The following is a 72,089-nucleotide window of genomic DNA, read 5'->3' on the forward strand; positions in this document are numbered from 1 at the left end:
TATGCTCTCATGATTTTCTTACTTGAGTGCCTTTTCTTTTCCTTTGTAAGGCATTAATCATCTGGCGGTGTGGATTATGGTGGATCGAGATTGTTTTAAGGAGGAGGTTAGAGAGTGGCAAAAGTTGTGCTACGTTGCCAAACTTGCTTTTGAAAAATGGCGGGTGGACTGGTCAGAGTTTGAGATTTTGGCGGAGAAGAAGAAAGAGTTGGAGATACTGCTAGAGTAGTCGGAGGGCTACTTTCACTCCTTGCACGGCAATATGGAGATCCTTGAAAGTGAATTCCTTGAGCTTCGCGATGCTGTACATCGTGACCAAGAGTCGAAGGCTAGAGATGACTATGCCTTGAGGCTTCTTCAGTCAGAAAGGGACTCTGCAAAGTCCCAACTTTCTAACGCTCAGAAAGGCGTCAAGTCAGACCTCACCCACCTTAATTCTAAGCTTCTCGCTCACAGCAGGGAGTTGGGCTCAACCCCCGAGGAGTTGACCTGTTTGCAGAAACGCATTTAGGGGCTAGCTCAAGAGTTGGCGACTGTTATGAAGAAGACATGCCTTACCGCCCTTGACCTTTCTGAGGTGCACGGGGTCTTGGCCAAACTCCAGGAATGCCACCAACAATACAAGGATAGCCACAAGAATTTGGACGAGGAGCTTAGGATCAACAGCTGATCGAGAAGAGGAACGAGCTAGCTGTTGCTCAAGCAGAGATTGCACCCCTACGCGGACAGTTAGTCCTCACCCCTGCTACTAGGAATCATGCCTTTGCTTATGGTTATAGTGTTAGCATCCTAAGGCTCAGGTCCCGCCTTCTAACCGACCCTGGCACAGATCTCGCAGCTCTAGACAGGGGCCTATTCTTCCCTAAAGCAGCTCCCCGCCCTGAGTAGCCACCTTTAGGCGGGATGAGATGCCTAACGCCTTCATAAGCATACCTCCACTGCCGCTGCCCACTAGGAATGACGACCCCTAACTCCCTTTAGACTGCTTTCTTTCTTTTGCTTCTTGACTACTCTTGTATTATGGTAACTCTTTGTACTTTTTACTTTTGATACTTTTTGTTAATAATAGACTTTGGTTTACCCAAGCCTTGATGATGAGTATCTGTTGATTTTTCTGCTGTGCATCCTTGGCCCTTGGTGTTTTGTTTTATTTGGATTGCTTGCTTTTGGCCTTGTGTCTCATTTGGATTACTTGCTTTTGGCCTTCTGTCTTACAAGCCGCTGAAGCTCGTGATAGGTACTTAGGGGGGGCATGGTCTAGTGACCTCAGCGCCCTCTTTTCATGGCACCGCAAGCTGCTAAGGCTTGTCATATGTGTTTAAGGGTGGCGTGGTTTAGTGACCTCAGTACCCGTTTTTCATGGTACCACAAGCTGCTAAGACTTGTCATAGGTGTTTAAGGGTGGTGTGGTCTAGTGACCTCCATGCCCATTTTTCATAGCACCACTAGCTGCTAAGGCTTGTCATAAGTGTTTAAGGGTGGCGTGGTCTATTGACCTCCACACCCCTTTTTCATAGCACCACAAGCTGTTAAACCTTGTTATAGATGTTTAAGGTGGCGTGGTCTAGTGACCTCCGCACCCCTTTTTCATGTCGTGCTCACCCAATTTTGCACAAATGCCCGCCTACGTGTATTTATTTCTACTAGGAAATAATCAATGAAACAGAGCGTGACAGGATTTAAGTTGTGATAAATAGATGTAAACGCTACCGCAAATGTGAATATATAAATGTAATAGCGTCAACACAAAAGAAATGAAATCAAAGTAAATGGAATCACTACAAATGTTACTGATAAAATTTCCTTAAGTGCTCTGCATTCCATGGGTGTGGCAGGTCCTTCCCCTGGTTGTCTTTCAAACAGTACGACCTGAGTCTATTATTTGCTACCACCAAGTAAGGCCATTCCCATCGGGGCCCCATCTTCCCTTCATCTTGGGTAGTCACCCCGCTTTTCCTCAAGACCAGATATCCTACCTTAAAAGTCTTGGCCTTTATCCTTTTGTTGAAGTATTGTTCGGCTTTAGCTTTTTCTTGCAACATTCTGGCTTCCGCTATTTCTCTTTCTTCCTTCACTAAATTGAGGTACTCCTCTATTTTCTTATCATTTTAGGCAGCTGAGAAGTGGCTCGTTCGATAACTTGGGAGCCTTACTTCGACTGGGAAAATCGCCTCGCACCCATAAGCCAATGCGAATGAGGATTCCCTTGTTGGAGTTTCTACTGATGTTCTATACGCCCAAAGTACCCCTAGTAGCTTGTCTGCCCACTCTCCCTTTTTTTCTATGACCCTCTTGTTCAGAATTGAGAGTAATGCCTTGTTTTTTGCTTCTGCTTGCCCATTTGCTTAAGGATGGCCAGGTGAGTAGTACTTCACCTTAATCTTCAACTCTGCACACCACTCTCTGTAATGGTTAGAGTCAAACTGGCGCCCATTGTCTGACACTATGCTTCGCAAGATTCCAAATATGCAAACTACATTTTTCCATAAAAACCTTGTCACAGTCTTGCTTGTCATGCTTGCCAGTGGCTCTGCCTCTGCACACTTCGTGAAATAATCTACGATGACAACCTTGAACTTTACTCCACTTCTCCCTATCGGGATAGGTCCAACCAGGTCTATGCCCCATTGTGCTAAAGGCCATAATGCTATCATAGATGTTAACCCCTCTGGAGGAGCGTGCGATACTGACGGGTACGTCTAGCACTTGACTCACTTCTTAGTAAATTCTTGAGCATCCCTTAATGCGTTGGGCCAGTAGAATCCTGCCCTTACCGCCTTCCTGGCTAAAGTTTTTCCACTAGAATGGTTTCCATATATTCCTTGATGTATTTCTGCTAAGACATACTGCGCTTCTTGTAGGGAAATACACTGCAATAACGGGGTTGAGAAACCCCTTTTATAAAGGACTCCATAGATGAGCACAAACCTTGCTGCCTTTCTCCTTACCCTCCATGCCTCCTCCTTTTTCTCTGGTAACTTTCCTTCATCTAGGTACTCAACCACACTATTCGCCCAATCTGGGATATTAGGGCCCATTCCTGATACTGTTCGCGCCAATTTATCTGCCACTTCGTTTTCCACCCTTGGTATCTGAGTTATATTGAAATACGAGAAGAGGACACATGCCTCCCAAACTCATGCTAGATACTTTTTCAATTTCTCCCATTTTGTAGCATATAGGCCCAACACTTGATTTACAACCACTTACAAGTCTGATTTTGCCTCTATCTCGGTTGCCCCTATCTTGGTGGCTATAGAAAGCCCTGCCACGAGTGCTTCATATTCAGCTTCATTGTTAGTTACTTTGAATGTTAGCGTTGCCATGTAGTGTCGCTCTTTAACGTCGAGGCTCAGCAAATGCATCCCCAGGCCCCCACCCGCCCGACAGGATGAGCTATCTATGAAAATTACCCATGGCTTTCCCGTTGGAGCCATTGTGTCTTCTTGGGGAAAACTCGAAAACTTTGCCACAAAGTCTGCCAGCGCTTGTCCCTTTACCGCCTTCCGTGACATATATTCTAAATTGAACTCACTTAGTTCAATTGACCACCCTACCAATCTTCCTAAGCTGTCAGGTTTTCTTAGGGTTTTTGCTATCGAGCTCTCCGTGAGCACTCTTATAGTGTGGGCTTGAAAGTATGGGCGAAATCATCTGGCTGCCATTACCAAGGTGAAGGATAACATCTCAACTCGAGGGTACCTTACTTCTGCTCCTCTGAGTGCCCAATTTATGTAATACACAGGATGTTAGGTGGCCCCCTCTTGTGTTACTAGGACGAGGGACACCGCATGTGGGGAAACTGCTAGGTATGCACAACGTTTATCGCCTTTATCTAGCTGCTTTGGGAGTGGTAGGCTAGCTAGGTGTTGCTTCAAATTTTTGAAGGCCTCATCACATTCTTCATTCCAGGGGTGCATCTTGCATAGTACTCAAAAAAAGGGAAAGTATTTGTCTATCGACCTGGCTATGAATCTACTTAGGGTGGCTACCCTGCCCGCCAACCGCTGAGTTTCATTTAGATTTCTTGGTAGCTTCATTTTGAGTATGGCTTCTATCTTCTCTGGAGAGGCCTCAATTCCTCTTTCAGATATGATAAATCCTAAGAACTTTCCTGATTCAACTCTAAAAGCACATTTTACAAGATTTCGTCTCATTCTATAACGGCATAAGATTCCAAACGCCACTCGCAGGCCGTCAAGGTGTCTAGCAGGTTCCTTGCTTTTCACTAACAAGTCATCGACGTAGACTTCCATAGACTTCCCAATCTTCTCTTTGAACATGCGATTAACCAACCTTTGGTAGGTCGCCCCTGCATTCTTCAATCTGAACGGCATAATCTAATAGTAATCTCCTCATCTGCTACATGCATTCATATATGGTTGTAACTCGAGTAGGCGTCCATGAAGCTCAACATACGGTGTCTTGATGTTGCATCTACGATAACATCGATGCATGGTAAAGGAAAACTGTCCTTTCGGCAAGATTTATTTAGGTCGGTAAAGTCCACACACATTCTCCATTTCTCATTCGCCTTTTTTACCAAAACAACATTGGATAACCACTCTGGGTAATGAGCTTCCTTGATGAACCCAGCAGCAAGTAGTCTCTCTACTTCCTTGTTAATGGCAGCATACTTCTACGCACTAAACGACCTTATTTTCTGGCAAACTGTCTTGTGGGTGGGATCCATGCACAGGCAGTGTTCGATGATGTTGTGATCTAAGTCAGGCATGTCTTCATGACTCCATGCAAACACATCCCTATGCTCTATTAACAGTTGCTTCAGGGCTTCTCTTTCCTCTAGTGGGACTTGGGTCCCAATATGTGTGGTAGTTCCAAGGTGATCTAGATATAATGTCACAAGTTTCAACGTTTCATTGGTCTCAGCATGCTATTGATTCTGCTAGTCTCTGGCCTCCAAGCCTTTTTCTAACACTACCGCCAAAGGCGGTGGAAGGGGTGGTGCCAGTGCTTCGTTTTGCTTTGCTATGACACAAACTTCGCTTCAGCCACTTCTTAATTCTTGCACATAACATTCTCGTGCTAGAGCTTATTCACCTCACAACTCTCTTACCCTGCTATCAGTTGGGAACTTCATCTTGAAGTGGTATGTGGATGTCACCACCCTGAGGTGGTTGAGTGTTGGTCTTCCCAATATTACGTTGTGGGAAGATGGGGCTTTTACCACCAAGAAATCGGTCATGGTGGTGGCCATCCACGTACCAGTCCCGACGGTTACTGGGAGGGTGATAGCCCCAACAGGTTATATTGTATCTCTAGATAAACCCTTTAGTGGCATTGGGAAGGGCCTTAGTTTATTGGCGTTGATATCCATTTTGGCGAACACTTCCCAGAATAATATATCTGCAAAGCTTTCGTTGTCGATTAGTACCCGCCTAGTCGTGTAGTTTGTTATCACAATGGTGACCACCAAAGCATCATCGTATGGATACAGCATTCCTTCCCAGTCCTCCTCCATAAAAGATATTTTCATTTGTTTACTAAGTTTTTGGTGCTTAGGGGCTCTATCTATTACGTATACCTCTTCATATCTTGCCCTCCGTGCATACGCCTTCCTACTAGATGTGGACACCTCCCTCAGCAAAGCCCCCTACTATTGTCTGAATTTCTCCTATGGGCGCCCTATTCCTATCACCCTTTGGGGGCGCCCTGTCCCTATCATTTTGGCAAACATCAGTTTGGTATTGACATTGTTGCTCAGGGCTACTGCTCCTCCTAGTACCCCGCCTGGATTCCTAGCACTTTCTGGGTTTTGAGCGTTCTGCCATCATCAGTTCCAAATCTCATGTTCTCGCCAATATGGTTACTCATTTTGTCATGGTTGTGCAGTCCTCAATCCAGTACGACTCTATCTGGTGGTATTTACAGTAGCGACTGCCCATCTTAAGTTGATGTCGTTCCTTACTCTCATTCTCTTCTCCCTGTATGTTTAAATTACTATGCATCAGTCTGGGATTGTGGTCTGGTCACTTTTCTTTCCTCCTTACTTGCTGACTCACACTAGTTTTTCTGTCAACCTGCCCACTCCTCCGTTAGACCATATTGTCCTCCTTTCGAGGATCCACCAGAGCCTGCAGTGTATCTTCTACATTGAAAAAAGTCATCTGCCCTATCCATGAACTCCCTAAGGGTGGAATGAGTCTTTCTGGCCAGCTCTACCATAAAGGGACTCCGTGGCCATATCCCTCCTAGGAGGGCTACGAAGGTAATCTTTTCATCCTAGTTGTCTGTTGTTAACCTTCCTTTGTTGAAGCGGGTAAGGTAGGTCTTCAAGTTCTCATCTTCTTTTTGCTTTACTGTTAGCAGGTAGGTGGCTGGACATCGACGCCTCCTGTTGGGCATAAACTGGGTTAGGAATTGTTTATCCAACTCTTCAAAACTGCTTATAGACCTTGGCTTGAGGGTCCCGAACCCCCCTCTCGCTGTTCCACTTAGGGTCAAAGGAAAAACTCGACATGCAATCTCCCTTGGAAAACCATGGAGCATGATATGGGCTTTGAATTTCTCGAGATGGTTTACTGGATCTTTGGACCTATCATAAATGTCTATCTGGGGTATCTTGAACTTTGGAAGGAGCCATAATCTATTCGCTATATGGCAAGTCAGTTTAGTTTAGCAAACATTCCACCGAGGAAGATCCCCCCATCCTCCTTGCCATCTCTTCATACTTTCCTGCCAATTCTTTCAATTCATCACGCATCTTTTTCTTCTCCACCATTCCTAGGCTTGACTCTGCATTGCACTGCGTCTCTCCCTCACCTTGCTCATTGTGATAGGGTACAACGCCGCTATGACCAGGTATGGTGGTGTCGTTAGATTCACTATTCTTTTGCCTCAAATCGTTGTTTTCTTTCTTCAAGATTTCCATGGCCTCCAACGCCTTCTTTAGTTTTTCCTCAATTGCTGTTAGTCATGCTTCCATGGCTGTTGACAATGTATCCATCTCTCGATTTGCTAAGAAATGGATTACAGTCGGCATGTGAGAACCACGTTGTTCTGTAACGAGAGACCAAATTCAAATCCTACAGACAACGCCAATGTTAAGGACATGTCCCACCACCACAAATGTAATTGTTCACCTGCAAATGTTAAGAAGGCTCCAACATGCTATGCCTGTAAACACTCCAATGCTTAAGTCAGTAGGTGTATTCCTCAAGTAATTCAGAATTCAAAGATGGATTGTCTTTGGGATTACCTGGTATATATGGAGGGTTCATGTTGGATTAGATCAGTACTATATGAGATTACATTCACGTGATGTCTATCATGTGCTGTGTTTATCGACTTAGATCATCTTTAAGCAACCGAAACAATCACGTATGTTCATGAAACTCTCTCCTTCCAAGTAATGCGGTGTGTAGTGTGCAGATCCCTGTTGGACCCGGGCTCTTCAGTTCGGGCCTACTTACAAAGGGCTTATATATTGGGCTTAAATAAAAAATGGGCCCTCCATATCCTTTATATATATATAATCAAAAGTGTACTCTTATACTGATATAATATTATATATGTTTAATATATAGGATAAGTAATAACATTATATTAATAACTTAATATTAATATTCATGTTTAAAAGTAAGTTTATATCAACTAAGCATAAAAAATAAGATTAAATCTCATTTTATATTAATCTTACAATATGTATAATTTATATATATAGCATATAATACATATATATATATATGTAATATAAAAAATTAAAAAATATATATGGGGCACCAATGCCAATGCGCTGGTAATTAGCACTTGTGGGACACTATAAGAAAAATGGCATTTTCCAATGCCAGAATTCGTCGCAAAAAAAGCCAAAACTTGCCACAACTTACATCTAGTGAAATCATCACCCTCCATTTTGATTTCACTTTACACGTTAATAAAGTTAAATTTTGTGAGAGTTTGAGTGCAAAGGAAACTTCAACCAACCCATACCTCCCTTTACGTCCATGCATGCCCTGACCGAAAAGACTCCTCTCTCTCCTTTGGTTCTTCTCACGTCCACACCCACTCTTTATTTTTATCCTTTAGTTTTCCTCACACACACACACAAACTTAGTATCCCATGCAGTTTTACTTAGCTAGAAAGCCGATTAAGAGGAGTGAGTATTTATCAATTAACTTTCCTTCAACCTCCAAGTTTTGGTAAGTACAAGATTTTTCTTCCTATTTTATGTACTTGGATGTAGAACATGCTAGCTTGTATTAGAAAAGTGTTCGTAAAAGTAAATGGGTGGTTTGTGAGTTGGTGTTGAGCTAAGGTTTCGGTTGACATGCAGTTATTGATGGTTCACAGTTTTTATGTGTTAATGGTGAGCTTGAAATGAAGCTATTAATGACTATAATTTCGATTTGAGTCTCTACATTGAGTTTGGTGTGTATACATGTGATTTTGGTTAATATCTAAGAAGATAGTAGAAATTAATGAAAGGCTAAATGCATGTGGGTATATATTTCGGTTGACTTATGTATGGTTGGTATAGGTGGTTAGAGCTTTGATATTGTTGTTTGAAGATTGGATTTTTATTGGGTTGCATGAGGAGTCGTGATCTTTTTAAACATGAAATGGAGTACATCACTTGGTTAAATGATTTTTTATGAGATCCACAATATTAGAACCTAGAATGCAACAAAGAATTTGTACAGTTTTTGGTTTGGTGATTGATTGCGTAGATGATTTATTTCAATGCACATTTCGATTTTTGTATGGTTATTTAGACTCAATAATTTCAAGGACAGATTTTTGGACATGGTTTCTGTTTATAGCTTTAGGTTACGTTGTTGGTTTATGCATTAAATGCACAATACAAAGAAAGAATGCTTTTGAGTATATGGTCTTGATATCTGGTGTTTAAAATTTGTGTGGGTTGTACGTGTTTTACAAAGATGAACATATAGTGTATGAATCAAGAGTGTACGTGAACATGTTTGAGTTGTTCACAAGTGTGGTACGAGGCTTTAATCACAATTAGCGTATGATAATACTCAAATTCTTGGATTTATTTTGAGTTTGTTATATGAAAAGAGTAATGCTATACACCACACTACCATCTCACTTGTATCTTATTATATATGATGTGGTGCATTTATCACCATTTGATGATAAAGAAGCATGCAATAAATGATCATTCAATAGTGATAAATGTGCCACATCTTACTTAGTGGAATGCAAGTAGGATGATAATATGGTTTATAAATTTTCCATATCAAAATGTTATTTAGGAGGACATAAATCAAGTTTTCCTGGAATATATATGTAGTTTTTAGATTTTGGTAAATTTGAAGGCCGAAATTCAATTATTGTTAATTAAGGGGTCAAATTACAATTTTAATGAGTCAAGGTGTAGATTTGAAAATTTTCCCTTTTTGGAAGTCCATATGCATTCTAAATATTTTTTTGGTTAATTAGGAAGTCTCTTATCTTAATGTACATTTATTTTAGCCTATGAAGACACATTACGATTTATGTTTGTGTTTCGAAGTTCCACTCATATCCAAAAATATTCATATCATGATATTTTTTTTCATCTTTCATGAAACATATGTACATATCATGAAGATTAGTCAGGCATGAAAATATGTTACGGGATTATGGTTTTATGTAAATGTTTGGAATTTTAGTTTATTCCAGTACAAATTTCGAACAAACAATTCTTTTGTTACAATTATTGCATACTACTAAAAACATGCTTGGTGCATGCATATTAACTGTCATGTACGAGGATATGTAGCCTTGTGTTAAATGTACTGAAACTTCAGTTTCCTTTAAATCCTAAGTAGGGGTTGGGAGTGCCATAGCCATCTCCTCAGCCTTTATGTTCAACCAATATGTGGAATGAGTGCCAAGTCAAGTATAGCCGAAAGATTATATCCCTATTCTTTGATCGGTTCTAAGAAAACTCTACCTGAGATAAGGCGAGGTCCTACTATTTTGGCTTTGTATGACTACGCTCTTCAAAAGGTTGCCCAAGTTATGATTAACCACCTTGGTCTAGCCATCTGTTTAGGGATGGTAAGCACTACTAAAATTTAGTCTCGCTTCCATATTTTTGCATAAACTCTTCCAAAAAATACTCATAAACTTCACATGCAAGTGATAAATTGATGAATGCCATGCAAGTGAACAATCTCCATAAAATAAAGATGGACAATCTGTGTAGTTTCCATGCTATTTTTGCAAACTACGAAATGGGCAATCTTGAAAAACATGTCATCCACAACCAAGATTGAATCCATGGCCCATTGGGTTCAAGGCAAGCCAAAAAAGAATACTTGCTAACATCAAGCCATGGGCCTTCAAGAATAGGTAATGAAGTGTGAAGCCCAGCATTGGAGAGGGCTCCCTACAAAACATCTCTCTACGTAATGTGCAACATCATCGGTCAACTTGGGCCAATAGTAATCTGTTGAGCTCAAAGCCAAAGTCTTATATCACCCAAAGTTCCCATCCCCATGTAACATCCTTACAATGTGCTCTCTTGAAAAACAATCTTGGGCACACAAGTTTAGGCCATTAAAAAAAAAAAAAATTGTTATGTAAAATAAAATCACTTTGTTTCCTTTCAATTGCTTCCACAAAAACTTTTATGAATTAAGAATCTTTTGCATACAAGTCTCTAAAGGTTTCAAAACCTACCACTCTGGTGCTCATGGTAGTTAGAGCTGATACACATCGGCTCAAAGCATTTGCAACCTAGTTCGAACTCTTTGATTGGTGCCTTAGTGAGAACATAAACTCTTGCAAATAGGTAACACACTCGGAATGTTGCCTACTCAACTTCTATTGGCCGTTGATGTTCTTCAATGCCTTATGGTCAGCGGTCAAAATAAACTCCTTCTACACCAGATGGTGTCACCAATACGTCAAGGACCGTACAATAGCATAAAACTCAAAGTCGTATGTGGAGTTCTATGAACCAAGCAAATTCTCACTGAAAACGCAATTAGTCACCCTTCTTGGTTCAGAACACCTCCAATACCACTACGGAAGCATCACAGTTCAACTCAAACATTTTCTTGAAATTAGGGAGTGCCAAAATTGGTGCTTTAGTCATCTTTTGCTTGACTAGCCAAAAACTGGTCTCTGCCTCTTCAGACCACTAGAATGTCTGAGCTTTAAGGCACTTCATGATGGGAGCAATCAAAGTGCCAGAATTTAGATCAATTGCAATAGAAAGATGTTAATCAATGGAAACTCTACATATATGTAGGGTCTTGGATATTGGGCACTCCACAATGGCTTCTACCTTAGACTGATCTGCATAAATATCATCAGTCGAAACAACAAATCCAAGGAATGTAACAAAAGTAGTAAAAAAATGAACACTTATTATGATTAACAAACATACACTCCTTTAGTAACGTCTCAAAGACTACTCTATGCACCTCTCATATAGGTCTATACATGACGATGGTGTCAAAGTAAACAATGAAAAACTTCCCTATAAACGCGTAAATCTCATGAATATACTGGGTGTGTTCGATAGTTCCAAAGGCATAACCATCCACTCGTACAAATCATGTTGCATCTTGAACATTGTCTTCCACTCATCTCTATAGCGTATCCTAATCTGGTGATAACTACTCTTAAATTCAATTTTGAAAAAGACCATGGAGTTTGAAAATTGATCCAACATGTCATCCAATAGGGAATTGGGAATCAATTCTTCATTGTGATCCTGTTAATAGCTCTGTTATCCACAAAAATACAACACAAGCGAGTTGTCTTTCTTCGGCACCAAGAGAATAAGAACTGTACACAAGCTCATGCTCACACGAAAGTAGCCCCTCTCCAACAACTCTACTACTTGGCACTGCAACTCCTCAAACTCCTTGGGGCTAAGACGATACATTGGTCTATTGGAAAAGCTAGAACCTGGCACCAAGTAGAAGAGGAAGGCTAGGGGGAATTCCTCCGGCATTAAATCTACAAACTCAGACAACATTTGTTGCACCTCTATCACTAAATCATGATCAGCTCCACCACGATTGTCACATGGCACCAAGGCGTACATCGTGTCCTCTTTCTTTACCTCATTCTAGAATCTAGCCACAGACAAAAGACTGGTTCCCTTTTCAACCTCTCGAGCATGAACAACTCCCTCCTTTCAGGGTGCTAAAATAACTCTTTTCCCTTTACTGCTAAGGAGTAGGTGGTCTTGCACCCATCATGAACCACACTCCGATTTACTCACGAGGCCTACGTAACAACAAGTGGAAAGCATCTATGGACACCACGTTGAACCATACATTGTCAAAATACTTTTGACCAATTGAGATAGGGACCAAGCACCGCCAGTTGATTGTGATCTCACTGCCCTTCTTCAACCACGAAAACTTGTATGGCTTAGGGTGATGGTTTGTTTAGAATTGGAGCTTTTGAACTACTTCTTAACACACCACATCCTCACAACTACCATTGTCGATGATCAGTCAGCACACCTTCTCAGAAATAAGTAGTGTGAAAAATGTTGGTTCTCAACTTGTTTTCGACCGAATCACTTTTCGGAGTTAATAAACTTTTTCCTGACAACAAGTGTCTCGTTACCATCTCTGTACAAAACATCTCCATCATCATCTTCCTTGTCATAGACGGGTTCTCTAATGACCTCAACGCCCACTATGTCATCATCTTTAATCAATTTTTCCCCTTCTGATTGGCAGACTTTTTACAAACAGGTGCCCGATGACCAGGCTCCCCACATCTGAAATACCAAATATTAGTATGGTTCAAACTTGTACCTAGAGTTGGCTACAGAGGAGGGCGAGTCTCTTGCAAACGGACGCCCCATGTGTTCTGATTGCTTCGAGGCAAAGGTCCCCTAGTCTACTACTTCTCTACGGTAAGAACATGTTCATTCACCTCAAAAACAGTCCACAAAAAGTGGAGGCTAAGGAAGTCTTGCAAAGGGTACCACAAGCCACCCAAATACATAGAACTCCTCAGTATAATGATCAACAAATCTCATTGCTGGCCTCAACTTGTGAAGTCGTTGAAACAATGTTTGGTATATCCGAAGGGCAAAAAGTAACCCTTCATCTTCTTGTTCATCTTCTCCCAATCGCCAATCTTGGTCTTGTCCTGTCTCTCTCGATACCATTTCAACTGCTCCCACTAGGCAGATGATTGGCCTTTCAACTTCATGGCAATCAGTTTCAAATTCATACCATCTAAGCCATACTTGAAATACATAAAAAACAAGCTCCACCTTGTTCAACCAATTGCTGAAGCCCTTAGCCTACATTGTACCAGCAAATTATGGTGGATTAACTTTACAGCCTCGATCTCCATAATCCTTATCTACGCTATGGTACTCCCAGAATAGAGCATGATTGTCATATGGGTTCTCAAAATTGGAGTAAAAATCAACACATTCTGTATATTATGATCATGGTGAGGAAATTTTTCATTCAGAACCTGCCCACATTGACTACAATCTCCACCCCCAGCCATGAAAACTGATGATCAATCACCCCAGAAAAACGTTAAAGCTCTTATGCCAACTGATGCTGGGCAAAATAAGTTAGGGTGTGACGCCCCCAACTCTGATGTAAGGAAATGCGGAAATCAAGGCGTCGGGATGATGACAACACGGGTCATGCACTCCAACGACAAGTGCTAAGTGTGTGCACATGCAACACTTTTAAAACAAAAGACGCGAAGGATAAGTTAAGTCAACAACTAAGTACCAAAAATGTTTAATACAATTTCGCTTAAATACCAGCGTATAAAAAATATTACAATTATCCAGCAAAATATAATATAAACCAAAATACATAATTCAAAAGTGGGAAAACAATTCCCAATATATATATATATATATATACAAATGGCACCAAATCACTCATCTGGCGGAGCTACCTTCTCAGGCTCAGCCTCCTCACCATCTGCATCAAAATCTAAGTGATGTGCTTAATTTTTATATAAGTTTTGTCATATTTTTATTAGAGTTTGTGTTTAATTTTCTTATTTATTAACGTTTTATTTATTTATTTTATTTTATTTTAGGAATAAATAAATTGAATGAGTCATCAAGAGAATAGGAAACATTCAGTTCTCAAAATTTCTGAAGTATCTTTCGATAATTGGATGATAACTTTTTCTAGAAAACTCCAATAAGGGTGATTTCGGTGTCTACAGAAAGCCAACAGAACATACTATAACTTTTGTGTGAAATCCTTGGCCAAAAATGAATATCTAGAAGGTGAAAAGGGCGCATCAATTCAAAAGTCGCAAAACTGCCGAATTTCTGAAATACCCTGCCATGTTTAGAGCATAACTTCTTGTAGAAAACTCCAATAAGGGCAATCTTTGTGTCTACGGAAAACTGAGATAAAAACCTACAACTTTCATGTTAAAAGAGGGTCGAAAATGAACATCTTCAGGGACAAAACAGCGCTTCAAGCAGGAGGTCAAAAATCTACAGAATAGGAGTTCATCAACAGTAGAGATTCTTCATCTACATAGAGTTTCCTTCTTAACTCTTTAATCTTCTCTTTGTATAATTTTTATTATGAATTCCAAAATTATTATGGTTTGTTTTGATTAGATTATGAACTAATTTCTATTACTAAGGCTACGATGTAGCCTCTCCATGACAATCCCGAATATTATTTCATTGTGATCATAATTTTTTCATTCCTTTTGAATATACATCATTGAGTTTAATGATTTCAATTATTTGGCCAATAGTTGAATGATTTGTTGTGCATGTTAATTCGAGAGATAATGCATGTAGTTTAACTTCGTATGATGTATGCCATGAATTGAACGAAAAACAGGAATGTGCCAACGTGATTTGTGCGGCTTTTATGTGAAATATTATTAATCTTAATATGTTCAAATACTTTTAAATTTGCATAGACATATCACGGGTTATCGTAGGTTGAGTAATTCTAATTCTACTTGAGAGAGGGTCTTAGATAAGTTAAAATATTTCGCCGTCAAATAAGATGATAATTGATTGATTGTACGGTTTGAATTTAGGATTGGATTGGTTAGGTGAGTCGGATGACTTAGTGTTTTCTTCTTAGGTGAAATCTTCTTCTTTTCAAGTGTTTGGTCAATTCTTTAGTTGTTGATTTAATTTAATTTGTTGCTTTTTTCTAATTCAAAATCCACAACTTTTCTTGATTTTCAAATAACCTAGAATTAGAACAATTTAAATAGTTAATAGGTAAATAGTTCTCGTGGGTTCTACATCTTTCGTATCATTATATTACTTGGTACGATATCGTACACTTGCAAAATTTCACAACACTACGGTACCAAGAAATGGTACCCAGGTAAGTAATAATCCAAATAGCCTACGAAATGAAAATACATTCATGCAACAACAAATATGCATGCACATGATGAAATATGCATGAGACCCAAAATTCATCATTTTTCTGGAAAATGATTATTTTCCACGCACGCCAAAATCCCATTTTGGCCTAAAACATTTCATTAAAACATTTTCTGCCATTTTTTCCAAAAATGACCTAGTATAAAATCCACTATTTTTCTAGAAAATGGCCATTAACCAACTATTAACTCACTGTAGGTGGGAATCACAGGCGGGATTCTGCTGCCACCCTTACTTACCACCATCCCTACAGTTCTTTTCCACACTAGGGGCACCTTTCAGAGTACTGTAGGTGAGAATCATAGGCGGGACTCTACCACTATCTCTACAGTCTCTCTTTTACTCTTTCAAACTGTTCAATCCATTCATTTCAAACATACCCAAAAATCATTTCTCGCATGAAAATCCAATTTTCATTTACAAATATAAACATGCATGCAATTATGCAATGTATATGACACAATACAAAATCCAACAGCCAACAAATCCCAACATCAACCAACCATACAAACAACTCCGCTCTTCAATCTAACCGACTCTCAATTCCTCTGACTCAACATCTGGCAAAATCAACCAAATCACAAAGTATTTGTTAATGTAAAATATATTTAAATCTTAAAAATTATTTGAAAAATACTTACAATGTTAAAGGCAAATTTTTGAAAGATCAAGCACCCGTTAAATGCCAAAAGCAAGCTCAAAACAAATTCATCAAAAATAACAATTTAAGAGACTGAAAAAGGGGCTCGAAAACAAGTAAATTTTGAAAGGATAAATTTGAAATACAATGGCTGATTTATAAGATGAAGAACATCAAGGATTGTGGCTAAAACAGGGCAACGGTCAGACCAAAACAAAAGGAAATGCAAGGGCATTTCACAAGCTTGAACCACGAAAATACTAAGGAAAAAATTAGAGAGAAACCAAGCTTGAAGGCTCATGGATTTTACTTGCAACAGATGAGAAAAACAAAGAAAGAAAATAAATGAAAGAGAGGAGAAGAAAGGCTCGGTTTTGCCGAAAAATATAGAAAGCAAAGAAAGAGATTAAAATGTAAGCAAATACCAGACGAAAAATAATGGAGGAGCTGCAGCAACAAAAATCTGCAAAAGAAAAAATAAAAGAAACTGAATAGAAGAAGAAGAGGAAGGAGCTGATCGGCGCAGCAGGGGAGAAAGAAAGAAGGAACCAGACTACACCAAACGAAGAAGAATGGAGCTGCACGGCCACCACGAATTGCAAAAGAAAAAGAAAACAAAGTGAAGAGGAAGAAGAAGAGCAGCGGCGTAGGAGAAGGAAACAAGAAGAAACTAAAACAAAAGAAGAGAAAAAACAAAAGAAATGAAATGAAAGAAAAGGAGAAGAAGCAGGGAGAAGCAGCAGCATCAACAAGAAATTGCAAAGGAAAAGAAATGAAAATTGAAATGGAGATGAAGAAGAAGCTGTCGGCACAGCAGGGGTAAGAAGAAGAATTAAAGCCCTAAGGGCACTAGCCTAGATTATGCCACTTAGAAGAAGAAAGGGGAAGGTGAAATGCAACAACGGGCTGGGCTGAAAAGCCCATGGGCTAGGCCTAAAACCAATTGGGTTGGACCCAAAATAGGGAAAAACCCATTAAAAACAAACCCAATCCAAAATAAAAGGGTCTAACAAAGGAAAAAACACAATAAAAATAAATAAAAGTTAAATAAAAACGCTACAACTCAATATTAATAAAATAAAATATTTAAAATTCAACAATAAAATAATTTGAGTTAAAGAGTAATTTAAATGCGAAATAATTATTAATATCAAGAAAGCATATTATTTTAATCTCACAACTTAAAGATCATAAAACAATACCACGAAAAACACATTTAATTTAAAACAATCAAACCATTGATTATAAGAATTTAAATAATCATTTAATAAAAATACACGTAAATACGGAGTATCACATAGGGTTTATTCATAAATGTCAAATTTTGCATCTGAAGCCCACAAGCTAGGCTTAAATATAGCTAAGGACATTTCAAATTTTGAGAATTTTGCTCGAAAAGGATAATTCCCAATTAATGCATAAAAGTAAAATACATAATAAAATAAGTATCTTGTAAAAGATTTGGCCCAAACTAGAGTAGGAATCATCTCCAAAAGTGAAGGAAAAAATAACTTAAATCGAATATCCAAAGGGTAAAATGACTTATTAATGGTCGAAATGGGAACCACCAAGTGTAGCTGGTAACCACAATGTGCACGCCGAAAGGATCATTCCATATTGGGGTCATATGCGAGATTCTGATAGTCGTAATTAAAGTTACGGCCAAAAAACCAACGCATGCCCAATATTTCCTCAATCTGTGGTATCTTCACATTTTCCTACCATATTTGCACTAATCTCTTTTCTGGAGGTAGTCCAATGCTATCAATGAAGAGTCTGCCAACTCAGCATCGTCATACCCGGATCCCCTAGCATTAGTTGCATTTGATGATCGAATAGGACTCTCATCTCCAATTGAACGCATCGATTCTTGGTGGCCTTGACCGAGCTGCTCTCTTAAAGCATTAAATTTGAATTTGTCTCCATATAAGCTTGGATCTATAATAACGTCATCAATAGTTGTTTGGCCTTCGAGCATGCTTACTACTGCAGACATTGTGGGTCTAAGAGCTGGAGATGGATTCGTACATAGTAAAGCTACTTTGATCATTCTAATTGCTTCCTCCATTTTGAACTCAGAGCCTAACTTTGGATCCACCAGTTCCACTAGATTACCCTTTTGTTGTAGAACAAGAGCCTGAAATATGCACACATGAAATCTTAGCAAATCAATAGACAATAATTATGAAGTGGCCAATTATACACAACATATTGTTTCAATCTTGTTTAGTTTGTATTCAACCAATAGATCATCATCAAGATGACCAGTTTTGGTGCATGGAATAAGTACTGATCAATCTTACCCAATCAAGAAGACATACATAACTTTCATTTGGTCGAAATTTCGTGTTGCTCTTCCCTGCAACAATTTCCAATGCGACAACTCCAAAACTGTAGACATCTGCTTTATATGTTAAAAAACCCCATAATGCATATTCTGGTGCCATGTATCCTCTGCGTGACAAAGATTGCATTATTATGATTAATATTTCAAAGTATATATGAATTAGATCTAAACTACCATATTGAATAAAACCCAACACCTACATAAATGTAGTTACGAAATGATCATATTTTTTCTTTTCTATTTAGCACAAAATTATGCCAACAATAAGGCAATGACAATAGAGTGAAATATTCTTTATATGAAAGATACAAAACTTTGTTGTTGATCAAATGCTGATAACTATTGGAGCTTCATTGGAACTATTATAAAGAGCAAAAAATTTTCATTCTCAAGCAACGTGGGATCCCAAACACCAACTACACTATCACTTATCATTCAATATGGGGTATTACAATCTCTCCCCCTTACATTCTCAACGTCTTCGTCAAGGTTTTCTGTTGTTGGTGGCATGACTCAATTCCTACATTTCTGGTTAGGAAAAGTTCTGATACTATAACGTACTAACGGAGGGCCTAAGTCATATGGCCTATACTCCAAAAGGACTAGTCAATAATATAATTAGAATTCCATTAAAACATTATAAAGAGCAATAATTTCTTCTTCTCAAATAATGTGAATCTCATACACCACTTATCATTATCACTTATCATTTAATATGGGGTATCACGTTGTTAAATCTCTAGAATTTCTTGTCACCATTAGTTTCACTAGAGAAGATTATTGGAATATTTTTAAATGGTAACAACCACAACATAGAAAATCAGATGGTGTATCCCCCCCCCCCCGCTTTTCTCTCCCTCTCTCTCTCTCTCTCTCTCTTCTCTCTCTGTAGTACTCTTCAAGCATAAAAGAAACTTAGAAGATTGTTAATTTGAATATGTTCTATGTCAAGACTACTCGCAATTAATCATGAATACCGATTGAAAATTCCTATAGCTATCAATTTCTCTGCAAGCAAACTTGTGTTGCAAATATAGATAACTAATACATTAAACTTACCAAATATAAAGTCCTAGAGTTTCTATAGCACTTCCATATATAATAGGAACATTTCTAATATGCAGAACCTTTAAATGCTTGGAGATTAACATCTATTCCTGATTAACTCCTAGTTAATCCCTTGGGAGGAAAAATAGAAAAGCAAAATAGAACAAAAATATGCTCCAAATTGAAGAATAGAAGAAAAGATAGAGCATACATGGTTCCAGCAACTCGGGTGCTGATATGGGTTTTTTCCTCTTCATCAAGCTTTGCCAAACCAAAGTCAGAAATCTTTGGGTTAAGCTTCGAATCCAATAGCACATTTGTAGTTTTAATGTCTCTGTGAACAATTTTCAGTGTTGATCCCTCATGCAAGAAAGCCAAGCCTCGTGCAATGCCAATGCATATTTTTTGCCGTGTAGGCCAGTCCAATTTTAATTGGAATTGCTCTAGACCTGCATTTTATTTATTTATTTATTTATTTATTGGTAAAAAGTTGAATGGTGGAGTTCATGTCAACTTGGTTCTTAATATAAAACCATCCGCATTTTTAGGTTCCTATCCTTATTCGACATAAAATACTATATAAAAACATTAAGCATACCAAACAAAGGACGAGCCAGGCTATTGTTTTTCATGTATTCATATACCAAGAAGAGTTGATTTCCTTCAGCACAACCTCCATACAGTCTAACAACATTCCGGTGCTGTAAAGTAGATATCATGCCTATTTCATTCACAAACTCACGATTTGCTTGACTTGATTTTGAAAACAGTTTCTTAACTGCAATTATGGTACCATCTAATAGTATACCCTACATTTCAAAAGAAAAAAAATATGCATATTTAGGTATGTATGTGATAATGTACTAAGAGATGTCTTTAGTTCTGTATCATGGACAGATAAGAGAATTTTTATCAAAAACCTAAATGCATGAAGAATTACGTTTTCGAATACCTTGTATACAGATCCAAAACCACCTTCCCCAATCATGTTTGAAGCATCAAAGTTGTTAGTGGCAGCTTTGATTTGCCTATAAGTGAAAAAACCTGTTTGCAAATCTAATCCTCTCAAGTCTGCGAAAGAAATGAAAAAGGTGAGGCTAGTGATAATATTGTATCTTATAAATGAGTGGAATGATATTTCATTTCTATATATTTTGTCTCTTGATTAGTTAGATGACATAAGAGAGAATGACACCAAACACATGTAATGCAAAGTCATGACCTTGTTGTTTCACTATATTTATTACATCTGCTCAACAATCACAAGTATGCACAAATTCAAAATCCAAGACGTAAAAGGAATTGAGATTCTTTGAATTCTCAGCCCAAATTCGAATAGGTATAGAAACGATGTGTGAGCTCAACATTCATTAATGCCCAAGTGCATGGGTTAATTTCCTAGGTTAGCTTAAAGGTTGCAGGGTCTATCTTGAGTATAAATCTCTCTCCCCGAGTTATACCATGAAATTTAGGCATAGAATGTTAAGGGATGATCTAAACTATGTGAAAGAGATAATCTGATCATTGCATTTCCTCATGTGCCTTTTGGTTCTTGTTACCTTTAAAGCTTGATCATTTTACATATATAAAAGAATGGTATCACAAAAAGTAATTCTCTTGTGAATTTGAGATCATTTCAAATTTGAAATTTGCAATTTCTTCCCTCTCACTCTATTACTTTCTTTGTACATATTTAATTTGTAATGTCCCGGACTGGTTAAGTCTCGATTCCCACATTAGAGGGGTATGAGCTGTCATAGAGATCAGGTGCATGAGTGCCAGGTTTTAGGTTAGTTCTTATTAAGTGGAACTAAGCTTTACAATGAATCCAAGAAATTTCAATTATAATCTTGATTAATGCTTTTGGAGTATAAGCGTAGATACGACGAGTGCTGTCATTTAGTCATTAAAATTTTTATCTAAACCAACCTAGTAATAATGGCATGTGGTGGTGCGGCACTGCAGTGGGATGATTGTGATGAGTAGGGCTGTTTCTCGTCCTATCTGAGCTGGTAGCTGCCTTTGTGACACCCCGTCCCCGGTTAGGGCCGTACAAAATACCGAAAAACTGACCGGAACTAACTCAGACTTGCCGCTGGAGATCGGAACCGGCCAAAACCTGAGTAGAACCAGTCGGCGCACGGTGGATTTTATTCAAAACCGATGTCTAGCGGTTCGGTCCCGGTTTGAACCTGGGCCGGACCGCTGAACCGACTGATGGTTTAAATGTTTTTTTTTTTAAATTATACATATATGAAACGACACTGTTTCACTTAAACTGAAGTGAAAAGGCCTCGTTTTAGGACTTAATATTTGAAAAAAATAATAAAAGGAACGGCGCCGTTTTAACCCTAGGGTTAACACAGCGCATGTTCTCTTCCTCTTCTTCCCCGTTTCTGTTATTTACTTTCAAACATTTAGCCGCCGCTGCCCTCCTCTCTCTCTCACTCTCTCTCTCTCTTTCTCTCTCTCTCAAGGCACACATAGCCACGCAAGGCCACCTCTGTCGCCAGCTCCCTCTCTCTCTCTCTCTCTCTCTCTCTCTCTCTCTAATCTCACCTCGAGGCGTCATATCTCTCTCTCTCTCAAAAATCTCAGTCAAAGCGGCTTCATCGCCCTCTCTCGCTCTCTCTCACGGCGCATACAGCAACCGAAGACGCCGACGAACTGACCGGAGTTACACCGAGATTGAGGACGACAGTTTCCTCCCATTCTTCGACTGGTTTCAGTCGAGATTTATATCATTTTCACCCATCGGTGCGGTTTCGGTTTTGGACGAAAAACCGCACTGATAGGTCGATTTTCACCCCTATCCCCGGTTAGGCAAGAGGCCATTTAGCCCCCCACCATCCGTACCCATGATTTATACACTTCATCTGTCCTCATTGATCAAGCAGACTGATTTTTCACCATCCCGTCCACATATTGGCCCAAAATCAATATCAAAACCACAAAAGTTCCAAAAGTCTCCAAATCGCAAACAAGAAAATCAATACCCAGAAACTCAAGGTCTCTGTTTGCTTGAAACAAAGACCTTTATTTGTTCTTCTTCTTGAGATTAGCTCAGTTCTAATCAAATCTAGTAAAAAAATGGATAATCTATATAAACCAATAGAACGCATAGATCAACTTCAAAAAATATAGATCAACCCCTTTACATGCTGAACTGACAAAAGAAGGAAGATTAGAGCTTTGTTAAATAGAGACCGAGATATAGGAAATGAGAAGAAGAAAGGGGGAGAAGACTTAGAAGAAAGAAGCATATTCGGTTTATGTAAAAGAAAAAATAAGAAGAAAATAAGAAGAGAGAAGAAAGAAAAGAAAGAAGAAGAGCCAAGAACAAAAGAAAGAAAGCTGTGCCAGTTGGTTGAAAGAAAATGAAGACGAAGAGAGAAAGAAAGAAGAGAAAAGGAGAGTAGCAAATGTGGGGGCATTAGATTAGGGTTTAGAAGAAATGTTTGTATATGTAGGGAATTATGGTTATGATATGGGTGGGTGGACGGGTGTTTCATGGACAGAATTTTAACCAACCCAGCACCTGCCCGTTTTGATGAATATGATGATTGTATCTGCCTACCCGCCCGGCTTGACGGGAGGATTTTTTGTTCGTTACCGTAAGGGTGGGTGGGTTGGACCAAGTGGGCCAGGGAACGGGCCCCTGGTGCCCAGCCATAGTGATGGTGGGTGTTATGTGATAGAGGTGCAGTGCAGGTACTAGGCTTTATTACATTGGAAAGAATTCTAATTATAACTTCGAATAATCTTTATAGGGTATAACCACATAGGTGGATAGCACTTTTCTTAGGTCGTAACATACTCTACCTCTACAGTCACTTAGCTGTCCGTCCCTCCTATCTGAAAATATCTTCATTTAGATTTACTATCATAAATGGATCTAGCCTACTCTAATTCATGAGAAGTATTATTCGTTATATTTATTTATATAGCTGCTTTGCAAGTTGGGTACTACAAACAGATGAGTAATTTTCAACTGGGCAAAAAATGTTCGATAACAAAACCTAGGAATTGCAAGAATGCATTAGCCCTTGCAAAATTGCTGTACAAGTACATCTCAACTCAATTCATGCAAATTAATTTGCAATAGTTGAAGAAGACAAATAATAATAATAAGAAACCTATCTGTGTACTATAAATTAAAACAAGCACATATGGATTACCTTTTTCCCTTGATATCCTGTTTCCTATGCAGCCTTTCCACCAAAGAATGCCAAAAATGAGTAATAGCGCCGGTACTAAAGCTCCAGTCACAATGAATATTGTGGTTTTGCCATTATCAGGGGGATTATCTGCAGAATTGAACAACTGGGCCAGCTCCAGTACTCTATCAAATGTGAATTTATTTATTCTTTAGTTTTGTCATCAATCTATTTAGAAGTGTACGTGGACCTAGTTGGGCAGTAAAATTATGATTGTCATATATATTATATATACCCTCAGAAATTATTACCATTTTCTATAGAGATAGCCGATATGAGAGGACCATATGTTCCTCTTGTTGGAGCATTTGTTGTCCCTTTGCCAGCCCAATGAAAGCGGATATGTAAGACTTTGTTACTCACAACTGCTTTAACTTTCTGAACTAAAGGTTTGTCAACCCCTCGTGCAGTATCTTCGATATCAAAATCCTTCAACGCCAATTTTCCCTGTAACAATTAATTCAACTCGATAGATCTGGGTTATCTATATATATGTATGTGTGTGTGTATTGATTTAAATTTCTTACCTGGATATAAACATCAAATATCCGTCTTCCAAGACTGCTAAAAGATCTGTCTCCTCTTATTATTATCTCTGCAAAGTGTAGCGTTACAGTATATCTTCCATTTGCCAAGCAACGCGCATAATACGTGAGAGAAAGAGGAGAGAGGCGTGCAGTTGTGTACAATTCAGGGTTGTTCATTCTGAGTATTGAAGCATTATTTGCTATGTATACAATCGAGCTGATGTTAACATCCCAGAAATTTCCAGTGGAACTGAATCCCCAATTCTCTCCTGCGCAATAAAATTTTGCCGCACCTGCATCGTCCTGATCTGCTTCGTACTTAATGTTTCCAATACTGACTTCCTTTCCACCGCAATTTATATGCACTGAATTCCAGTCTACACATAAACAATATCCTTTTAGTTTAGTAATTTCGGATATATAGAACCACAGATCATTGATTTACTGTTAGATACAAGTTCTTAGAGGATGTACAAGCTGCATGCAAACCCTTTTATAAAAAGTGGGACCTATGAGAAAAAGTAAAGAAGTAAAGCCCAATCCCACTTATTTTGTGGTCTCACTTCAAAATGATTTGCACCAAACTTGCACAGCACAGACCGGAAATAAAAAAATGATTTGTGCAAGTTCATGCAAATCTTGTATAGGTCTTATAATAAAAAGTAGAATTAGATTCTACTCTTTTTTGTGGGACTCGCTAACTTTTTATAAAGGTGCTTATATCCACTACTAGGCTTGCATACCTTTATACCGGGCATTACTCTAAAGAGGAAAGCTTGGCAATTGGATTATTAAAGTATCAGTGTGATCAAAATCTGATTGTAAGGTATAGTTACCTTTTGGACAAGGTTGGTTCTTCGGGCACTCGCCAACTGATCTATATTTGGGTTAAACAGTACAAGAAATGAGCACGCATGAGCTCATGAAAAAGTATAATGGAAACGGGAAAAAGTTGGCAAAATCAAAGTAAAAGGAAATCAAGATGATTATTATTGTAATTAAGTTCACAAGTTTAGACACTTACGAGTCCTGTCCAGAGAAGCTTTCAAATAAATTTCTGATGAAACAAGAAACTAGTCAGCTTAGAAAACCTAGAAATCTTTAAAGATAAGTACAGAATATATAATACCGATCAAGTAGGCTGAAATGGCGAAGTGTTTCTCACAGCGTATCTCGACAAGTTGGTGGCATAGAACTCTCTAAGAAGTTATTGTAAGAAAGATCTAGATCACTGCAAATGGATGTACATAGTTTCCATTAATAACTCTTCATACATTCAAAAATTAAGAAAGAAAGGAAAAAAAATTAATAAAGTTACAGAAATCTGAAGTAGAATTTAAGATGAATTTAAGTACTCATGAGGATCTCTTCGTTTGATCCAGTCCGGAACTGTCCCGTTGAGTAAGTTGCTTGTCAGAAACCTGTTCAAATAGCAAGATAATCTTACGTAAAGATCTGGTTAATTAAAGACAACCAATCAAATGTTAAATTTTCAGGACAGTTACCAATAACTCAATTTACCTTTGAAATTTTCATTATGATCAATTCAGGCTTGGACCAACAAAAATTATCAAGATTTATATAAATCATTACCAACGGAAAAAAATTCAAAGGGAAAATACTTTTTGTTGAAAATAAACACAAAATGGGATACACAAACAGGGTGGGGAAAAAAATATACAACCACCAAAATAATTCTGTAATATGTATATTCCTACGTACGTACGGTTTCTACAGAATCAAAGCTACAGTAATTAAAGGCCTCTATGCCCCATGCTCCCATGAATTAATATACATGATTTTATATTTCTTTCAACTGCATCCGAGAACAGATAGTTATAGATAGATAAGGATATTCTGTTTGGTTATAGTGAAATCTCAGCTTGCATCTTTTCTGACAAAGCATGGAACAAAAAAACCAAATCATGTCACCTATCTTTGTCCCTTTATATGTTTAATTCGACCTAGTACTTAGCTTGTGTATTATTTATTAAAACTTCTCCGAAATATAGCTAGATTTAGGGTTTTGAATCAACACATACAGGCGCTGCAACTTTGCTCTATCATCAAACTCTGGAGCATTTCCTTCCAATCTATTGAAGCTCAGATCTCTGCAGGTATAAAATGATAAAGTTGTCATTGTACAAAAGAACAGTAAAATTGAGTAGAGATTAATGTGGTTCAAAGATAGAATCACTAAGACAAATTATATATACAGGAAAATGTTTTTCGCTCGATCAGAACATGCTCTATAAGTAAGCTAATGGACATTTCTTTCCAATGAAAACATTATAATTTATTGCTGAGACGACAGCTTAACAAAAAATACATGTTTTTCATAGAAATTGACAACTGCAGATAGGAGCCTAGCAAAAAACAAATACAACCCTAAATAACTGCTTTCTAAAAGGAACAGACAATTAAAAAAAGGATAAATATTAATGATCCAGAAAAAGAAATTAAGACACTATCCAGGTAGGGAGAGAATATAACTTCAAGCACAGCTAATTAATGAGGGAAGGAAAAGAGATCGAGAAGTTCCTGGAATTAATACAAAGTAAAGCCTTGAATTCGTCTACTGTCCTTGTGCTATTTTCAGAAGTACATGACCCCATTATACCTAATCTATGAAATTCAGAATTTGATAGAACTCAACCTCGCATCACACAATTACAGACAGCAGTTGTAGACACACCCCAAAACTAATCTATGACATTATAATGATTGAACCGTGAGTTCTGTCAACCCAAAACTAATTGGTGGAACTAAAGTCTTTTATGACATTGATCATTGCATGTTGCTGGCTTGTTTTTATGGCTATTGCAGAGAGTGGTATAATGTTTGGTTTTTCATTCATTAGAAATAGAAATTAGAAAAACAAAAAGACAGAACACCTACAAAGTTTGGAGATGGGGCATTGTTTTTGATATGTATCCCGGAATTTGTCCTGAGAGATTGCAGCTCCTTAACATCCTGCAACGTTGAAGAACATCATCTAAGCAAAAATGCTATAACTTTGTATTACTGCAGTTCTTAAAATTTTGTGGTAGAAGATGACTTACAATCTATTCATGCATGTCATGTTAGTCAAATTCGGAAATCTAGAACCCTCACCAATTAAGTCACTAATTCTTCTGCACAAAATTGCAATATCATCCACGACTGTTATTGTCTTAAGCAATAAATCTTATTAATTTGAGTACAAAAGGAAGAAATCATATAGAATTTACAACTAAAGAACCCTTAGACAATAGAACTTACAGCTCAGTTAAATTACTCAAGACAGAAATGCTTGGAGGAATGGGCCCCGCGAGACCGCTAGCTTGGATCTCTCTATCAAGAGCATAATTCTCTTTTGTTAGATTTCATTAGAATATTCTACTAGAAGACATTTAAATGATATATTTAGAAAAAGAATTTACATACAATTTCTGAAGCTTTTTCCAACTACTGAAAAAATCAGGTATTCTTCCATTGAAGTTGTTACTGCTAATCCTACTGCATTTGGTCAAGGCAGAAACAAGATTGGGTAACATCCAAACATGTGCTTTCCCAAGAAAACATGTAAAATTAGTATCAGAATACAAATGGCTTACAACCACTCACAGTTCAGTTAAGTTTATGAGACAAGTGAGATTGACTGGCAACTCTCCAGTGAGGAAGTTTGCATTGAGAATACTGCAGCCACCAAATGGGAAGTTCAGACCAGTTCAAGTTAGTTTTATTTGAATACATAATCATCGAACAAGAGGATAGGTGAAAATACTGACAGTTTCTCCAAGTTCACCAACTTCCCAAGCTCAGGGGGAACAGTTCCAGAAAACTGATTGTTCTCTATGCTCCTGAAAATGCATATAATAGTCTTCGTCAAATTGAAAACCCAGGAAAACAAAAATCAATCTATTGTGCTGTTATTCCAAATAAAAGAGCATACAAATGTCTAAGAGTGGTAATTTTTCCCAGGTAGCTTGGAATTCTTCCCGATAACTTGTTTACAGAAGTGGACCTGTAGCCAACCAATTATTTTAATTCAACAAGAATGAGCATTAATTTAGTGGCTAGATATTAATTAAAAAGTTATGAGTGATTAATGTAATCTAATGTGTTATATTGAAACCCCAATAAAATACTTATAGTCCTAGATAATTATTTCTCCAACGAGCTACTCATGCACGTACAGAAGTTCCAACTTTAGAGAAGTCCATTCGGATGGAATTGTACCAGTAAGATAGTTTCGAGACAAATCACTGAAACCAAGAGGAAAGCATGCAATTAGATTTGAACTATAAATATTTTTATTCTTTCAGATAGTAGCAAGTACTACTAATTATTAATTAGTTGGTTACTTTACTTACATCATCGTGATGTAAGGCAGTTTTACCAGGGATGTTGGAAGCACACCAGAAAGATCCTGCCCGGTAAGAAATCTGTATGACAAGGATGGTTAAAGGCAAAGAATTAATGTAATCTGTCTACTCATAATTTTATCATGTTGTTATAGATATATAATATTGTCCTAGCTAGAATTATATATAAGAATCATCCTAGAATATATAATTCAACGCAATCTTCATCGACCATAATTATGAAACTAGAACACTTTTAAAAACACCTTGGGGCATATCATCTGTGCTGAGTACTCAGGATATTATGGGATCGAAAAGGAAAAACCTTGAGGATATCATAGATAACAAATTGAATACCAGGTGCCACAACGGAAATATCAATGATAAATTGAGGAACTGTTCTCAAATTAAGAAACTCTTGGAGATGTCAGATCCGTGGTGCAGGTTCTATATCCGACTTTGAAAGTCATTTAGCTTAGAAAAAATTCAGAAGGCACAGATCTCAAATAGATGTAATGGACCTGCGACATCATAATCCATTAATTTGTTTCGAAGAACATCAGCAATTTTCTGAGTCCAAAAGACTATTAGTTAGAGACGTTGTAAGTAAAGTACATGCAATTTTACTAAATTTGTATTAAGAAAAATTAATTTATCCAAAAAATTTCACCAACAAGATACATGAAGGGAATTAAAGATAGGGTTCGTACAGTCCAACCACGTGACATACACCATCAGGGTATGCACAATTGCATTTTAAATAATAGCGGTAAGTTGGACCAATTTTTGTGTCATTGGTGCAATATGAATCTTCATGGAAAGTCCTCCAGTCCTTCTTCCCCAGCTCTGCGGCTATTTGTTTAAGGGCTTCAACTGCAAAACGCACCAAATTCATTATGGAAGAATGACACAGGCACTTATTATTGTATCCAGAACTGATAAATTTTGTAACTTATAACTTAGAAATTTTGTGTTCTAAGGCCACTTTTGAGGAAATATCGAATGAGACGATAAATATGTGAATAGTATTGAAATGGTTTATAACTAATAATGAAATTGTTTGAGTTAAGATGTGTTATTAGGTTTTGTGAAATGCGAGAGAAAAAGTTAAATAAAAATATTATAAAGTTAAAATATTGTTATAATATTATTTTTATTTTAAGATTTGAAAAGTTTAATTGTTTTTTGTGTTTTATATTGAAGTTTGAAAAAATTAAATGATTAGATAATTATTAAATAAAAAAGTTGAAGATTTGATCTACGGTGCACTGCGACCACGACGATAGAGATTATAAGAGACAAGAAATGTTCATCGAGAGATCCTTTTAGGGCTCCAACATCACTTAAACACAAAATAATTTTTAATTTTTAATTTTCAGCATTGTCATAGTATGGTTTGGCCCTTCAAAATTTTCATCTCAAATTCAAAATTCTCATCTCATCATTACAACTTTCCCAAATCCCCATATAAAATATAATAAATAATTCAACTTTTTCTTAATTTTTTCAAATCACAAAACAATAATAATATTAAAATATTTCATCTTAAAATTCAAAATTCTCATCTTATTACCAAACCATACCTAAACCAATATCCAAACATTAAAATCAATACAATTTGTACAAATTTCAAAACTACACATAAACATCAATATAAATTTTTAAACTTTCAAATAAAAATAATATTAAAAAGTTATATTGAAATAATTTTTTAATTTTATAAGATTTTAATTTTATTTTTTTAAAATAATAAAACATTTTTGCAAAAATTATTTTATGAGAAATACTATTCACAAAATCATACTCAATTGTCCAAACATGTTAAGATGTTTCTTTCGGAACACGTTTCTACTTTCAAGTCAACGGATTCGACCACTTTCACATCCACCGACAAAAAGTACGAAGGAAGTGTTTGAAGTTGCATTAAAGTTTAAAAATTATGTGAATGGTCTTAAAAATATTTTAATGAAAAATTAGGATGTTAGTATGTTATATATTAAATTATTAAATAAATTAAAAAATATTTTTGAAGAAAATTTTCAATACATTTTAATGTCTTTTTTTTCATACGTACTTTTTAGATAATTTAAAATATAATTCAAATTTTAAAAAATAATTATTGGCAAAAACATCCATATAATTTTTATATTTTTAAATTTTCATTTTTACTTTAAAAATTAATTTTTACTTTATTTTTAAATAAATATAATATTTTTTTAAATATTTTAAAAATATAATTACTAAATAATAAATAAATTTTTAATAATTTATTACTTAAACTATAAATTATAAGTATTAAAATTATAAGATTCATTTCTCAGCACAATTTCGGATCCGGAGAACATCCTGATTGTTGAAAATTAAATATATTAAGAATAACGATATGGACAACACATGCATTTTCATAATATATATTACAATAATGTTCTAAGAGATGATATTTTTATAAAATGATATTATTTTTATAAGATATTTTATAATTAAAAAGAATCCTCATTTAGAATATAATTATATGAAATTTTGTGAAAAATAGTGTATAAATCATAAGTTTTCCTACCGATCAGCTACCGTTCACTACCGGCAGCCCACACTTGAAATGGATTTTGTCTCGTGTTTTTTTCCTGAAACACTGGTTTGTGAGGAAGAAGAGGCCAGTTGAGTTTTTGTCAGAGTTTTTTGTTTTTTGCTTTTTTTTTTTTTTTTTTCTTTTTTTTGAGCTTGCAATAGTTTTGGATTAACATGCATCGTCCATTTCAGGCCTTGTTCAAGGATGGGCAGCAATAATCATGGGAATTTTGTCAGGCATGATAAATTTCACCACCCATGAATCCCAAAACAACAAAAGCAGAAAAACCAATGTAGAGTTTCAAGAACTTAGTGCATTTAAGGTAGAAAAGGAGCACCAAAATAAATGTGATAAGATGGACAACAGCCACAAACACAAGGGAGTTCAAAAGGGCACCTACGAATTTATCCCAGGAAGAGTCCGAACTGGTTTCAGCATACGCAATGGTGGCTATGGAGTTGACCGATGCTGAAGTGGAAGATCAAGAAGTTGAATTAAGGACAGAGACCAAAATGACCACCAGGAACATGCAGATTGAGAATGGTGGTATGATTCTGATAATCTCTTCGCCCAGAGAATCTAGAATGTTTGTGGGTTTTGTGTTTTGGGCCATTGGGTGCTCGAAAATTGAATTAATTTTGGTTCTTGGGGGTGATCTGCTTTACGGATGTTTGAGGATTCCATGGTTCACGATGATGATCGTACACAAGAGGTCGAAACTTCTCCAGAATATTGACGACACGCTCGGCGTTATCCACACCCATGCCGTGGCTGGGTTGCTGGGCGGAATCCTCTCCGGGATCTTTGCAGAGCCCCAGCTATGCAAGCTTTTTCTGCCCATCATAAGCTCCAGGGGAGGAGTCTATGGAGGATCCTCTCTTTCCTTGCAGTTTTGCTGCGTCTTACGGAATTAGTTGCCCGTCTCCCTTTCCCTCATCCTCTCCAATTTCTTCTCCGTTCAACAGGTTTTGTTGTTGTCCAATGGATTTTTGATGATATCCATCTTCCCAGAAGAAGAAATTTGGGTTTAACTTCATTATAGTTAATTAAGTAGATAAATGACGAAGATGGGGGAGAGGAGGGAGAAGAGAGAAGCATCGGGGGCAGAGAGAAGGGGAGGGTGATTTGGGGGAGAGAGAAGCATCGGGGAGGAGCATTGCTCCACGTTGGTTAGCAACACATGTATTTTTTTTTTTAATCTTTTATTCTTAAATTAATTAAATTCAAAACATAAATTTACATACCAAATATCATATTTTTTTAATTTTTTTTATCAAATATTTGATATATTGTTAATTTTTTTAATTTTTTTTTTATCAAATATTTGATATATAGATAATAAATAAAAAAATTTAATTAATTTAAAAAAAATAAACTTAAAATATAATTTAAAAACAAATGTGATATGTAACATGTAGACTTATATATAATAATGCTCTTTCATAAATCATATGTCAATAATGCTCTGTCATAAATCATATGTCATAAACTAACAGGTAATTTCGGGAAATCGAGTGGTCCTTGCTTCCCGTCGGTTTCTTATTTTTCCATATAATTATTAGAGTTTCAATCAAATAATGGGAAATTAGTAATTTTTCCAAGTGAACGCCTTTTCCTTTTCTTTTCTTCCTTAATATATGAAAATATCTATTTGTCATTTCTTATGCTATATATCAATATGTGAATTATCAGTTTTATTATTTTATTTAATCACATATATATTGATATGTAAATATGTATATTTAAATAAAAAAATAAAAATGACAAATCAATATATATGTAAATATGTATATTTAAATAAAAAAATAAAAATGACAAATCATGTGAGTAATATTTTTCTTAATATATATATGTGATGACCCGCTTTTGAGTGTATTTTCGCTGAAATGGTTGTTTTTATTTTAATTAATATAGTAGTTTATTATTTTAATTTATTTACGTTTTAAAATTGGTTTTTAATTTAATTGATGTTGTGTTTTATTTCCTTTTGTTGTTTTGTGGTTTTTAATATCTTTTCGGCGGGTTGTTTTGTTTTCCCGGAGTGAGGATTGGACCTCATTTCTTTTTACATCTTTTTCCTTTTTTTTCCCTTTTTCTTTTTTTTTTTTCCTTCTTCTCTTTTCTTTTTCTTCTTCTTTCTTTTTTTCTTTTTCTTTTTCTTTTTCTTTTTTCTTCTTTTTTTCCTTTCCTCCCGCGTCGACCCCCCCGATCTCTCTCTCTTCTCTCTCCTCACCCACGGCCGAAACCTTCTCACCGTCGACCCATCGCCGTCCGGCTACCGTGGGCGACACCACCCCCATCAAAACCTTCCCCTACCTCCGGCGCACCACCCCACCGAAGCCCACCCCCATCCAGCCGGCCGTTTGGCCAGAAAAGCCCTCCAAAGGCCGCACGGTTTTCAGCTCGATCCGCCGCCGTCGCTCCACCTCCGGCCACCATTTCTTCACCACTTCATCACCGGTCCCTTGCCGTCCTAACCCACCCATTTCCGGCCTCTAACGACCACCGGAACAGCTCCTACGAGCTTGGTTTCCGATTTGGGTTTTCCGGCCATTTCCGGCGTTTCTGCCGCCACCCACGGCCGTTCATCACTTCCAATAGCTTCACAATCATCCCTTGACCATTCCCTATCAATTTCATGTCCTAGTTTGTCCCCATTCAAAAGTGGGTTTTTCACAACCCACGGCCACAGTGAATTTTCACTGTGACGTTGCTGTTTTTCCGCCGTTTGCAACGCCGGGTGTTTTCTAAAATTACCGTATAGCGCTGTAAGTATTTTTCCAAACCCTACTTTCAGATTTAAATATATATTGCTCATTCAGTATTTATTTGTTGTTGGTTGGTTGATTCCGGACTGAGTCCGAGGAGTTCGGGGGTCGGATGGATTGAGGACGAAGTTGCTTGGATTGGTTGTTTGTGATTGCTTGATTTATTTGAGCCACGTGGCGTGAGTTGCATATTTTTTTGTGTATACATGCATTTCTATTTTATTTGTGTTATGTTTTATTGACGTATGTGGTTGTCGGGTGCGTGTGTCTCACGAGCCCAAGCCGGGATGGGTTATTATCTCGGTGGAGCTCCTCTGGTCACTCGGGAGTGGATAATACTGAGTGACATCCCCTGGGTTGTCGCGGAGCGATGACCGGATTGCACGATACGGTAACGCTGTCGTGTCGACTCCGTGGTCCTTCGAGTGGCGGGGACTAGAGGATGGCCCAGATGGTTCGCGCATGACGTGAGTCTGGGCATCACTCGTGTAGGTGCCACATGCGTAGACGTTACCTGCGGTGTGGTACAGAGTCATGTGTGCGGATGATCCCTAGGGGAGATCATGGCGTATGCATAATCGGTTTGTTTGTATGGTTATCGGATGCATGTCTCACGAGCCCAAGCCGGGATGGGTTATTATCTCGGTGGAGCTCCTCTGGTCACTCGGGAGTGGATAATACTGAGTGACATCCCCTGGGTTGTCGCGGAGCGATGACCGGATCACACGATACGGTAACGCTGTCGTGTCGACTCCGTGGTCCTTCGAGTGGCGGGGACTAGAGGATGGCCCAGATGGTTCGCGCATGACGTGAGTCTGGGCATCACTCGTGTAGGTGCCACATGCGTAGACGTTACCTGCGGTGTGGTACAGAGCCATGTGTGTGGATGGTCCCTAGGGGAGATCATGGTACATGCTTAATTGGAATGTTTGGTGTGAGTTGGACATGGGCCCATGTTTTCTTTTGGCGTGCGTGGAAATTATGGTTTTATGGGTCATGTGTATTGCTTCATGTCGTGCATGCTGTGTGAGTTTTATATGCTTTTATCTGGTGGTGTTTGGATTTTACTTACCTGCGGTACCATTTTTGGTACTGTAGATTTTGGTGCAGGTTTCGAGTACGAGGAGGAGGCTGAGCCTGAGGGTGAGGCTCCGCCGGGTTTCTGATGTGGGAGTTGTGCTTTGTAGTGGCTTTGAAATCTACGTTGTTTCTTGTAATATTTTATTTATGTATTTCTTTTTAACAGCTTGTATTATGTTAAGAAAAAATTTCTGGTACTTAGTTTAATGACTTTCGTTATCCGCTGCGTGTTTCTCTCTGCATATTTGTTGCTTTTTCACACACTTGGCACTCGTCGATAGGGTGGTGACCCGTGTTGTCATCATCCGGACGTCTCGATTTCCCCGTGTCCGTGCGTGGGGATTTTAGGGGCGTCACAGGTGGTATCAGAGCGGTTTGACTCTGGGTAAAACCACATGTCCCGTAGGGGGTACCATAATGTTTTTAAAGGTTGTGTTTTAAAATTATGTAAAGTAAAGTTGATATTTGATTTGTTTTATTTGTTTATTTGTTTTATTTGTTTGCTTGTTTTTGTTTATTTGGTTTTGTTTTTACATGCTGGTTTCTTTTGTTTCTTGTTGTGTGATGATGGTTTTGGTTTTTGGTTTTATGATGGTTTTATTTGTTTTCTTAAAAGGGGGTCAAGAGTTGTGTTGTGGCAGGAAAAATGGTGAGACCAAGGAAATCTACTCAGGAGCCACGGGACAATACATCAAGGGATGACTCCATAGCTGAAGCAATACGGCAGATGATGGAGTTTATGCAACAGAATGCGAGGTCTCAACAGTCAGGGCTGTGGCCACAACAAGGGGGTCCCTGGCCACAACAAGGAGGGCCTTGTCCACAACCAGAAGGGCCTTGTCCACAACAAGGAGAGTTTTGGCCACAACCAGGAGGTCCTTGGCCATATCAGGGAGGGCCTTGGATGTATCCAGGAGGGTCCAGTAGCATGGTGCAAGCCGGATGCACCTATGAGCGCTTCCTGGCGCATAGGACTCCACACTTTACTGGAGAAGAAGATCCACTTCAAGCTGGAAAATGGATCAAAAACCTGGAAAGAACTTTCGAGGTGTGTGGTTGCACCGAGGCACAACAGGTACTCTACGCCAGCTATCTGTTGCAAGGCACCGCTTTTGATTGGTGGGATACCAAGAGGGTGATGCTGGAATCTGAATTGGGATCTTTCGTGCTGTGACCTGGCAGCGTTTCAAGAAGGAGTTTAATGACCGATTCTTTCCCGCATCGGTAAGGAAGCAAAAGGCAAGAGAGTTCTCCAATCTGGTCCAAGGGGGAGCGACAGTGGAACAGTACGCCCGGAGATTCATAGAACTTGGGCGATTTGCTCCCCACCTTATTGCCACAGAGGAGTTGCGAGCTGAGTGTTTCCAGGAGGGACTACGCCCGGATATACGCCGTATGGTGGTCAGCCATCGGATATCCACTTTTCAGGAGTTAGTGGATGTGGCCACCCTTATAGAGCGAGAGAATAATCTGAGCATGGGCTCCCCTCCAGGATATAAGAGGCGGAGTTTTTCTGGTGAAGGAAGTAGCTCGGGTTCGCCTCAAAAATTTGTTCAGCGGACTGGAACTCGACCGCAAGCGTCCTCAGGTGTTCGTATGGGAGGGCGAGTGCCAGTTTGTGGGGTTTGCAATAGAGCCCATGTGGGTGAGTGCCTTCCTACTGGGACTCGATGTTTTAATTGTGGCCAGCAGGGTCACATTTCCCGGGAGTTTCCAAGACCAGTTCAAGGAAGCCGTGGAGGTAGACACGGTGGGAGAATAAATCCAAGACAAGCAGTGCAAGCCCGGGTTTATGCTGTCACACCCGGAGAGGTGGATGATGAGGCACCAGCGACCCATGATGCTGGGGTAATTACAGGTATGGTTTAATTTAATTTTAAGTTGGATTTAATTTTTGGTGTATTTGGTTTCTTCCTTGCTTTTTGGATTTCATGGGTTGATGTGTTTGGTTCAGGAAGAGTCCGTTTGTATGAGTTTTATGCTTGTACTTTGTTTGATTCCAGTGCGTCGCAGTCTTTTGTATCTTCCACGTTTGCTCGGGTGTGTAATTTGGTCACGGAACCGTTGCCGAAGTCTATGGTAGTGGCCCTACCCGATGGTGAGATGGTGTGGTGTTCCAAGGTTGCTTTGGGATGCCCGTTAAATTTTGAGGGAAGATTTTTGGATGCTGATTTGGTGGTGTTCAAGCTGTTGGGTTTTGATATCATCCTCGGGATGGATTGGCTATACCGATATTCTGCGAGTATTAATTGCAGAAGTCGGATAATTAGCTTTCAGCTTCCAGATGGTGATTGTCTGGAATTTGCGGGGAGTAAATTAAAAGAAAAGCCGATGATCATATCGGCGATTCAAGCAAAAAGAGAGATTGCATGGGGAGCGGATGCATTCTTGGTTCAGATGGTGTCCACGCCGTCCGAGAAGAAGTCTTTGGCAGCCATTCCAGTTGTGGAAGAATTTCCCGATGTGTTTGTGGATGACTTGCCCGGACTACCCCCTGTGCGAGAGATGGAATTTGTTATAGACTTGGAACCTGGAGCGGCTCCTGTGCATAAAGCTCCTTACCGCATGGCACCGACTGAATTAAAGGAGTTGAAGACTCAGTTGCAAGAATTGGTAGAGAAGGGATTTATTCAGCCTAGTACGTCGCCGTGGGGTGCACCAGTTTTATTTGTTAAAAAGAAAGATGGAACCCTCCGCATGTGCATTGATTATCGGGAATTGAATAAGGTGACCATCAAAAATAAATATCCTCTCCCGCGGATAGATGATTTATTTGATCAGCTTCAAGGAGCGGCTGTGTTCTCTAAAATTGATTTGAGGTCGGGATACTACCAACTGAGGATCAGAGACAAGGATGTGCCTAAAACTGCTTTCAGGTCGAGGTATGGGCATTATGAATTTAAGGTGATACCGTTTGGGTTAGCTAATGCCCCTGCTGCTTTCATGGATTTAATGAATCGGGTGTTTCGACCTTATCTGGATTCCTTTGTGGTAGTATTTATCGATGATATTCTAATTTATTCCCGAGATGTTGAAGAGCACGTGTATCATCTTCGTCTGGTGCTTGGGAAATTGAGAGAACACCAGTTGTACGCCAAGCTCAGCAAGTGTGAATTCTGGTTGGAAGAAGTTAAATTTCTTGGGCATGTAATTTCCCGAGACGGAGTGGCTGTTGATCCTAGTAAGGTAGAAGCCATTTTGTCATGGCAGCGCTCGACTACAGTGCGCGAAATCCGGAGTTTCTTGGGGCTCGCCGGATACTACCGAAGATTTGTAGAGGGTTTTTCTCGCCTATCCGGACCTCTCACAGCTTTGACTTGGAAGAATACAGAATTTGTTTGGTCAGATAAATGTGAGAGAAGCTTCCAGGAATTAAAGAACAGGTTGACGACGGCACCAGTGTTAGCGCTCCCAGAACCGCATAAGCCATTCGTAGTCTTCAGTGATGCGTCTAAGTTTGGTTTGGGTTGTGTCCTTATGCAGGAAGGACGGGTTGTTGCCTATGCATCTCGTCAGCTAAAGGACCATGAAAATAATTATCCGACGCACGACTTAGAGTTGGCTGCGATTGTTTTTGCACTCAAGATCTGGCGGCATTTCTTGTATGGGAAAGCTTGCGAGGTATTTACTGATCACAAGAGCTTGAAGCATTTGTTTTCCTAGAAAAATCTGAATATGAGGCAGAGACGATGGCTGGAGCTAATCAGTGACTATCAGTGTGAGATCAAGTACCATCTGGGGAAGGCTAACATAGTTGCTGATGCTTTGAGCCGGAAGTCACACTTAGAAGATGAAGCCGAGCCGTCGGAATTGGATTCGCTACTTTGTGGGACGAGAAGGCTCCTTATGGAGAGTTCGCAGCAAGTGGAGATTATATCTTCAGTTCTTGATATTCGGGTAACTGATTTTGAAGAATTGAAGACTCTCCAAAGGAAGGATCCGAAGCTGCTGAACATCAGAAAAAGAGTCAGAAAATCTCGAGGGCCGTTGCATTATAGCATGGATAATGATGGGATACTTCGGTTCCGAGATCGCAGAGTGGTCCCTAAAGACTCAGAATTCAAAGAGTGGATCATGGCGGAAGCTCATGCGGCCCCTTATTCAGTTCATCCCGGCAGTACAAAGATGTATCGGGACTTGAAGAAAAATTACTGGTGGGATGGAATGAAGAAGGACATTGCCTTATATGTTGAGAAATACCACACATGTCGTCAAGTGAAGGCCGAACATCAGAGACCTGCAGGTATGCTCCAACCCCTCCCTATTCCTGAGTGGAAATGGGATGACATCACGATGGACTTTGTAGTGGGTTTGCCGAGAACGCCTAGTGGGAAAAATTCTGTTTGGGTGATTGTGGACCGGTTAACGAAGAGTGCTCATTTTCTGCCTGTTAATAACACCGACTCTTTGGGTAAGTTGACCCGTTTGTATGTCGAAGAGATAGTGCAACTACACGGCATACCAAGGAGTATAGTGTCGGATCGAGACCCGAGGTTCACGTCGCAGTTCTGGAAGAGTTTGCAGGCAGCTTTGGGTACTAAGTTGAAGTTTAGTACTGCTTACCACCCACAGACAGACGGCCAGTCAGAGCGCACCATTCAGACCCTGGAAGACATGTTGCGAGCATGTGTCATGGAATTCCAAGGGAGTTGGGAGAACCATTTGCCGCTCATCGAGTTTGCATACAATAACAGCTTCCATGCGACCATTCAGATGGCTCCCTATGAAGCTCTTTATGGGAGAAAGTGCAGGTCGCCCTTGTGTTGGGATGAAGTTGGGGAGAGTAGGATAATTGGACCCGAAATAATTCAAGAGATGCAGAGCCAAGTCCGGATCATCAGAGATAAAATGGCGGCAGCTCAGAGTCGCCAGAAAAGTTACGCTGATACCAGGAGGAGAGAGTTGTTTTTTGAAGTTGGTGATTGGGTTTACCTTAAGGTCTCTCCCATGAGAGGTGTTAAGCGTTTTGGTAAGAAGAGGAAGCTAGATCCGAGGTATTTCGGCCCTTTTCAGATTCTGGAGAAGGTAGGGTCCGTCGCCTATAGAGTTGCTTTGCCAGATTATTTTGGGGATGTTCATGATGTCTTCCACGTATCATCCCTGAAGAAGAGCTTTGGACAGCAAGAGCCACGCTTCGTCGACCCAGCGGGTATTCAGTTGCAACCGGATCTCACTTATGAAGTTGTTCCGTCGCAGATCATGGATTGGAAGGAGCAACAGTTGAGGTCCAAGACGATACCTTTGGTTAAGGTGGCTTGGGGAGATCTGTTAGCACAAGACTTCTCTTGGGAGCGAGTAGAGGACATGAGGGAGCAGTACCCATACTTGTTTGAAAAGTGAAGGTATATATCTTAATCTTGGTCACAGTTGGTGTATGTGTTTTTATGTGGCTTGTTTTAAGTTGGTGGTTGATCTTGCAAATTTCGAGGACGAAATTTGTTTTTAAGGAGGGGAGGATGTGATGACCCGCTTTTGAGTGTATTTTCGCTGAAATTGTTGTTTTTATTTTAATTAATATAGTAGTTTATTATTTTAATTTATTTACGTTTTAAAATTAGTTTTTAATTTAATTGATGTTGTGTTTTATTTCCTTTTGTTGTTTTGTGGTTTTTAATATCTTTTCGGCGGGTTGTTTTGTTTTCCCGGAGTGAGGATTGGACCTCATTTCTTTTTACATCTTTTTCCCTTTTTTCTTTTTTTTTTTCCTTCTTCTCTTTTCTTTTTCTTCTTCTTTCTTTTTTTCTTTTTCTTTTTCTTTTTTCTTCTTTTTTTCCTTTCCTCCCGCGTCGACCCCCCCGATCTCTCTCTCTTCTCTCTCCTCACCCACGGCCGAAACCTTCTCACCGTCGACCTATCGCCGTCCGGCCACCGTGGGCGACACCACCCCCATCAAAACCTTCCCCTACCTCCGGCGCACCACCCCACCGAAGCCCACCCCCATCCAGCCGGCCGTTTGGCCAGAAAAGCCCTCCAAAGGCCGCACGGTTTTCAGCTCGATCCGCCGCCGTCGCTCCACCTCCGGCCACCATTTCTTCACCACTTCATCACCGGTCCCTTGCCGTCCTAACCCACCCATTTCCGGCCTCCAACGACCACCGGAACAGCTCCTACGAGCTTGGTTTCCGATTTGGGTTTTCCGGCCATTTCCGGCGTTTCTGCCGCCACCCACGGCCGTTCATCACTTCCAATAGCTTCACAATCATCCCTTGACCATTCCTTATCAATTTCGTGTCCTAGTTTGTCCCCGTTCAAAAGTGGGTTTTTCACAACCCACGGCCACAGTGAATTTTCACTGTGACGTTGCTGTTTTTCCGCCGTTTGCAACGCCGGGTGTTTTCTAAAATTACCGTATAGCGCTGTAAGTATTTTTCCAAACCCTACTTTCAGATTTAAATATATATTGCTCATTCAGTATTTATTTGTTGTTGGTTGGTTGATTCCGGACTGAGTCCGAGGAGTTCGGGGGTCGGATGGATTGAGGACGAAGTTGCTTGGATTGGTTGTTTGTGATTGCTTGATTTATTTGAGCCACGTGGCGTGAGTTGCATATTTTTTTGTGTATACATGCATTTCTATTTTATTTGTGTTATGTTTTATTGGCGTATGTGGTTGTCGGGTGCGTGTGTCTCACGAGCCCAAGCCGGGATGAGTTATTATCGTGGTGGAGCTCCTCTGGTCACTCGGGAGTGGATAATACTGAGTGACATCCCTTGGGTTGTCGCGGAGCGATGACCGGATCGCACGATACGGTAACGCTGTCGTGTCAACTCCGTGGTCCTTCGAGTGGCGGGGACTAGAGGATGGCCCAGATGGTTCGCGCATGACGTGAGTCTGGGCATCACTCGTGTAGGTGTCACATGTGTAGACGTTACCTGCGGTGTGGTACAGAGCCATGTGTGCGGATGATCCCTAGGGGAGATCATGGCGTATGCATAATCGGTTTGTTTGTATGGTTATCGGATGCATGTCTCACGAGCCCAAGCCGGGATGGGTTATTATCTCGGTGGAGCTCCTCTGGTCACTCGGGAGTGGATAATACTGAGTGACATCCCCTGGGTTGTCGTGGAGCGATGACCGGATCGCACGATACGGTAACGCTGTCGTGTCGACTCCGTGGTCCTTCGAGTGGCGGGGACTAGAGGATGGCCCAGATGGTTCGCGCATGACGTGAGTCTGGGCATCACTCGTGTAGGTGCCACATGCGTAGACGTTACCTGCGGTGTGGTACAGAGCCATGTGTGTGGATGGTCCCTAGGGGAGATCATGGTGCATGCTTAATTGGAATGTTTGGTGTGAGTTGGATATGGGCCCATGTTTTCTTTTGGCGTGCGTGGAAATTATGGTTTTATGGGTCATGTGTATTGCTTCATGTCGTGCATGCTGTGTGAGTTTTATATGCTTTTATCTGGTGGTGTTTGGATTTTACTTACCTGCGGTACCATTTTTGGTACTGTAGATTTTGGTGCAGGTTTCGAGTACGAGGAGGAGGCTGAGCCTGAGGATGAGGGTCCGCCGGGTTTCTGATGTGGGAGTTGTGCTTTGTAGTGGCTTTGAAATCTACGTTGTATCTTGTAATATTTTATTTATGTATTTCTTTTTAACAGCTTGTATTATGTTAAGAAAAAATTTCTGGTACTTAATTTAATGACTTTCGTTATCCGCTGCGTGTTTCTCTCTACATATTTGTTGCTTTTTCACACACTTGGCACTCGTCGATAGGGTGGTGACCCGTGTTGTCATCATCCGGACGTCTCGATTTCCCCGTGTCCGTGCGTGGGGATTTTGGGGTCGTCACAATATATTTTATATATATATATATATATATATTGATTTAAGAACATGGAGGAACTAGAAAATCTAACTAAGCTTATTAAATTATTCTCTGTTGTTTTTTTTTCATTTGTTGTTGGGCGGCTCGGGGGAATTAATTGTTATAAAATCTATCTCATAAAAAGATCTTAAAAACTTGAGTTTTAGGGATTTTAGCACAACACAGTAGTTCTGCCACTGATAATGAGATATATAGGTCGAAAAACTTCAAGAGTTAGCCTACTGATCATCAATGGAAAGCTGCCGATAAAAATGTCTCAAAATACAGTGGCCGGGTGACCCTTCTGATGATCATCTCCCATATAAAAAATCCCTAAAGTAAGTTGTTAATAATAACTTTATCAAACAGCTCAGAAAATCGATCATTTTCAAAACAAAATAATCAGCTATAATCCAGGCATGAAATGTTACGTACCTTCATCATCAGGAAAACGCCTTTGTGCCTTGACATTGATTACTCCCATCCAAAGAAGCAATATGAGCGTTTTAAGAATGAAGATGATCTTCGGAACTCTGTGAGCTTGTATAACCATTTTTCACTCTACCCACTTCTTGTTGCGCCTCGAGTTCTATATTCAGGTCTGCCTCCAAACGTATCATCTTAGACTGATTGAATATATATGTCTTCTGGGATTTGTTTTATTTATGAGGTAGGCCCCTCTATCCTAAAAATAGTATTAAATTTCAAGATATAGACACATATATACATGCTCTAATTCCATCCAACTGCCAACTTTCACATGGCCAATGGCCACATTCTGTCTTGACTCTTTTTTCACACCGTACTTGTCTTTTTCCACTCCGTCTTTTACGCAATGATTTTAAACGCTTTTGGTTGTTTCCTAGAAAATTCGTACTTTTCTTTTCTTCGACCAACTGCCAGCTTTTACATGGTCCATGCCACTTAGTTCGGTTTAGCAAATAAGAATTTTTATCTCAATTTTAAAATTTTTATCTTATTATTATAATTTTTTTAAAAAATTTATATATAAAATATAATAAATATTTTAATTTTTTCTTAATTTTTTTAAATTTTAAAATAATAATAAGATTAAAATATTTATTTTAAAACTTAAAATTCTTGTATCAAAATTCTCTACTACCAAACCAAGCTATTCATTCCTGACTCTTTTTTCTTTCTTCAAACTTTTTATCTCTTTTCTTTCAATTCCTCTTATTTATAAGTACAATTTTTCAATCCATAAACATCCAAGTGGGGTCTGAACTGGCAGGGATTCCGGTGGTACAGTATTTATCATCCATGTGGCAATCGAAATCATGAGTGTGACAAGGAGAACTGATCTTATTTATTTTTAATTATTATCAGTTTAAGTCATATATATATAATTAATAGAAAATTGATAATATTTTTTTTAAAACCTTATTACATTTTGGTATTGTATTATTATATACTAGAACATTGATTATGAGATTATATAAAAATACTTTTAATGTCTTAATATATAGTAATTTGGCCCTTAAATATAAATTACTAGATACCATATGTCCACTAAAGTTCTAAACAGTGCTTGGCCCTAATGCAAATTTAAAAGATTAAGGCCCTTATGTGATTATGTGATCCACGTGTCAGACCACCAATATTCATTATGAGGCCGGAGGGCCCGAATCTATTTAGTGGACCTCAGTCTTAGCAAAAACGCACCAATTAAGAGCCTGGACTAATGTTAGTAATATAGTTCCTGGGTCTTCAAAACCCATTAATCATCATATATAATTCATATATAAATCTCATTCAAGCGAGTAGGTCGAGGGCCACTGAGATTCCCCATTGGACAGAGCTTGTCTGTTTGGGAAGAGAATGAATCATTTGAAAAAACGAGAGTTCTTTGGTATATTCACTTCATTATCTTGTTTGGTAGCTTTAAGAGAAAATGGAATGGGTAGATGGGGATGTCCATTCTCTCCCTTTCCGATACGATCATAATCTTTTATAATGAAGAAGTACGGGAAGGGAATTGAATGAAAATTTATAAAATAATGATTGATGAAAGCCCTATCATGCCTAACCACCCCCCCCTCTCCTCTCTCTCTCTATTTTCTGTCATTTTCGTTTGTAGATTGTTTTGTTTTCATCCCATTTTCTCTCTCTTAACTCATCAATTTCATTAAGGTTCCATTTGGATTTGAAGAGTGGGAAATAATCAAAATTGATCCATAATAACTTTAATTGTTTGTGTTGATGCTAAAAATTGCACAACAGGTTAAAATGAGAGATATAGTCATTTCTGGCTCACTGTGACAATTCGGGCCTCAGTAGGTGTGGTTTAGAGCCCCTAACAATAGTCCAAATTGGCTATACAACGTCTATACGTACATTTATAGCAGTAAACAGAAAACAAATGAAGAGAAAGTAAAAATGAGGGAGACACACAGATTTATATGGTTCGTGGTAGGCCTATGTCTAAGCCCATTATAATATAATTATTTTACAATCTCTCATAGTCTCGCATCCTCACTATATAATAGAAGTCAGAGACCTATTTTTTTGAGGAGATCTTTTCTCTAAAGCTCTTGTCGCCAGGTTGAAGAGGTCAAAGAAGTAGTCGAAGTCTGAAATCATTTGGAAGTCTGCCCTTTCTTATGTCACTCCCTGCTTTATGTCACATCTCCGCCTCTTTTATGTCACAACTAAGTTTTCCTCCTAGCCTTTCTTTTTCCTAACTTTTATCATCTCATTTCCTACTCTCACACTCATGGTTTTTAATTTCGTACCGTACCAACCAGTATGGCTGAAACATGCCTACCAACCAAGTAACCGATACAAAGAAGACCATTGTTTCATACAAGTCAAAAAACTTTCGGCCGTTTCGGTCGGTACCGACCGATATTTCGACCTATACTGGCCTATATTTCTACCCGTACCGGCCGATATTTCGGGCTTTACTTTTTTCTTCTTTTTTTTTTTTTTTTTTCATTTCATCAAATTGCAAGCTTATTTTTTTACCCATAATTCAAACCTAGCTATTTATAATTTATATATATGTATTTATATATAATTTATTCATATATAAACTGTTATTTTGGAATATAATTTATATATATTTATATATATAATTTATTCATATATTGACTATTCCGAAATAGTATATAAAATGGTACTGATATCAAAATATTTCATTCCAGTACCTTGACAGGTACAACTTCTAGTACGGTATTCAAAACTTTACTCACACGTCCCTTCTTTCTTTAATAGGTATCCCCACGTCCAAACCAGGTTCAAACAAATTCATATATCCAATTAATTAAGGCCATCAACATGTCTTAATATCATCTGTTTCTTACTTGTTTTTTCTTTTTCTTATTAATTTCTTAATCGATTAAGAAATTTAGAAATCTTATCAAGAAGAAAATCGAGAGAGAGAGAGAGAGAGAGAGAAGTTTGGTCAGTTTCTTCTACTCACATGGCTTAGACTGCCGACTGAATAACGAAACCAAAACAAGAGACTTTATCATGTTAGTCTTTGCCCTGCCCATTTCTTACTCTTTTTGTTTTAGAAAACAAGATGCAGGACTTTTTAAAACATAAATTGACTAAACATAGATAGATGACCATGCATGCATCATGCTGAAACATATTGTCAATCAAATCATAATTGTGATTGAAGATTCTACATACTTATTAGTATGTTTAATATTGAATCAATGATGGTAAGTTATCACCCCAACATCAAGCTAATTACCATTCCCAAAATTCTAAGAATATTTAGAGATTTTGACACTCGGTAAAACAATATTATATTACATCTATAGTTAAATTCACTCGAAAAACTACTAAAAACGCTATAGTTTAACTAACCAATATCATTTTCTTCATTTAATTATGCGACACAGGTAAGAATTTTTCAAGATTAATTTGTAGAAAAAGAACTATTATTAGAACCCAATTTGGTATGATGACATTCACTACTCTTATTCCTTACATGATATTGTGGGTTCAATGTCATAATGATAAATGAATTTGGACACTAGGGGACAACCATGGAAAAATTGAGACGGAAAAGGTCATCAAATCGTTTCCTGCTCAATGTTTCATTAGAACATTTATTGTCTATACAATGATTGTGTCACGAGGCCCATCAATTGAATCACATGGAAAAAGCCTTGGACGCGAGGAAGTCTAGGGCCACTGACTATTATTTACTTTCCATTCCTTTTCTTTGAGACGAGATGATTTCAAAATTTCTCATATTTTTTTATTTTTAAATATCACTTAATTATAAAATATTTTTAAATTTTAGATTTTTATCATCATCTAATTATTATTCAAAATGAATAACCAATACAACTTTTCTAAACTTTCAAATACAATACACAAGTCAATATAAAATTTTCAAATTTTAAAACAAAAATAATATTAAAATTATATTCAAACAATTTTTTAATTTTATAACATTTTTATTCAACTTTTTTTCTATCATTTTCTACACTCTCATAAAACATAAATACAAACTATTTCATTATTATCCACAAATCATTTCATAACTATTCACAAACCACTTTACTATTATTAACAAGATTTTGAAATACTATTCAAACGAGCCATAAAACATCTAAATAAGAAGATTGAATTCATTTCCTGTATACTTTATAGAAGATGAGTACTGCTGAGACTTCAATGAATAAATTCCCACACTTTATTGATAGAAATTCTGTGTTATATACAAAGTGAAGAGAAGCTAATTTAGGAAATACATATACGGTAATGCTAGAATTGTGCTAATGTTACAACAGACAGCTATATAATACAAAATTAGAATCAGCTTCAAATATGGAATTGATGACCGGATATTTCTCATGATTTCAGGCTAAACATGCTATGTTTTTATTTGAGTAGAATCCACGCATGTTTCCCTTATACGCCCCCACAAGATTGGGCTTCCATCGGCAAGACCAACTTGGTACGTAGCAATTATGTGCGTTGCTTTGACAGTGGCTTGGTGAGCAGATCAGCTAATTCGTCTTGAGTGTGTACATGTCTTACTTGAAGGCTTCCTTTTTGGACTAAGTCATGCACAAAGTGAAGATCTATTTGAATGTGTTTCATGCGTGAATGATTGACTGGGTTGAAACTTAGATGTGTGGCTCCAATATTGTCACATAATAGATGGGGAGATTCTTTGAGTGGAAGTGCTAGTTCTTTGAAAAGGGTAGACAACCACATTGTCTCGGAAGCTGCATTAGCTAGTGCCCAGTATTCAGCCTCGGTTGTGGATCTTGCAACTGCACGTTGTTTCTTGGAGCTCCAAGAGATTGGATTAGGACCCAAGAAACTGATGTATGCAGAAGTTGACGTGCGGTCATCCATATTTCCAGCCCAATCAGTATCGGAGTATGTCCTTAGTACAGGAGTTCCAGCTTTGTGGATCTGAATACCATAAAAAATGGTTTGTTTTAAGTAGCGGAGGAGCCGTTTGGTTGCTGTCCAGTGATTTGCAGTTGGCTTATGCATAAATTGAGAGAGTTTGTTGACTGCAAATGAGATATCTGGACGTGTCAAGGGCAGATATTGAAGACTGCCAATTATTTGACAAAACTCAGAGCTGTCCACAGCAGCCGTGCCATTAACCAATTGAAGGGGTTGGGTTGTAGAGAGAGGGGTTGAGACATCTTTTGCACCACTCATACTTGTATTGTCTAAAAGCTCACGGATGTATTTATGTTGTGAGAGAAATAATCCTGCCTTGTAGGATTGACTTCAATCCCCAAGAAAAAAAATGAAGAGAACCCATATCCTTGAGAGAAAACATGTCACCCAGCTGTTTAAAAATGGAGGCCACTAGAGTTGGATTATTTCTTGTGATGATAAGATCATCAACATACACCAGAAAAGAACAAAGAGTGGAGCCGTGACTGTTTATGAAGAGAGAAGAGTCTGCCTTGGAGTTTTGAAAACCCAATTGAAGAATGGTAGTTTTGAGGGCAGTGCACCAAGCCCGTGGGGCTTGTTTAAGCCCATAGATAGCCTTTTTTAGTCTGCAAACATGGTGAGGTTTGGACAGATCTTTGAATCCCAGAGGTTATGCCATAAAAACAGTTTCAGTTAATTCACCATTGAGAAAGACATTATTAACGTCCATTTGCCTCAAATCCCATTCATTCATGACTGCAATAGACAATACAGCTCTAATAGTTGCTAGTTTAACTACAGGGCTAAAGGTCTCTGTTTAATCAACACCAGGACGTTGATTATAGCCCTTAGCCACAAGACGGGCTTTGAATCTATCGACAGACCCATCAGCTTTCCGTTTTACCCGAAATATCCACTTACACCCCACAGGTTTACAATCTGAAGGTGGTAAAACGAGGTCCCAAGTCCCATGTTTCATTAGAGCAGTGAGCTCAGTGGACATGGCCTCACACTAGTGAGGTTGAGATATGGCTTGGCTCACACTCGTTGGTTCAATGGTCTGAGGAAGAGGATGTTTTGACACGGTATGGATTTGTTTGGGTTTGAAAATTTGGTTCATTGATCTTGTGGTCATGGTATGAGTGCGTTGAGGATGAGGATTTGTTTGGTTAGGGTTTTTGAAATTCGGATTTGGGAGAGGATTATCTGCACTGAGATGTGTATCAGGGGAAAAGTGGTTAGATTGTATTTGTAAATTTAAGGAAGACCCAGGCTGATTATCATCTAGAAGAGTATTCGGATGGGTGGGGTTGTGATCTACAGCTTGCAAGCAATCATGAAGTAAAGAAGCAGAGGGTTCGAAATTACCTGGGGAGGACGCAACGATGGCAGGTGAGCCTTCCGGAGGTAGCGAGGTTGCTGGTGCATAGGAGACCGTTGATAAGGACACTACAGTCGGCTGGGCACCGAAGTGAAGAGGAAGCAAATGGTGAGGTTCTCGAAGTTACTGAGTGGGCATGGAAGTCACGGGTGAGGATGGGCTGGAGTGTTTTTGATTTTCATCAAATAACATGTGGCGAGAGAAGAAGAATTTTTTTGTTTGGGGCTCAAAACACTTGTAGCCATTTTGAATTGGTGAATAGCCGAGAAAAATACAGGCTTTTGATTTGGGCTGCATTTTATTTGAGTTATAGGCCCTTGTGAAAGAATAACAAATACACCCAAATTTTTTAAATTTTAAATAATTGGGTGATTGACCAAAAAGAGTTTCAAAAGGTGATTTTTTTTTTTTTAGGAGAGGTGTGGGTTGTCAGTTTATGAGATAAAAGGCTGTTTGAAAAGCGTGGGGCCAATATGAAAAATCAAGATTTGCATCATGAAGGAGCGTGTGTCCCGTTTCAACTAGATGACAGTGACGACGTTCAAAGATACCATTTTGTTGTGGTGTGTGGGGGGCAGTAGTGAGGTGAGTTATGCCAAGAAGTAAGAGATATGATTTTAAAGCAATAAACTCACCTCCATTATCGGAATATAGTGTTTTGATGGATTTTTGAAAGCGGGTTTCAACAAATTTTTTGAAATGCGGAAAAATTGTAGAAACACCAGATTTAGTGGCCATTGGATAAAACCATATATATTTTGTATAATGATCAACAAAAATAAGGTAATATCGTGATCCATCAATCCCAGTATAACTAGAAGGTCCCCACACATCCGTGTAAATAAGTTCAAGGGACTCATGACTTTGGAGACTTGTGACACAAAAAGGTTGTTGATGTGCTTTATTAATAGAACATGCATGACATAATGAAGACAAATTTTTGTGCGAGGAAATAGGAAGAGAAAAATTCTTAACAAGATGATGGACAATTTTAAGAGAAGGATGCCCAAGACGCTTGTGCCATCCATCAATGGAGGTCCGTTCATGCACATTAGCAACCTTTTTGGACGCCACCAATGATCTCGGGAAGGTGTAGATGCCATTGTTACATGCTTCTTTTAGTAGGATCGCCCCCGTGATCTTGTCCTTCACAAGAAAATAAAAATGATGAAATTCAACAAAGACATCATTTTGTTTGGTGAGATGATGCACAGAAATTAAATTTTTGCAAAGATTTGGAACACAAAGAGTATCACGTAATGTAAAAGTTCGGTGCGGAGAGTGTAAAGCCAAAGAACCAATGTGTGAGACGGCCAAACCTAAACCATCACCGAGAATTACTTCGTCAGTTCCATCATATTCGGAATGAATAGATAAATTGGAAAGATCACCCGTGATATTATGAGAAGCGGCTAAATTAAGTAGCCAATTTCTATCCTTTCCCATAGAAGTGGTAGCACAATTGATAGAGACATTCTGTGAATGAAACTGAGGGCAGGACTTGGCAATGTGGCCCAACTGGTCACACAATTGGCACTTGGGCTGATAGCTCCGAGTGGATTTATTGGGCTTACTAGAATTTGTGTTGGGACGTCGTCCATCACGTTGGGCTCCATTGAAGTGTCTGCCTAGACTGGAACCTTAAGGCCCACGAGAATTATCATGTTGCTTAAAGAATCGCTGGTGACTCACCCCATTTGTAGACAACTTTGTCTTCGTAAAGTTAGCAGAAGCAACTAAGTTCTGCGTTGCAGCTTCCAGGCACCTCAGATAAGCCTCGTGTCCAACCAGCAGTTCGTGCAACTCCTCAAAAGTCAGTGATGATTCTCGGGCGCCAATAGGTGCGGCAATCTCCTGAAAATCTGGACCTAAACCATTCAACACATAAAAGGGTTAGGTCATCATCCGAAATTGAATGATCTATGACGGCTATTTCATTAGCTAAAGTCTTCACAGCATGGAGATATTCTGTGATGGTCCGATTTCCACGCTGGATTAAGATGAGTTCCTCTTTTAATTGCATTGCACGAGTTCTAGATCGACTAGCATATAGATGAGTGAGCTTTTTCCAAGCTTCATGGGAGGATTTAGCTGTAGCAATGAGGGGTGTGATGGAAGGAGATGTAGAGGCTAAAATCGCACTCAGGATAAGCTTATCCTGTCGAACCCAGTGGGTCTTGCACAGCTCTTCAGCAGGGGTACCATCTGAAGAGGGACACCGAAAGGTGCCTTCGACATAGTCGAGTAGGTCATAACTAAAAAGGAGTGCTTCAAATTGAGCACGCCATTGAGGAAAGGTGGAGGGAGTTAATTTTTCATTGATTTGAGCAGTGATATTGAGAGCAATAAGGGGTTTTTCTGATGCGGAAGGGGGTTGGGTGTTGAGGGTAAAGTTGGGAGTTTGATCGGAGGAGGAAGACATTGTAGTGACTTGGATCGGTGGCTCGGTGGAGATTGGCTCTTCTGATACCATATAGAAGATGAGTACTACTGGGATTTCAATGAATAAATTCCCACACTTTATTGATAGAAATTCTGTTATATACAAAGTGAAGAGAAGCTAATTTAGGAAATACATATACGGTAATGCTAGAATTGTGCTAATGTTACAACAGACAGCTATATAATACAAAATTAGAATCAGCTTCAAATATGGAATTGATGACCGGATATTTTTCATGATTTCAGGCTAAACATGCTCTGTTTTGATTTGAGTAGAATCCACGCATGTTTCCCTTATATACTTTCCATTAACTTCATGATTTCTATTATTTCATCTTCCATTTTTTCCTATTCAATCTATTTGAATCTATATATAAATGCAATGTGGATGTGATTGTTAGATCACTAATTACGACAAAAGTTTAAATAGATGACAAGTGATAGTTTAATATGATATTAGTGTGAGGCCTAACCCAAAAACAAGGCTCATGCCCTCTAAAACCGCCAAACCCATTTACTCATAATGACGCCGTTTTGATACCCCTACACATAAAAACCCTCTCCCCATGACTAACTTGCATCGCTCAAATCCTTGCCTGCATTGCAGCCAAGTCGTTGGTTGAGCTCTGCTGCCCCTAAGAACCACCCACTTCCACCAACTGGGACCAAGACTTCGGTTGCTGCATCACTGCCATTATCTACTGTCTGCACACCGTTTGATCAAGACCACCTGTAACACCTAGCAACCCAAGTTTAAAAATAAAATCACTTTTAAAAATTCTCAGGAAAGTCGGAGTGCTACTACTGAAATTGACTTAAAAATATTTTCTTTTATTCTAAAGGAAGCGATAGGTACAAAAATTCCTTATAATAAATAGAGTCGTTTTGTATTAAAACATTGAAATCATAAATGAGAGTGTGCAGAAGTATTTATTAAAATTTCTCAAAGTTTGTGCCACTTAAAATCTCTATACATAATCTGGGCCAATGTCACGCCTCCATGGACTAAATCCCATCCTGCATCTTTACCTTAATAAATATTTCAACCGGGGTGGTTTAAAAACATAAAAATAAATTAAAATGAATCGATGACTCAATACAAACCCATCATAACATAATCATAATTAACATAAGGTTTTTCATAAAATATTTTATGTTGGAAACTTAAAATCATTACTGTTCATATGTATGCTATGATATGCATGACTTATCTCTGCTTATCTGAGTTATCTTACTTATCATATTGGCCCACACACTTATTCATGTGTGAAACGTTGTGCACCGGCCCCACATTCTACGATCGCAAGAGGAGTCACTAATAGTATTCTACCATACTATGGTGGACCACGCTTAGCTCCGTGGCTTGCACATTTGCCTATAAATTGCATTGGTACCACACATTTGAATGACTATCTGATTAACTGTTCTAAGTTTATCTTACACTTGATCTTATAAAAGTTTACATGTCTTATGCAATGTGAGATATATGAGATATATAATACATATATAACTATAATATATGGAATAAAATATGATGAATGACTTACTTGCAAATATCATGACATGCGTGGTACATTGACACTGACTTACAAAGAATTGATTTTACTAATAATAATATATAACTAGCTAACTTATGTGAATTCTAATTTATGATCAAGCTACTTATCTTGTAGTGGTACTTCCTAAAATTTCCGACACAAAATCGATCATAGTGCTGGACTGGGTATCTTGGGCTTGGTCGCTGCACTTATGAAGGTTTATGATTTTTTTCCAAAATACTACACGGATTGGAGATATTTATAGAAACATTTGGGAGAGGGTGTCGATGAGTTTGAGTTGGACTCAGTTAATACATGTAGTGACACTAATCTATTGAACACTCAGTCGTGATCATCTAAGAAGAGAGTTCGAATTTTAAAACATGATATAGTAGTTCATTCAATATAGGATTGGTAGTGACTGAAACTGCGTAGGAGACTTCACTTGATGACTCAATAAGAAATCCGTTATAACGTAAACATACTTAACACAAGGTTTTTCATAAAATATTTCATGTGGAGAACTTAAAATTGACTCGCTCCAAAACGAGCAACACAAAGGCTATCCCAAGTGCAGGATGATGTCGCATAATAATTAGGAATAAAATTTCTAGATCGTTTCCTCAAGGAAAGTGTGCTTAAAATCAAATTCATACAATGGTGAAGATATTTACAAAGAGAAAATAAAAGTAGTGGTATGTACAATGAATGAGGTAAACATTTTTAAAGTAGCATAATACAACTAAAATGATAAAATAAAGAGATATGAAAAACGACTAAGGTTTCAAGAATCCATCTAATAATTTAGAATATTGTCCCCAATCAATCTACTTCAATTAAACTAGAAAGTCAATTATGTCTAACTGGAAGATTTAGAAGTTAAGGCCAATAAAATTAATCACTAAAGATTAAGTTTAAACAATTGATGATTAAAACATTTACAAATCCATTTGAATATCACATGGATTCTTCAAGCATTCAATGTATCCGAAAATCACAATGGATTAAGATAAATATATAGATAGTCAAAGTTTATAATAATAAAACCATTCAATCGATCAAACTCACAATATAAACTCTATTGTTGATTGGAAACAATATCTAAATCATTATATTTCACCTCTAACCTTAATACAATGCAAGAAAAGTAAATGACATAAGTTAAATAAGCAAACCAAAATTAACAAGAGCTGGAGAGGAGGCTACAGGCAGGGGAGGAATGGTGGACCGCAACAGTGGTGTCACTCAATTGTGCTGTCTCCCTCTCCCTGCCTGAGCTTTCTAAAAAATAAAAGAAAACAGAGAGAAAACTAAATTACATTACTCCTATTCTAATTCTCCTTGAGCTCTTTCTCATCCCTCTTTTCTAGCCATTTCGAGCATCCAAAAGAAGGAAAGAAAACAAAATAAATCTCCTAACCACATGTGTCCATCCAAAAGCAAGGGAAGACCGCGTGTGTGAATGGAGAATTACTGCATCTTACGTGAGCCAAGAAAAGAAACAGTTGCAGCCTGCATTGCTTCAATCGAAAAGCAAGAAAGTAATTTGCAACGTGTGTGTTAGCATGGCTTTTTGCCTTTTCATCAGGATGTCTGCTGCTTTGCATGTGTGAGGTTCCCAAAATGCCAGAAAATTAGCTGCCCCATTCGGTTTTCGCAATGGCTCTTTACCCCATGTGGTAAAACATGTTTATAAGCCCAAAATGAAGAAATGACTATTCTACTTCAACATGCTGCGGGGCCACCCATTGCAAAGCTCAAGATGCCACATGTCATTGTTTCTCATCTTCCACCCAAGCCATTGGAAATCCCACAATTTGCATATGCTACCAGGGTGCTACCCGCACCCTGTTTCGCATGGGGAGGGGGTGGGGTGCTAGGTGGGGTGCGGGGCGGATTGTCATTTCCACTTTAAATATGGACTACATTCTACTATGTTTAAAAATTATATCTAAATCCAAAAGTGATCAAAAATATATTTTTAGATCCAAGTTTTAAATTTTAACTTTAAATTTTGTAAATATGACTATAATTTAAAAATTATGTAGTTTTTAAATTTGTTAGTGCATATTTTGTGTTAGTTGTAGTGTAGTAGTTTTTAAATTTGCTAGTGCATACTTTGTGAAAAATCTAACAAATTGTAATATATATATATATATCTATTTATATATGCACAATTTGTAAAATATAAATATATATTTATATTTATATATAAACATATATTTATATTTTTGTATATATATAATATATATACATAGGAGGGGGCAGAGCGGGGGAAATGCGGGGCGGTATTGCCCACCTCCCCATGCGGGGGTGGGGCGAACAGGGGTTGGGCAGTAGGGTGCGGGGCCCCGCTGACCATCCCTAGCTGCCAACCAATGCTTCTAATTTTAATCTTTATCTCACCATCAGAATATGAATTTCGTGTAAACACTAATAAGAACACATTAATTAAAAGCATAAAAATAGGGAAAGAAATAATACAAACAAAATAGGAAATCAAAAATAAATTAAAATGAAATATAGAATATAAAAAATATATAGTGCATATGAGGAAATATTATCCAATTAAATCACAGGTTATAAAATTAAGCATAAACTATGATATTAACCAATTTAAATCATAACTCAAATTTATGCCTATTAACCATTTTTCCATCTAAAACCAACAATAATGTCATAAAGCAATTAACATATATTGGTTTTAGATATATAAATGTGCAATATTTTATCTCAAACAAAAATCATGACAGTTCACACGTATGCTATAACATACATGACTTATCTTGGCTTATCTCACTTATCTTACTTATTATACTGGCCCATACACTTAACCATGTGTGTAAAGTTGTGTACCGGCCCCACATCCCGCAGTCACAAGGGGAGCCATTAATAGTATTCTTACATACTATAGTTGACCACGCTTAGCTCCGTGGCTTGTCCATCCACCCATAAATTGCATTGGTACTATGCATCTGAATGACCATCTGATTAATTGTTATGAGCTTATCTTACACTTGATCTTTTGAAAGCTTATGTGCCTTATGCAACTTGAGATGTATGAGATGCATAATACATATATAACTATAATATGCGGAATGAAACATGATGAATGACGTGCTTGCAAATATCATAACATGCATGGTATATAAACATTAGCTTCTAGAGAATTGGCTTTAATAATAATAATATATAATTAGCTAACTTATGTTAATCCTAATTTACGATTAAGCTACTTACCTTATAGTGTTGCTTCCTAAAATTTTTGATAAAAAATCGATCATGGTGTGAGACTGTGTATCTTGGGTTCAGCCGTTGTACTTATGGAGGTTTATGGTTTTTTCCAAATAATACACGGATGAAAGATATTTATAGAGAGATTTGAGTGAGGGTGCCGATGAGTTTGTGTTGGACTCGGTTGACACATGTAATGACACTAATCTGCTAAACACTCAGTCGTGAACATCTAAAACGAGAGTTTGAATTTTAAAACATGATCTAGTAGTCTATTCAATGTAGGATTGGCAGTGACTGAGACTGCATAGGGGACTTTAATCAGTAATGATTTTAAATTGAAATAAATTTTCAATTGCCGATCTTTAAATTCTAAAAGGAGTCTAACTCATTCAATAAATAATAATTGGGATTTAACCTTGTTATTGAGCCTAATTAAAACTCCTAATCAACCTCAATAATGTATCACTCGTGATCTTATCCAATATGGCCCATTAAATATAATTTAGATGATCAATATTCAAACCTTAGAATTATTGAGACTGACTTTACAAACTCTCCTCCTTATAAAAATCTTGTCCTCGAAATTTGCTAGATCTCAAATAACTTACATAATAATCCACTGCATGCTTTTCATGTCTCTTTACTCCTTAATCATTTAGTTGAACCTAATATTCAAAAAAATTCCTTTAGGTGTACACGTTAGTAGGCTACGTGTCAACTATCATGCACTCCAAATTCAATTTAAGGCTAATATCCACCTTAACAATGTGATTGATTTAAAAGCCTAATAATAAATTCACCCAACAATTATCTTAACTCCACCAAAATAGTAAAAATAATCTTGACATAAAATAATAAATAAAACTCTCCACATAAGAAAATAGTAATAAAATTCTCCCTCTAAAATAATAACTTCAATACATCGTAACCTAAAACTCTCCAAAGTTCAGCTTATGAATTTTACAAGTTGTACTTAGCGATAGAATCATGTTACCTATAAAATATAAGAGTACCACCAATCATCATGAAATACCATAAACATACATAAATCTATGTCATAACTTCAAAATCCACTAAATTCATTTCTAATTTATTCAAATAAAACTCTTCAAAATATACTACTATTTCCTCGTGAACAAAATCATCATCAATCTTAAAAGCAAAAGCTTCCTAACCTCGCCTTTAGAAACTTACACACCTTATGCACTAAAAACCTTTCACGTAGTAGGTGCACTTTGACATGAATGTAAGAAGAAAGTTTGAATTTAAAAATATGATCTAGTAGTTCATTCAATATAGAATTGACAGTGACCAAGATTGCATAGGGGATTTCAATCAACGATGATTTGAAATTGAAATAAATTTCTAATTACCGATCTTTAAATTCTAAAAGGAGTCTAACTTGTTCAATAAATAATAATTGGTATTTAACCTATTTATTGAGTCTAGTTAAAACTTTTAATCAACCTAAATAATTTATCGTTCGTGGGCTTCTTCAATATAGCCCATTAAATATAATTTAAGCCTAATAAAAATTATACATATTCTGAACTAAAAATTATTGGGCCGGTTCTTTACACCACCCGCATTTTCATCGATCTTCTCCCTCTCTCAACCCTGAAGGCCAAACCCATTTTTGGGTTCAAAAATCTCACTCTGGCTACCCGTTCACCATCTCGCCAAGTCCTTATTGTTTGGAACTGCAAGGTACTGTTATTTAGATTTAATGACTGCCCTTTGTAATTTTCACTACGAATTAACTATATACTTTTAATCAAGCATGTGAGCACACACTTTTTTTTATCACTACACGCGGGGGGTTTATGGCCCCTACGATCAAATCACAAGCGGGACTTGAGAGCATAGCAGACTCGATGATATTAGAGTTTTATAGCTCTAGGTAAATCTATAAGTCACGTAGGGATAGTACCAGAACCTTTGACTTTAATCTTAGCATGACAAACTTCATTTATGGGAGTTTGTTAAGTTTTGGAAGTGATGTAGTTGGACCTTTTGGCAGGAATGACATAATGGTGTGACCTAGACTACCTCGGGATTGACCTTATGACAAAGTTCCTGAAGTGACCTACCACGTGGTGATGGAAATTACGCTATGGCTCAAACCCTAAACCACATGACTGAAATGCTGGGACAAAAACAAGAGTTTTTCCAGCAACAACCATGAGCCGAGTAGAGAGGTTGCTCATATGAGTATTTTCTAGCCTATAGATGTAATGACCCGATTAAAACTTTTTAGGATATATTATGGATGATTTTAATTAGGTCCAAAACATAATTTTTCTAAAGTCGTTTAAGGCTTAAGTGGATATTTTGGAGGGTATTGAGGCTTTTTGGGTAATTTTGAATTGGTAACAAACCCTGAAATTTTTATGGTGGATTTGGAATTTTTAATGGGCTTAAAAATTGAGTTAAAGCCCATTTAATAATTATGGATCAAGTGGGCCACACTCAAATTTACTATTATGCCCAAGAGTCCTTTTTTTTTTTTTATAAATAACAAAATTATTTATCGGACGAGTTGGACTTATTTTGCACTTGAGAAGAGGCCGATTGGAACTCACACTAGTATAGGCCCATTGCTTACTGAATTGTTGATAACTCACCCAATTATCTTCATTATTTTTTAGATGAGTTTAAGATTTTAGCTGGGGACCAGGTATAGGAAGCACGGGTGAGATGAGTTAAGCATAAAGGAATAAGTGCCAAAGGGTACAAATGAATTGTGGAGGGACTTATTCAAAAAATTTGTTCTTTTTCTTTGAGTAGTTTATTTTTTGGATTATTGATGATGTTATTGAGAATTGAGGATGGTTCTAGTTAACTATATTGGGGTATTTTCTTAAAATAAAATGGGTGTTATATGTCTTTGAGACTTTAGAGCATATATTTGTTGTGTGAGATGTGATTGTGAAGTGAAAGGAAGTAACTTTCCAACCCTATTTGGGTGCATGGCGTTACAATAGATCCCCTAGATTTTCTGGAATTGAATGACATATGATAGCAGGAAACTTGATCATGGATTTTTAAAGGACCTTTGAGATCTGCAGTTGTACTAAAGGTCAGAAGGTTTTGCAATATGTGGGAGATGAAGAGACATCTTCTAGTCATGTAACTAGGGTCAATAGCAGTCGTGACTTGGCAGCTGTTCAAGAAAGAGTTTGACGATCTCTTCTTTCCGAACTCCTTGAGCCAGCAAAAGGCAAGCCATTCGCTATCCTGACCAAGGCGATATGACTATGGAATAGTATGCCCCTAAGTTTATGGAACTGGGAGGAGGTTTGCCCCTCATGCTATATCCACTTAAGAGATGTGAGCTCAATGCTTTTAGGAAGGGTTGCAACCGTGGATATGTGCTCAAGTAGCCTTTCTACTAATTAAGAATTTCCAAAGGCCAATGGAAGTAGCCGCTATTGTTGAACATAGAATCGCAGCCTGGTGGCCATGGCAACAAGCCAGAAGAGGAGAACTTATATTGAGGAAGGGAGTAGCTTAGGGTCACCTTAGAGATTCGTGTCTAGATTTGGGGAAACACCAGAAGTAGCCACAAGAGTTCGCATAGGGGACAGAGCACCAGTATGCAGCTGGTGCAATAGGTCTCATGAAGGAGATTGTCGTCTAGGCAACAACAAGTGTTTCAAATGTGGCCAAACGGGGCACTTCGATAGGGAACACACTAGTTTGCTAGAGATGGTAGACTGGCCCATGTGGAGGATGGTCAGGCTACAAACAATCTGTACATGCACTAGTCTATATATGTTTCGATGCCTAGAGAAGATGATTAAAAGGCTTCAAAGACACAGGAAGTTGGAGTCATAATAGGTATGAACTTTTTTTAATTTTTTAATTATTTCATTTTTTAAAAAACATGTTATTAAGATTAAGGGTGTTTGAATTTATCATGAATGGTCAAACTGTAGCTTGGTTGACTTGAGTGCATCCGAGTCATAACTATCCGCTACATTCGCTCGAATATGTAGTTTACAAATAGAGCCCTTGCAGCAAATTGTGGTAGTGGCTAAGGGTGTAACCAGTCTGGCCTAGTCTGATTTTGGATAAAATTTAAAACCGAATTGATATGCACCGGTTACCCTTCTAAATCGGTACTCCGGTTTTACGATTTTCGATTTTAATGTACTATATTAGATATTATATAATATATATATATATTATATAGTATATTAAAGTATATAATACTATAGTGATAATATATTATAGTATATTATAATATATAGTGATATAGTATTAATATAACAATTAATACAATAAACAAAATGATATAAGATTTTAAAATTTAATATTATATTAATTTGTAATTTATCATCTAATACAAAACTATTTTGTATATAATTATATATTAAATATAAAAATTATATCCAATAAAAAAAATCAAAATATATATAAACTGGTCCCATCCGGTTTTAGAAAAAGAAAAATCGGAACTGGACCGATTTTGACTGGTTTTAAGAAAACTAAAATCGGTATCGGGCCGAACCAAACTTGGGACCGAACCGATCCCACCGGTTTAATCTAATCCGGTTCGGTCTGGTCTAGTTTACCAGTTCACCAGTTTCTTTTACACCTCTAGTAGTAGCTCTACCGACTAGAGAAGTCGTAGTTGTTTAAATTATATTCCAACTTTGGTGACCGTTTAAAGAAACAGTCACTTAAAGGTTAAAGGTGATCTCTGGTGACGGTTTAGTGAGCCTGATATATTCTAAACGGGTACAAAAATTCAAATCTGTTGTAACGTTAGCGTATGTTAATGGTTGAGGTATTGGAAAGTAGTAGTAGTGTTCTTACTCTGCCCCTAAGTTTGTCCCTTGGTTTTGACTATTAGTAATTTTTTTTAACATGTTAATAATAAAACAAAACAACACTGCAGTACAGGTAAAACTCAGGGGACTCTTAAGCAGGACAGACCCTTGAAGAGATTCCATCATCCCGATTCGACTAGGAGAGAAAAGTGGGTCCAGAAAAAGAAAGAAATCAATACCAAGAAATAGGAGAAGTATTATCTTGTAATTAGTGCTGCATGGGATTGTTTCTATTTTCTTTTGCTTCACATTTCACATTTCATAAATCAAAATTTTCAATACTATTTGGTTTGTTTCATCATTAACTGAAATATAATATTTTTTTATTTCTATATCTTATCATAATTAATAATTATAATCCACCAAGCGTCTAAAAATGTCTGTCTCCTGTTGGTGGCGGCATGCAAGTCTTCTATATCGTGTGCCCCATGAAATAGATTTACTTCGAGCCACAATATATGCCATTAGCTTACTTCCTATTTATGAATGGTTCGACCTCGGATAAATCCAAACTACTTCATTTTAATAAACGAATGTAGTTTTAAACTGCTAATAGGGGGTATTTTCGTCAGGGCCTAAAGCCCATGATACTGCCCCCAGGCCTATCATTTCGCCAGGCCCTATAAGCCCTAGGAATACTGGCCCGAGTCTAGAAAGGTCCCCCTAGTAGACCGGGGCGGGCGTGCTCATCCATATTGAGATGGGATGTTTCAGAGTGGCACGGGAAACCGTAATCGGGAAAAAGGGAGGAAAGCACACAAGGAGAAGGGAAGGGACCAAGCAGCCCTATCAGATACCAATGCCTCATTAAATGCAATATGGCAGTGGAGACTCCTGGGAGAGGCTTCCCTCTTCCCCAGAACGCAGGGCATGACCCTTATGACTTAAAAGACCAAGTATAAAAGTCGCCCAGAACGACGAGGTAAAGGATTCGAGTCTATTGTCAATTCCATACAAATGTTGTCTTCTTCTTTAAGGCACTTTTATCTCTACTCAGTACTAACTTTGGCATCGGAGGTTTCCCAGGCCACAGCAAGGCCACCCATCTCCCGCCTCAGGACGTAGCTCAAGTGAAGACTCGGACCGCTAAGCAACCCTGCCCAAAGGCATACGAAACACAACGTTAACATTTGGCGCTGTCTGTGGGATTCGACTAATCTTATGGTTGAGTGTGTCCTTCGTATACCTGCGAGGACTCGTTCTCAGCTGGCATTGAAGCAGGACGAAGGCGTGGCGAATGGCATGGAAGCAAGGTTGGCCACAATGGAGCAACTCATTGGAAGGCTTAATAATGAAATGAAGGAGCTTCGGGAGGAAAACCAGGCCCTCAAGGATAACTTCAGCGACTCGGTACACTAGGACAAGCCCAGTGCCAGTGAACACTAATCGAGAAAAGAGGAAGATGGCGACAATGCCGAGGACGAAAGGAAATGCATGCAGCAGGACCTGCGGAACGTTCAAAGAAAGTATGAGGAGGTATTGAGCAAAATGGGCAGCTCGTCCTTAGTAGACCAACTATTGGGCAGCACAGGCCCACCATACAGCACACCGGTGATGACGGTCCAATTGCCACCAAAGTTCTGAATCCCACCCATGGAAGCGTATGACGGGACCTGAGACCCAGTGGAGCACTTCGAGACATTCAAGGCCCACATGACGCTGCACGGGTTTCTCGAGAAGGTAGCATGCAGAGCCTTCCAGCTGACCTTAAAGGGACCTGTGAGAACGTGGTTCAGCTCCTTGGCCCCCGAATCCATTGAGAATTTCGATGAGTTGGCCCGCCTATTCCTCACTCACTTCATGGCAAGCAGAAGACGAAGACGCCCAGCTGCTTACCTCCTCACCATCAAGCAGAAGGAAGATGAGAGCCTGAAGACTTACCTGGCCAAGTTCAACAAGGAGTCGATGACTGCAGAAGACCAAGACGAGAAGATCACGCTAGCGGCATTGCTCGAAGGGGTCTGGCCCTAATTGATGTTCATGGTAGAGCTAGCAAAGAAGACCCCTGCCACTCTCCGAGAGTTCATGGATCAAGTTGACAACTTCATCAATGCAAAGGATACCCTCTACGCCCTGACTGAAGGAGGTGGAGGGAGTGCACAAAAGGGAAAAGGCCTTGACCAAAGGGCTCCCCCAGGAGAAGATGGAACACAAACAACGGGAATCAAGAAAGGAGGAAGCCCCTGCGAGAGGCATGCAGCACAGGTCCAACCGTTCGATGTTCACCATCGCGAAGGAGGAGAAGCAGCACACCTAGAGGGAATACTCCCGGGCGTGGGAAAGCTCCTGTAAGGGAATGAACTAAGGCTCCCCTGAAGGAATGACGGACCTCCCCCGAATGAAGGCTCCCCTGTAAGGGAATGAACGAAGGCTCTCCGGTGTAGGAAAACTCCTCGAAGGAGTGAACGAGCCTCTCCCTTGGAGGAATGCTGGCAGCCCTGAGACCAGTTCAAGCCAACAAAGGCCTTGAAATCCCACCATGCCAAGTCAGCACGACAGGTTGGTAATGGTTAAGTTAAATTACATATATACACATGCGCTCTGACTTCTGTAGCAAACTTGGGTGGGTTTGGCTTATGCACCGCTCAGCCATCTCCTGAAAAGTGCCAAGTCAGCAACATAGTGCATCGAGGAAATTTCTATCGCGGCTTCTACTATGTGGCATAATTCAAGCAAGATGGGGACCTTATATGCAAGATCACAAGCCAGTTACGCTATAAATGGCTTCATGGATAGGCTAAGGTAGAGGGTCAGTTATGCTCGGCGGGTTACTGATAGAAAAATTATCAATTTGTTGTGATATGAGCAAACGACCAGTGTATTGCTGCCTGCGAAAGGCGTGCGGAATGTAAAAGCATCAAAAGTAAAGGCAACTTAATAGGAAAACATAAAGAAGAGAATTTTATTCATCAACTGCTAGAACAAATACAACCGAGGGAATACAACACAATAGCGAGAAACCATGCAAAGAGATACAAAAGTCAAAAAGCAGCTCAAAAGTCCAAGTTTATCCCAGCGAGCAACGGTACCATCAGAAGAAAAGCTCGGCGGGGTACGACACCATCAGCGAAAAGGGACAGCGGCTCCTAGGGTTCAAACAGCAACTCTAGAGAGGCACCGTTATATAAATGCAGAGGCGAGACCTGGAAGCAGGACAGGAATTGGCTGGAAAGGGGAGTTCAGTCAGTTAGAGCTATGTGGACTCCCCGAAGATTAGGGGAAGATGAAAAGCTCGAGTTGAAGGTAAAAACCCTCCGTGGGGTCCATAAAAAACACCCATCTCGTCGCACAGGACCCCTTTCTTACTCCTATTCCTCCCTCGTTCGGATAGGATGTGTCTGGGCCAAAGTAAGCCCAGGACGCCAGAAATCTCCTTTGATAACCCGACCAGGGAAGGAAGCCCCACTCTTCCCGGATGCGGAGGCAACTCGGGATGTAAGGAAGAACCGTGAACTGCATGAGGAGTTCTGAGGCAGAAAAACCCATTGAACTATCATCCCGCAAGTCAGGAGGCATGCCATCTTTTCAAAACATCTCTTGGTAATGAAGAACAACATAACTTTTGAAAGGGCATTCGCGGGAGCCTCGGGGAGGCCGCCACACGCATGTTTCCATAAAAACTCATCGCAAGACCCAACATCACACGGCCAACCCTGAGCTGGGGTGCCCATCGATGTTGAGAGCAACTGGTATGAGCACAGTGGGGGAGGGGGGGGGGGGAAGAAAGCAGGATTTCAGAGCGCTTGAGGAAGTAGGAGGAGAGACTTGGTGGAAAGAGACGAAGAGGGGAAGGCCTATATATAGGTTGGGAGTGACAGTTTACCTCCCGAGGTTCAGAGTATATGCATGTTGTGGGGGTCCATGAGATCAAAAGTGAATCTTACTGAAATATCCCGCGCAGATTTCATGGCACGCATGGGCAAATGACGCCCACACCATAAAGGCAGGACAACCAATGGATGAGCAATGAATGACTGAAGTTTTGAAATCCTTCCGGATTCGCAGAAGAAACGTTGTTCATTAACTCACTCTCTCGGGAAGGCTAAAGGGTAGGTATGGCAATAACTATGGAAAAGCATAATTCAAAGCGTCACCTCGGAAAAGAAATAATACAAGTAAATAGCAGCCAAACCATGTGAGAGGATAAATCAGAGCATGGGAAGGAAGCCAGGGCATAAAAGAAAGATGTATGTTTTTATTGATTAATTTGTCTACAATTTATAAAGGGACACGTGGCGTTTACTACCAATGCGGCCCCAAAAAAGTAAACAAAAAGAAGAAAAGGACTACGACTGTAGAGGAGGGTCAAGACTGGGAAGCTTTAGGCCCTTCCGCGGGGTCAGAAGAGCCAGTCTCGACAGGGTTCTGCTCATGTTCAGGGCTAACCGGGTGATCCTCAAAGTCCCATCCCCTTGTGCCAGCCGTAGAGGTGCTCGCAGGGAAGAAATCGGTGTGGTCGTCATCTTCCAGTAGGAACGCATCCGGGATTCATCTCCCGCCCCAGCTCGCCAGCATGATTAAGGGCGACGGTGTTGGGCTCAAGGTTCTTGAAGTCTAGAGCTTGTAGATGCGCCTCCAGTTCCTCTGAACTACCTTAGGGGTTGAGGATGACGTAGTCACACATCTTGTCCAAGCCCTCCAAATACCCGTGAGACCACGCCTTGTTGCGGACAAAAAGAGCCTTTCCCAGCTGCTCACTTGATCGCATAGCCACCTCTTGCACCTGCGATAGGTCGCTGCGTAGATCCTGGATAACCACCTCTTGATTGGCAATCCTCTAATGGACCGTAACCAAGTCGGCCAGCACTTCTTCCTCGAGGATCCTGGCCGTAGACAACAGGGCCCCATGGTCCTCTACAATGGCCGACAGATCAGAATGCTCCCCCTCCAGCATCTTAATCCGACTCGAGTGGAACTCTCCTAGGTCCTTCAACGCCTCATTCTCCGCTTGGAGAAGGTCTTGCGATTCCTGGAGCTTACTCAAAGACTTCTGAGCCTTCAAGGCCCAATCTCGAGCCACAGCCAACTCTGCCACCAAGCATCCCCGCTTTTCCCTCCCCTGCTCCACTGCGAACCGGAGATGCCGTATCTTATCTTCAGCAACGCGCTGGGCTAGCTCTCTGATTCCCTGCACGGGCTCTGAGGTTAGGAAGAAAAGACAACAGACTTGAGACTAAGAAAGTTAAAAAGAAATGCAAAATTGAGAAGTACCTTGGCAAGAAGTTTTTACAGCTGCTCCACTTCGCAGCCTATGGCTACACTCCCGGTCTCCAGAGAATGAATTTCCTTTCTTGGGGACCTGACCAACACACCTCTGCAAGTCCCTATCAAAGCACATTCGCTCACCGACAAAATAGGGGGAGCCACCACAAACGGGCCACTCTCGCCCCCTTGTTGGCAACCATCCCCCACAAGGGGACCTACTGCCCCTATCACCGATTTGCCAGAGCTAGGTGGGTTGTGACTAAAGGCGTGTCCTACACATCTCTTCTAAGGCTCAGTGGAGTGGAAGAGTCTCGTGCGTCTGCTGGCCTCCCTTTTCCAGACCTGCTATCTGTGACGCCCCCAAATTCCGTTTGGGATCGGACGGACATTTGAAGCGTCGAGACATGCAACACAAGGTTACCTGCCTCCGTTCATGACATATAAGATGCAATAATTCTAACATGCATCTAACAATATGCAATATTCGCAGCGGATAAATTTTTTCTTTAGTAATACTATGCACCAAATTGAAAATATCCCAAATGCTTAAAACATACTTCATACATAAAAATCCATTGAACAACTAAGATCACAACACTAGTCCAAAATGGTTATGATCCAAAAAGTAGTAGAGATGCAACTCAATCGTACAAGTAGTAATTTACGTTAATTACTATATCAACATTTATGTCGCACCGTCACTTAGTCAACTGTGTCTAGTTGATCAGCTCCTGATTCTCCTTCAGGTCCTGTAACAAGATCTACCATTCGGGGGGAATGGTAGTTGGGACTACCAAAGTGAGATTTGATTACAAATCTCAGTAAGTTAACAAAAAACTTCCACACAAGCTAATGATGCATAGATGTCAGTAAAAGCATAAATGCATAATCAAATTCATAAGAAATTAAAGCATAACTTGGAGTACAACATAGCATAATTGACATAACTTAAATTGAAACATGAACTGAACTTGACTTGCAACTTGACTTAGCATGAACTTGTTCTGAAACTTGAATTAACATGAAAATACATACTCCACAGTTGTTGTGGCCCCATGTATTCTACACAAACTTGACTTAACATGAAAAATACATACTCCACAGTTGTTGTGGCCCCATGTATTCTATACAAACTTGACTTAACATGAAAAATACATACTCCACAGTTGTTGTGGCCCCATGTATTCTATGTGTAAATACATACTCCACAGTTGTTGTGGCCCCATGCATTCTACACATCACAATGCAGTTAAATACATACTCCACAGTTGTTGTGGCCCCATGTATTCTACATAAACTTGACTTAACATTAAAAATACATGCTCCACAGTTGTTGTGGCCCCATGTATTCTATGTGTAAATACATACTCCACAGTTGTTGTGGCCCCATGTATTCTACACAAACTTGACTTAACATAAAAAATACATATTCCACAGTTGTTGTGGCCCCATGTATTTTACGCATCACATTTGTAGTTAAATACATACTCCACAGTTGTTGTGGCCCCATGTATTCTACACATCATAATGTACTCAAGATGAAATGTGACTGGAATACGAAAGGACTGAAGTCCTGACGTAACATAACGTGACTTGAACATAACTTAGAATACATGACCAACTTGAGATAGAAACATTTCGTAACATGGCATAACATATAATAGACAACATATTTAACATGACATACTTGCAACAGTGAATATTACATGACTTGACTTACATGTAATAGATGACATACTTAGCATGACGTACTTGTAATGTACAGTAATACATAACAGAATATATTATGTAACAGATAAAAATTGATGACAGAATAAATTCTGTATAATAGACAATTACATAATAACTTGACATGGCATGACACATATGATAACATACATACATACACTGTAGTTCTTTTACTTAGCACACATACACAGTAGACTGCTAGTAAGTTAAAAACTAACTTACCTCGATCTCCGCGTTTCTTATAAAACTTCAAGTGCGATCACGAGGAACTGTAATTAGTGATTCTAAAAATTAGAACTAAATCACTAATAATTTGAAATATGGAAAATACTAACTTAAAGAGTAAAATTTTTATTTTACTCTCTACATGTGGGAAATTGACCGTTTTACCCATAACTTAAGGATTTTGCATACTAACTTCAAAAGTTTCCAAAATTTACATTCCTCATGTAAATTTTGTCCTAAACTTAAATATCAACTCATAAAAATTTAAAACAAAACACAACCATGAAGAACACACTATGGTCGAAACATCCATAGGCCATTTCCCTTTATTTTTGTTGCAATTCCTTCCAACTTCAAAACTCATGCTTAAACCAAAATTTTGCAACAAACATCTTCCAATCCTAAGTTCAAAACCATACTTAAAACATCCATTTAGAAAAATCTAATAATCAACACCAAACTTTTTTTTTTGTAAAAAGATCTAAGCACTTGAATCACAAGTTTTGAACTTAAATCAAAACATCTCCAAGAATTTCAAAAATCAAATCTTACTTCTAACATATTCATAATATCATCCTAACATCAACCATGCTTTAAATCATCAATCTAAAGTCACCAAAATCACAAAATAACATTTGGAGTTTTTGGTTTTACACTTAGTCCAAAAACAGAAACTTTTTCCTCAACTAGTTTTGATAAATCTCTTGATCTATGACTTATAATTATATGATCTTCAAACCAAACCATCACATGGTTTAAAAAGATGTCCTAAAACATATATAAGCTTCTAATTCAAGATCACATGGTTAGAAATTAACCAAAACATAAATTTAGCCAAGAATATCCACTCTTTGGCTTATTTAAACATCTCTTTGCATAAAATTTCATATCTTTGAAACTAACATCAAATATCTTCAAAATAATAATATAACATGTATATAAGATACTTAGGATCCTCCAATAAAATTATTAAAGTCATTAGAATAGGTTTAGACTACCAAAGAGTTAAACTTTCTCAAAACAGAAACTGTTTTTCCTCTTCCAGTTTCTAAGTTTCTAAATCTAAGAAAATCTTTCATCAAAACCTTTAATCATGCAAAATCCTCAACCAATAGTCATATATATATGTTAACAATACTCCATAAAAATTTCGGACCAATATCTATCCATTAGCTTGGTCAAAAACTCCAAACTATAACATACTCTCCAGATTCACGCCCAGAATGACCTTTCCATGGTTAAAAACACTTTTTACCAACCAAATGACCATGGAATGATACGAAAAATACATCTACGGAAACTAGACTCAAAGAGGAACAACTTATATGAAGGAGACTTTATGATAAAACACTTACAAAAGCTTCTAAATGGGTGTGCAAAAGAACTCCAAAAAGCTGTCCGAGAGAGAGTGTTTGGTATTCTTTCAATGGAAAGCATAAATGAAGATAATTTCGTGGGGAGGGGTGGCTGGAGATACTTGTGGATAAGATATGGAAGAGATGAGGCTGGAGTGAGAGTTAAGTGTAGGACTCTCTTACCCGAAGTGAGAGTTAAGTGTAGGACTCTCTTACCGGAGTGAGAGTGGAGTGTAGGACTCTCTTACCTAATAATATCTACAAAATTCAACTCAAGATATTTTTACCCAATAATATCCACGAAATTAGCTTAAAATATTTTCTAAATGTGGAGTAGAATTGGAAGAGTAAGGTGGTTAAAATCTTTCCATGTGTATTTTAAATCTATGTTCTTAAGATATTTTTCAAATGTGTATTTTGCTTAGGTGTCATGATCTCACACCTTGATTTCCTTCACAATTCCATCTAATGGTTTCTCTTTGTGCTAAGTATCTAATACTATTCATTATGTGTGGTTAAGATCTTGCCAAGTATCCAAATAAAATTTCGCTAACCTAATTTGGACATTTCATACTGTGATTTTGAAAACACTGCGTTTAGTACGTTTACCGAGATTACTATTCACTCCAAAAATAAACGTAATAAACTTAGTACTGAAAAATCCTAAATATTCAATTAAGCCTAGTGGTGTAGACTATAATGTATTCTGACACTTCTAACTATCTCAAATAATTAAAATCGCATTTCTGGCACCATAGTGAGTGATAACACTAACTATGTTGACAGGCTAAAACCTATGCGATTAGTCGATTCGTGTAAACTTACGGAATTTTCACGAGGTTCTTAAGGTCAAAAGAAATTCCACAATTGAATTTCTAGCGGGTTGTTACAATCTCCCCTCCTAAAAAAAAGATTTCGTCCTCGGAATCGAATTAAATAAGAAATAGAAATTTAATAAGGAGGTGTTGCTTACCAACCTACTGTCTATCCCGTATATATTTGCCTTTGAGATTATGTCATTCCTTAACTCTCTTACTTTAATCAACAATTAGATTATACTTCTTTGCACAAGGTTGGCCAAGTTGTAACGACATACTCTCCAAACCTAAAACTTTAAGTAAATAATCTTCCAAAACTCTTCTTTAGAAAAGCATAGGTGATATACTTTAAATGTTCTTGTAAATACCATAGTTAGTAAAGAATTCATCAAAATTAAACCGTTAACCTCTCTCTTTTTAACAAAATCGGTGGCACTCTGTTTTAGACCAGACAACTCTGATCCGCGTGATTTTTATAGGTCTTCTGTAGTTGTCAGGCGCCGCATAGCTACGACACTACTTTGTTCTTCTGTAATTGTCAGGCACCGCAGCTATGATACTACATTGCTCTTGTCTCTTGTAGAGAAATGATTCACGAGAGGTGATTCGTCATAATTTTCTCTATAAAAGAATTATTCAGTTCATCTTCTTTCTCATCTCATCTTCTTCACTTTTCTGAAATTAATCTGCATTCTTACTCTGCAATCTCTTTCTGCTTACTCATTTTGCAATGGCTCAGCAATCTTCTCATTGCCAAAACATGAGGTATTCTGCACCTCGTTCCCCAGTTGTTTCTGCTTCTTCCATAGGTGCTATTATGCAATCAAATAATGATCTGACTAATAAGTCAGAAAATGAACTTATCTACGAGCTTGTGAGTCTCGGTACTCGATACTCATCAGCCATTGTCGCATATTCTCAGAGACTGCAATCCAGGACTGGTGGGGTTGACAAACTACACGAGAGTATTTCTCTGCTTCAGAGGCTTCTTATGGAATCCAACATGAAGATAGAAGCAGTAAAGCGAGAGAACAGAGATTTAAAATCTTTGCTTAACTCTTCTTTTCGAGTGGCTACTCCTTTAGATAGGAGAGGCATGCAGATTTTTGAAGAGCAAGAACGTTTAAAGATTGAGGCAAAGAGCCTCAAATTTCTGTAATTTTGCTTTATGATAATAAAATAATACTTCACAAATATTCATATTTGTGTTTTTATCTTCTGGTA

At 38.5% G+C, this 72,089-nt stretch overlaps 1 protein-coding gene across 1 annotated transcript; it reads right to left on the reverse strand.

Annotated features, from left to right (window-relative positions):
• Nucleotides 1–17,488: 17,488 nt before the first annotated feature.
• On the reverse strand, nucleotides 17,489–43,286 carry LOC122278989 (probable LRR receptor-like serine/threonine-protein kinase At1g07650). Its single transcript, XM_043089225.1, has 24 exons — nucleotides 43,149–43,286; nucleotides 29,200–29,362; nucleotides 28,499–28,570; nucleotides 28,322–28,390; nucleotides 28,078–28,149; nucleotides 27,914–27,985; nucleotides 27,750–27,821; nucleotides 27,570–27,641; nucleotides 27,405–27,476; nucleotides 27,206–27,277; nucleotides 27,042–27,116; nucleotides 26,186–26,254; nucleotides 25,499–25,564; nucleotides 25,309–25,374; nucleotides 25,168–25,200; nucleotides 24,980–25,020; nucleotides 24,144–24,520; nucleotides 23,868–24,063; nucleotides 23,578–23,706; nucleotides 20,352–20,470; nucleotides 19,998–20,208; nucleotides 19,611–19,848; nucleotides 18,309–18,459; nucleotides 17,489–18,142 (listed from the first exon to the last, which is right to left on the reverse strand). The coding sequence occupies exons 1-24, from the start codon at nucleotides 43,264–43,266 to the stop codon at nucleotides 17,738–17,740; spliced, it is 3,030 nt and encodes a 1,009-aa protein (XP_042945159.1). The 5' UTR covers nucleotides 43,267–43,286; the 3' UTR covers nucleotides 17,489–17,737.
• Nucleotides 43,287–72,089: the final 28,803 nt, after the last annotated feature.

This window comes from Carya illinoinensis, chromosome 10 (assembly GCF_018687715.1).
Source record: "Carya illinoinensis cultivar Pawnee chromosome 10, C.illinoinensisPawnee_v1, whole genome shotgun sequence".
Lineage (NCBI taxonomy): Eukaryota > Viridiplantae > Streptophyta > Magnoliopsida > Fagales > Juglandaceae > Carya > Carya illinoinensis.

Bases quoted from the DNA above. Each gene is read 5' to 3' on its own strand.
- LOC122278989 (XM_043089225.1), bottom strand. From the start codon at position 43,266: ATGGTTATACAAGCTCACAGAGTTCCGAAGATCATCTTCATTCTTAAA. The intron at 27,642-27,749 runs GTGAGTGGTTGT...GACCAAATGCAG, and splicing joins CTCATAAACTTAACTGAACT to TAGGATTAGCAGTAACAACT. The intron at 24,521-24,979 runs GTAACTATACCT...GTTTATGTGTAG, and splicing joins GAACCAACCTTGTCCAAAAG to ACTGGAATTCAGTGCATATA.